The 72,089-nt window shown below is 44.1% G+C and overlaps 1 protein-coding gene across 1 annotated transcript; it reads right to left on the minus strand.

The window, feature by feature from the left end:
* Positions 1-25,575: 25,575 nt before the first annotated feature.
* On the minus strand, positions 25,576-27,611 carry LOC121166678 (methyl-CpG-binding domain protein 3-like 2B). Its single transcript, XM_040995924.1, has 2 exons — positions 27,561-27,611; positions 25,576-26,238 (listed from the first exon to the last, which is right to left on the minus strand). Exons 1-2 carry the CDS (start codon positions 27,609-27,611, stop codon positions 25,576-25,578), a joined length of 714 nt encoding a protein of 237 aa, XP_040851858.1.
* Positions 27,612-72,089: the final 44,478 nt, after the last annotated feature.

Consider the following 72,089-nt stretch of genomic DNA (forward strand, 5'->3'; position numbering starts at 1 on the left):
TTAATTCATCCTTCTGGGCAACTGTCTCATGTTGTAGTGCTCGGGCCCATATGATTTGATCATGTAAAATGACCACTACACCACATACCTGATCCTGTCAATGATGTAACTGCTTCCATCTGTAAACAGGATTTTATCCAGGTCAGGCCATGGAATGTCCATCAAGTTAGCCCCGGGTTTGTCAGAGAATTTAGGCTGTCTTGGCAATCATGTGTTGGCTCAGATGGCAGAGATTCTATGGGCACTCCAGCATCACAGGAAAAGGATGAACAATAGTTCCTTTTCCAAAATTCGTTATTCTGGTTTTAGTTTAAGGGTGGGTCTTTTGGGCTACCTCTATCAACTCAGAGAACAGCTTTTTCTTGAATTCTTTTAACTTTTGTAACTTATATTAAACATCAGGGTTCAACTGGAATACAAAGGCTACATTTATAGTGCAGCTGTTCTCAGGCACCTCAGGATCTATCAGGGTGTACAAGTGGTATGCCTCTAGGAGACACATAAGAAACACCACAGGGGTTTATTGGGACTCTGAGCATTTTTCTTACCTTAGAAAGTTTGGATGACTTTCTAGCTGCCATTTGGGCCTCTCTCAGAAGAATCTGGCAATACTTATTAAGAGCCCCATCACCCCAATTGATGTCCAAGTTCCAGTAGAATGGGTAATAGGAAGGGCAGCTTGGAGCCAGGCCAGTTCAGTAGTGGGCCCACCACTCTGCTGCAGGATTAACTTTGGAGTGTTTCTTTGAAAATAATTCTGCTCCTGGACCTGGTGGCATGGCTTAGTGGCTAAAGTCCTCGCCTTGAAGGTGCCGAGATCCCATATGGGTGCCGGTTCTAATTTCAGCAGCTCCACTTCCCATCCAGCTCCCTTCTTGTGGCCTGGGAAAGCAGTCGAGGACAGCCCAAAGCCTTGAGACACTGCATCCGCGTGGGAGACCTGGAAGAAGTTCCTGGATCTTGGCTTCGGCCATTGCGCTCTCTTTGGGAGTGAATCATCAGATGGAAGATCTTTCTCTCTCTCTCTCTCTCTGTTCCTCTCCGTATATCTGATTTTTCCAATTAAAAAAAAATTTAAAAATTCTGCTCCTCAGAAGTAAAATGGCTTGTTACAAAACATTTGTTCCTTTTCAGTAAGATAACAATTGTTACAACAGAACCATTGAAATTATTTTTAGTCTGAATGACATAGCATACTTTCACATCTTGGTAATACTTTGCATACAATCCAAACAGCCAATACCTTCATTAAAAAAAAAAAGTATTCTTGGCCCGGCGCAGTGGTGCAAGTGGTTAAGTCCTCGCCTTGCACACCTGGGATCCCATATGGGCGCCGGTTCTATCCCAGCAGCCCCACTTCCCTTCCAGCTCCCTGCCTGTGGCCCGGGAAAGCAGTCGAGGACAGCCCAAAGCTTTGGGACCCTGCACCCGCGTGGGAGACCCGGAAGAGGCTCCTGGCTTTGGATCGGCATAGCATCAGCGGTTGAGCTCACTTAGGGAGTGAATCATCGGATGGAAGATCTTCCTCTCTGTCTCTCCTCTCTGTATATCCGCCTTTCCAATAAACAAAATAATAAAAATAAATTTTAAAAAAGAGTATTCTGACTTTTTCTGTTTTACATTTTGAGATCTCCAGAGGCCCTTCTGGAAATACCAAAGTCAGAGAAAACAAACATAACAAATATGCAAAGGAGCACAAAATAACATTTACCCATTTAATCAGATTATAGATTACAGTTACAGTTTACAGATTACATATCAGATATTTATGCTTATAAAGTGATCCACTCAAATACCTCAAAGTAAATGTTTATATGCAGAGGCAACCTTTACTCCTTTAAAACTCAGGTTTTCCCAATTAGAATTTGATGGTTTTATTTTATTAATTTTAATAATACAATAAGTTTGGATTAACTAATTCAGATATTTTTATAATAATGACTCATTTCTTAAATCTAATTTTTTTTCATTTTTTTCATTCTAGGGCAATGCGGACATTTGCTTGCAAGAAGAAATATTTCACAGGAAATTTAACATTTTCTTTTTCTGGCCCTTTTCATTATTGAAGATACAACAATCATTTTTAAAAACAGATCATGTTAAATTTAACATCATATTTAGAACTGTATTCTTTTGCCTTTGCCCAATTTATACCTATTAACTATGCCTTAGATGACTTAGGAAATGTACATCAGTCAAGCACATTTACACTTTTAATGCTCACAGTTTTGAAATTTTTCTTTCCAACTTTAGTTGGAAGTTTTGGCATAAAACTAAGTTTCATTACCAGGCCATTTTCATTTAATCTCAAGAAATGCTGAAGCTAAGCTGTGTTATTGTAAGACAAGACCTTTTATTTTGCAAATTGCACATATACCTTAGGAGACTATTAGAACAGAGCTCTGATTAGAGTTGCTACTTTGGTACCAGAACTGTTGAACTGAATGTTTTGAACAAAAAGGCAGACATTGAGACACAGTCACCACCACAATCTCACAATTCAGAAAACTAATGAGAACTTAAAACCTGACAAGCCATACTTTCACACTGTTGTATGTTCAGATTTCAGGACAAAACAAAACTCAGAACAAAACATACTTACAACAAATTGGAAGTCAGTCACTCTCAGTCACAAAATTTCTGAAAGTCAAAAACATTAATAATAAAGTCAATTCCTGTGCCCTGCTTGACTTCACTGAAGTTCCTGAAAAAACAGCCAAGGGAAGGGTCAGCTGGAAGAGATGATACACTTTGTCCCAGTTGATGACAAAAGAGAAACAGGTGCCAAAGATAAAGGGAACACAGACTCTGATACACAGAAACAGCAAAATGTCTCTTAAATACCGATGACAGATAACCGGAAGTCTGAGGTGACATCTCACCCTGAGACTTCGTTGTGGAAGTTGCGTCCAGCTTTCTGACAACCCCAGATGGACTGACCCCAAACAGACTAAATCAGCAAGAGCCAATTTCCATTCACTGGTGAGGTTCCCAAATGACTGCAACTCAATAAGCAGGTTAGCCTAATCAAGCTGAATTGACGGCCACTCAATGGAACAGAAGTGATTTATTGGTCTTTAAAAACAGTCTCTGGATTCAGCTTACTTCTCTTTGAAGCCCTTAAAGTATTGTTTCACCAATTCCAGAGGGCTAGGGATAGATTTTGTTTGTCCCACGGAGCTAAACAAGAACAAAAACACACAGAAAAGACAGAAAATGGACATAACTCAAGTCAAGATCTCAAGGCTCTAATGACTTGGTGGCCACCTAAACTCAATACAATTTGTAGAAGCTTACCTGAAGCTTCCTGATCCAGACCAGAGGAGTCTACCGGTGTCCTGGCAGGAGTCCTGACTGGGGCTAATGCGCTGTGTCCAGCTTGGCTCTCTGAGTCCCAATGGTGCACCCAGACAGACAGATGACCAGCAGCTCCTCAAGGGATCTCGAGCTCATTTCCTGCAGTGACTCAATCTCCCATTCCACACTTCCAAGAGATAGGGTGGCTGGTGCAACAGAGGAAAAACCCCAGCCCATGCACCAAATGTTTCATCCAACCCAAGTCTCTCCCCAAGAAGTGCAGCACAGACAACTCTGCTAAGCAGCAAAATTTATTGAGGAGGCAGGTTAATTAACAAGCTGGGGTCAGCTATCCTTCCTTCAGAGAATGACCCTGATGTACGTGTTAAGTGATTTTTTTATAGAAAGAGTGAGTTATTCAGGCATAGGAACCAGGTGAGTTGCCATGGGGTCAATGGGTAGGCTATAGGAACCACAGGCGACCACCATGGTAACAATGGGTAGGTTCAGGAAGCCACAGGAGGCAGCCATATGAACAATGAGTGAGTCAATCATACAATATTGATTCCTCAAACTGAGCATCACAAACAGGGCATGATAGCCTACTGATGTGACTCAAAAAAGAAACTGGAAAAGCATTTTGTGAAAAAGCATAAAGAGCAGGTTAGCAAACTTATGTAGGCCTGAACCAAGGTGGCTACATTTGTTTCCAAGTGGCCACCTTGTCACCAGATCTTACACAGGAGGCTTGGCCAGAGTTCCTAGGCCTCTAGGCATTCTACTGCCATGCCAATTGCTCCAAGACCAGGAAGGCTCGCTAACAACATGGTGTATGCAGCAGGCTGCTCTCCTGCCTGCTGCTCCAGATCCAGGTTTGCTCACCATGTGACCAATGTGCATCTCTAATGCCCCTGCTGCTCACACTAAGGCCAAGTTGAGGGTTGTGTTCTTTTCTAGTCCCCATGTCCCAGGGTCAGGGGCTGGAACCTTCCAGGGGCACAGCTGCTTCCCTTCTTCCCTGTCCACTCATGTCCCACCCATCATTGCTATGATCTACTAGGTGGGTCTAGCTTGCCTGTGGGGAGTTTCTCCTGGTTTTGTTCTGTGGCTGCTGCCTTTGTTGCCTCTGTGCATGGGTGGATGTGGAGATTTGTCACCGCGCCGGGCCCCAGCCAGTGCATATTCTTACTGAAATGAAATATTGGATGATGGGTAAGGCATAAGCAGTTTGAGGGTCAGAAAATATTAACAGCATGGTGCCAGCTTTTCCAAAGGTTCTTTGGCTACTTCAATGCAATGAGAGCATAGTGGTAGTGTCTGTGTGTGTGTGAGAGAGAGAGAGAAATAAGAGAGAGAAGAGACATAGAGAGAAAGAGAGAGGAAGAGAGAGAGAGAGAGAGAACACTCAGGAATAACCAAATGATTATCAACAGTTTCAAAACCTTGGGGGTATACAGTAAAGTATTGAGGCCCTTAACATCATCAACAATGAGAAAGTGGTTGTGAAAATTCCTAATGCTGTTTAAAAACAAAAGATAAAATGAAAGTTAAGATTCTGGAGACTCGTCATGGTGGAATAAACATTAACTGATGGACACAGTAAAGAACCTGAGTCAAAGACACCAGCTTGGGCCCAGCACAATAGCCTAGAGGCTAAATGCTAGTCTGGTTTGTCTGGGATTCAATATGTATGCCAGCTAGTGTCCCAGCAGCCCCACTTCCATTCGTGCTTCATGTTTGTGGGCTGGGAAAACAATAGAGGAGAGGCCAAAGCCTTGAAACTCTGCCCCCTTGTGGGAGACCTGGGGAAGGTTACTGGCTCCTGGGTTCTGACTTCAGATCAGCTCAGGGTTGGGAGTTGCTGCCACTTGTGGAGTGAATCAGTGGATGGAAGATCTTTCTATCTATCTCTCTTTCTGTTTGTAGATTTGAATTTTCAATAAAAGCAAAATAAATAAAGAAAAAGCACCTGTAATGTCACTGGGATTCACCCATAATACACACACACACACAGACACATTTATGTATACACACACATTCTCCCTCTTTCTATATATAACCTATATATAAAATATATACAATAGTGTAGATTTTAATATAAACTTGAATACAGATTATGTGGATTATATAAAATATCTATTATGAGGAGTTCGGTCCTTGGGCTCAGGGACAACTGACGCTCCCTGCAGTGTGGCGACTGTGGGGGGTGCCCCTGCCGGGTCGGACTCAATGCGGGGGACTCACGCCAAAGACACTGCCACAAGGCAGTGAAAGAGTCCTCGGCAACCAATGCACCAAGTGGTGCCAGGATTTGTGTACTGGCTGGCCGGAAGGACGAACTCTGGGGTTTTCAAGATATGTAGTTGCTGCCTGGGGTCACTCATGACTAAGACTAGGTTGAGTTGGGACGGACGGGCTTGGTCGGGAGCAATCAGTCCGACGGGAACAGGACCCCGGGAACGGTGGGCAAGGATTTGGCGAGTGACAAACAGACACGACAACTCAAGGAAGTTGTATCTGAGTGCCTTTTGCAAAAGCAAGGCCTCAGCTTATATACAATAGATTATTGCAAAAGAACATTTTTCTTTGCTTATGCGTGTGGTTACATTTCTACAAGCAGTTATTCCAGGGAGGTAAACAGGTGTGTTGAGCAAAGATTGTTCTCTAACAGCCCGGTGACAGCCTGCAGTTGCTATTTCTTGTGGACGCAGTTTGGCACCAGTTGCAGTTTTAATCATTAAGTAGTTAGCCCTCATTGTGTTTTGTGCCTTACACTGGTTTTAATATTAACTTGCCTATATTTCTTGTTTTTCTTCCTGTATGGCTTCTTAAGCTATAGTTTTCTACTATAATCTTCTTTCTAGAAATTCTCAAAATTAATCCTAAATAGATTCACTAAAACTAACAACTTAATAGTTTTTATCTCAGACTGTTTGCTATTCTTATCCAATCTCCTGTCAGAAGGCTTCATAGATTTATAAAGAAACATCGAGCCTTTGCCGCACATAAATAGTATTATTCCAGTCATAAAGATAAGAGCAAAGAGAGTACAGCTAGGAACGCCAAGACCACTAGAGATGCAGCCGATTCCGGGAGGCATCCTTCCTTGAAGCTTACGCCTCGGTCCGGCGATTTCTCAAACCGGCTTCTACCGGAGGTGGCGTGACATTGAGTGTAGGTGCTAAGTGAATTTTCGGGTATTCTCAGTGACAGGGTCATGAAAGATTCAAGCAGGCAAGTGGACCAAGACCTAGTGGTTTGGGGGAAGTGTCCAAAAGATAATTTCAGTAAGACAGATGCAACAGCCTAATTATGCATACAGAGATGGGATATTAGTATAGAACATCACTGATCACCACATACTAGCCCACACCGAAGCTATGGATTGGGGCCTCTTTGGCAGTGTTGGGTACCATTGCCCGACTGAGTGTTGGAGTTGTGGAGTGGTCACATTTGGCAGGATCAAGACACTATCCAGCACACAAGAAAACTTGGGCTGGGGCTAGAATCTGTGGGGTTGTGTGGGTCCAACCATTTGGAATACAAGTCCCCCGGGTCTGCTCGCAAGCTGGGGTTGCAGTGGTCTAAGCTAGGTGTGACCACGCCATCTGCCATCACTCATGGGTAAAGGAATCCACAACAGTCAGGGTAGGTCAAGGCAGCAGCACCCAAATGTGCATCTTTAAACAGGATGTGGGGTGGGCCGGGCTGCCACTGGAAGGGGGCAGAATGGGCAGGGCTGAACAAACCTTAACTCACAAGTAACAACAGAAATCAGGTTGGAGCACAGCTCATGCCAGGTAGGTCCTTGCACATACTGATCTGTGTGAGGCAGAGGCACTAAGCCACAGCATCCAAGGGGCCAGGACAAGTGAGGGGCTCTGCCAAGCGGAGACAGAACAACCACCGGCCTACACCTGCTCTATGGCAGGGCAGAGGCCCGGTTGGGGAAATAACGGGACACCCTAGCTGGGTTGAGTTTCCCACCAAGGAGCGCATGGGCTGGAACTGAGGCTACATTCTGATCAGGATACGATCGTAATCTCACTTGGCACAATTGTGGACTGGGATGGGAAGCACCAAGCCAGGCCAAATTCCAACACCATCTGGTGCTCTGGAGGACCAGGGAGGGTTGTGTGACAGACTAGGTTAGGTCTCAGCCCTTACTGAACCATGTGTGAGCTGGGTAGGGGTATGGAAGAGCCGTGGCTGGGTTGAAATATCCAACAACAAGAACCAGCTTGGGTTGGAGGCCAGGCAGGAAAAGCCACTGTTCCTCCTAGGATAGCAGGCAAACTGAGTAGTGCTGGCTCATGGACCCACTGGTATGCATGAAAACTGGCATTGGGAGAGGTTCTGGTGGAGGAGCCTGGGCAACTTCTCTGGCAGGACACAGTCCCATGCAGGTAAGCGCAAGAAGCACAATAGGGAACAACCCAGAACAGGCAATGAAAATTATCCCACTGGCATACACATGGCATGGGTTGGGGGCAGACCAGCCTGAATCTGTTCACATCACCTTCTGGTGAATCCGAGCACCAGAACAGAGTGTGGGTTGAGCCAGGTTCAGTTGCAACACATACCAGTACACAACAAGTAATGCCAAGGTGAGATGAGCCGTACCAGATGTGGCTGCAGCACACAAACAGCACATGTGACAATCAGGGAGGAGGCAAAGCCAACAGGGGAACGTGGGCACCCCTGCTGGATAACTACTTCCATTGGAAAGTGTGAATACGGATGGGGGCAGTTCAGACTAGGCAGGGCTATAGCACCTGTGGGCCTCACAGTGAGCTGACTGTTCTGACTGGTGCAAGTTAAAATTAGAGTGGGTTGAGGGGTGTTTGGGCTTAGCCACAGCATTAGCTGGCAGAGGCTGGTACTAGGAGCTAATTCTGTCAAGTCAAATGCCAAAACCACCTGGAGACTGCATACTCTGGGAGTGGGTGTGGCCTAGTAGGGAAATAGTGGGCACCTCCCTCAGGGTTACCACCCTCACTGGACAGCACGAAACCCAGGCTAGGAGCAGGGGTGGCTTGACAGAAAGGCACCTGCCAGTGGGTGTATGGGCTAGATAATAGATTGGTTGGGTTGAACCAGGTTTCAATGTCCATTGACATGTGCAAGAGCTAACTGGGATGTGGGACAGACTGGACAAGCCTGCAGTGCATACTGGCATGCATGGGAACCAGGGTAGGGGGCAGAACTGGTAGGGGATTTGGGGAGTCGCCCCAACTAGGCTGCAGCTCCAACTGGTTTGCATGAAGACCGAGTATGAAGTGGGTAGAATCGAGCTGGACTACAACACCCATTGGTTCACAAGGAAGACAGGGCTGGAAGCCGAACGGACCCAGCAATCGCAACGACCAGCATATGCATAAGCTGATTGGTGTGACGAACAGTGTTGGAGTCTGTACTAGCAAACTCACTCAAGAATCAGATCTGGGATCAACTCAGATGAAGTTTCTTTGGATATTTCTCGAACTGAACTGCTGATCTTGGAACCCCAACCATCAAGAGACTGTCAGCCAGTGGACTCTGAATAGGTTTCATTGCGGTTGGGACGGAGAGATTGGCAGCAATCCAGAACTGATGAACTATCAAAACTGTATGAGCAGGACCCTTGGAGCACGCCTCATGTTGGGGATCGGGGATGGGTGGGAGGTAGGGTGGGGCTTTCCCCTTTGTTACTCCCCTAACCCTAGATACAGGGCAAAATGATTATATTAGTGTGGAAACAATGATATTACCCACTTTCACCCTGTAGCCCGTGACCCTTTGTACCCTAATAAACTAAGATTATTAAAAAAAATAAATTAAAATAAAATATCTATTAGATATTACTTAATATAGAAATATATTATTTTACATTATGTATATGTAATACCCAAATATATAAACATATATTTATTTATTTACTAGACTGACAGATAAGAAGGCACTTTGATCCAAAGGGCTTGTCTGGAATGGGAGAACAGTTACTTGTATCTCTTCCCTGCTGTAGATGTGCACATCACAAAGATCCAGACTGGACAGCACCAAGTGGCCCATCAGGCTCTGTGTTGGCCCTTCTCGCACTGACACAGCACTACCCACCATGACTGGAGACTTCAACACAAGTGCTAATACATCATCTTCTGTGCAATCGCTTCTGAGTCTTCACTAATCCTGCACCAGCCTCACCACCACAGCTGGTGTGCTCCTATAATTCCTTAAGGCTGACTGCAAAGCTGGAGTGCCATCTTGTGGCCATTGTAAGCCACAGCAAGGAGGAAGAGGAGAGGTTGTGTGGGAGAGAATCTCAGACTATGGCAAATCACTTAATCAGCAAAGTATCTGATGTTACAATACACTGTACTCTAGGCAGGCATCAGGCTCCACTCCCTCAGTGAAGAAAACTGTAATGAACTCAGCTGCACACTCTAAGGCCTGGACTTAACAAAAAAAGCAAACCTAACTCCTTAAACTGGTTGAGGAGGAGACAAGAGACAACTATTTAACAGGACCACTGCTGCTACAAAGTTCCTGTCAGAAGTCAGAGAGGACTTCGCATGTTTGCTTTCATAAACCCAATCTTTTCAAAACTTCTGCATGTGCAGAATAAGTGAGGCTTCACTTCCTCCTGCTCCAGAGAAAAACTAAACCAAGGGGAGGGACAAAGGTTTCAGTTAGGTACCCTGAGGTTCAAATTCCCAGCTCTAACAATGTACAAGCTAAATAAATTTTCTAGTTCATTAGGCAATTCTGTTTCTTTAATTATAAATTAGGGGTGCCATCAAATATTTCAGTGGGTATTGACAGAATTATCTAAATAACACTAATTGAGTATTTGGCTTGCTGCCTGATATGCAATAAGTCACTTTTCATAACTTATTATGTGTGCTTCCAGGGACAGGCACTGTGCACACCACATAGAGCTGCTGGCTGCTTGTGGCACCCACTTCCCATATGAGCACTGGTTCAAGTCTTGGATGGTCCACATCTGATGCAGCTCTCTGCTGATGTGCCTGAGAAAGCAGTGGAAAATATTCAAGAGCTTGGCCCCTGCACCCATGTGGAAGACCCAGAAGAAGCTCCTGTATCTTGATGCTGCCCCAGGCCTGCTTCAAACATTGCAGATATGTGGGGAGTGAATCAATATATGAAAGACACCTTTCTTTATCCTTCCCTCTATTTCTCAAGTACAAAATAAATTTGAAATTTTTAAAAATTCAAATCATGTAAGCTATATTTTGAACAAAGGCCTCTTAGAAAAATTGAAATTCATGTAGCATTTCATAATGCCCAATTCTCAAAAACTTTGGGGACTCCTCATATGTATGAATTTAAAGTGCACACTGACTTATAATTGTCAGTATCGTGTACTATAGCCACACTGAAGCCATTTTGAATATAGAACTATGAGCCAGTGGAAAATCCCTGGCTGGCTAGATGTTTGGGAAAGAACTTATGGAACTAATCACACGCTTAGCTTCAATTGTTTCTAGCAACTGTTTCAGAATGTGATTTATGCTGTACCTGCCGACATCTTGTTACTGATTACCTATGCTATTGTTGATATGCTGGTTACTATTGTGGATATGGTAGCTGCTCAAGAACAATCGGTCTGGAGACCATGGCTTGCATCCTAGTTTCTCCTTTTCTCCCTGAACCTTAGTTACAGAAGAATATAAAAACCCTCAATTAAAATCAATAAACTGACAGCTTGATCAGACATCCTGTCTTGCTGTCCATTCTTCGTGTCTCTTGTCCCTCATTCTCTCCTAGGTGGTTGCAAACCCCATTGACTGTCTTGCTGGACAGGACATATAATCACCTTCCAAACATTGTTGAAGTATCCACCTATATTACATTTGTTGAGCAGGAGCTAAGGAAAATTGACATATTCCAAGGTCCTAAGTCTTAGGGATCACTTCTACTATTAAGAACTCATATGTCTGGGCTCTAAGCATGTGGCCTGCTGCCTCTTAGGAAGAGAATAAATAGGATAAATGACTCTAGCAAAGAAATAATTCATTCATTCATTCCACTGCATGAACTGGCATCCCCTACACATGGCAGGTACTAAGTGTTACTAAATGCAAAAAATTTAAACCTCAGGCATAGCCAGCTTTTAGTCTAGACACCCTGTATCTGAACTTCAGAATGTTGGGCATACACTGGTATTTCACAAATGTGCAAGCGTTGGAAAACTAATTTAGTTAAATTCTCACTATCAAGAATTTACATCTGGGCCTGGCAGGATAGTGCAATGGTTAAGGTCTTCACCTTGAATATGCCGGCACCCCATATGGGCGATGGTTCTGATCCTGGCAGCCCCACTTCCCATCCAGCTCCCTGCTTGTGACCTGGGAAAGCATTCGAGGATGGCCCAAAACCTTGGGGCCCTGCACCCTCGTGGGAGGCCCGGAAAGAAATTCCTGGCTCCTGGCTTCAGATCAGTGCAACACCACCATAACAGGCACTTGTGGAGTGAATCTTCGGATGGAAGATCTTCCTCTCTGTCTCTCATCCTCTCTGTACATGTGCCTTCCCAATAAAATAAATAAATGTTTTTTAAAAATAATTTTCATCTTTTAAGAGAACTGTAAATCTTTGAACAAAAATATTTGAAATGAATTTGCACAAAGTCAAGAAACAAGAAATTTTATCATTTACCATCACGGTATGTGACCTAAAAGGTCAGTTGTTCTGTGTCTTAGTTTCTTCATTTGAACAGTAGACACACACACACACACACACACACACACACACACGAAGAAACACATACAAATAGCAGTCATACCCTATTTATCAGGTCTATTAACTTGCAGATTTAAGATCAAATTCATGAAATAATAATTCACTTAACAGTTAATTAAAGTCTAGTCTATGCAAGTTAAAGAAAAAAAATTTTAAAAAGATTCAGAAAGACATTATCCCTGACAATGTGAACTTGCATCTAATTTTTAAAGCTTTATTTATTTTTTTATTGCAAAGTCAGATATATAGAGAGGAAGATCTTCCCCATCTGATGATTCACTCCCCAAGTGACTGCAACGGCCGGCGCTGAGCTGCTCCGAAGTCAGGAGCCAGGAACCTCCTCCAGGTCTCCCATGTGGGTGCAGAGTTCCAAGGCTTTGGGACATCCTTGACTTCTTTCCCAGGCCACAAACAAGGAACTGGATGGCAAGAGGGGCTGCTGATATTAGGACCAGTGCCCATGTGAGATCCTGGGGTGTTCAAGGTGAAGACTTTAGCTGCTAGGTCAGCACACTGGGCCTGAAGCTTGCATCTTAGTGAAGAATCCAGACAGCAAACAATCCACCGTGTAAACAAGAAATATGTCAAATACTCCAGAAAGTAATGAGACAGCACTTCCGAGAGTAATTCGGAAAAATACAGGCAAGCTGAAGAAAACTGGACAAGACAGCATTTTCAAGTCCAGGTCTCCATCTATCTCCCCATCCCCCAAATTAACTTATTCTCTAAATGAACAAGGACACATGTACAACATGTTTAATGTCACAATGATCACCTTGGTCATAATCTTATATATTAGATATAGCAACTGTATTGTACCACATCAGGGCACAACACTCACATTACACTCAAGTCAGTTAAAATAAATGGAATGTGCCAGCTTTATTATGGGGAAATCTCAAAACTACAATTATTAGGAAGGCAAGGGCCTGGCACCATGGCCTAGCGGTTAAAGTCTTCACCTTGAATGCACCAGGATCCCATATGGACACTGGTTCTAATCCCAGTGACCCTGCTTCCCATCCAACTCCCTGCTTGTTGCCTGGAAAAGCAGTCAAGAATGTCCCAAAGCCTTGGGACCCTGCACGTGCATGGGAGACTTGGAAGAATCTCTTGGTCCTTGGCTTTGGATTGGTGCAGCAATGGCCATTGTGGTCACTTGGGGAGTGAATCATTGGAGGGAAGATATTTCTCTCTTTTTCTTCTCGTTCCCATATATATCTCAGTTTGCAATAAAAATAAGTAAATCTTAGAGAGAGAGAGAGAGAGAAGGTGGCAAAGCACCTGGCATGGTAGCCTAGTGGCTGGAGTCTTTACCTCAAATGCCTCGGGATCCCATATGGGTGCCTGTTTTAATTCTATCACTTCTGCTTTCTGTTGAGCCCCCTGCTTCTGGTCTGGGAAAGCAGTTGAGAATGGACCAAAGTTTTGGGACCCTGCACTCATGTCAGAGACCGGAAGAAGTTCTGGTCTCCCAGCTTCACGTTAGCTCAGCTCCAGTCTTTGCAGCTGCTTGGGGAATCAATGGATGGAAAATCTTCCTCTCTGTCTCTGTTCCTCTCCATACACACATAGACATACATATATATACACATATATATATGTATATATGCATACATATATACATATATATATACAATAAAAATAAATCTTTAAAAAAATGAAAATAGGGCCCGGCACGGTGGTGCAAGTGGTTAAAGGTCCTCACCCTGCATGCCCGGGATCCCATATGGGTGCCGGTTCTAATCCTGGCAGCCCCGCTTCCCTTCCAGCTCCCTGCCTGTGGCCTGGGAAAGCAGTCGAGGACGGCCCAAAGCTTTGGGAGCCTGCACCCGCGTGGGAGACCCGGAAGAGGCTCCTGGCTTCGGATCGGCATGGTATCGGCCGTTGCGCTCACTTGGGGAGTGAATCATCGGACGGAAGATCTTCCTCTCTGTCTCTCCTCTCTGTATATCTGCCTTTCCAATAAAAAAATAATAAAAATAAATCTTTAAAAAAATGAAAATATGGTCAGTTATACCACCATTTGTGATGTTGTTCTCCCAAACTAAGTCCTGGTTCAGGTAACAGCTGCCCCATTTTCTTTCTTTTTAAAAATTTTCTACTTCTTTTTATCACCAGTTTATGATACAGTTCCATAGGCCCTGGGATTTCCCTTATCCCTTCCCCTATGCCCTCCTCTTTCACTGATTTCTTCCATATAATTGCCACACTATAGTTCTTCCTACAGAGTCATATGTTCATCATTGTGGGCATGAACTATGGAAGAGAATTGAGCATCTTATTGTCAAGATATAGTAAACAGTTTCATTGGAGTCCATCTTTGTCTGAAAGTAGAGATGCAGACTTTATTATATCCTCACATCTGAATGTAATAATCTCCATTACACAGTTACTATACAGCCCCTTAAATGAAAAGTCACAAAGCAAAATGAACAACAGGCAGAAAAATACAAATTTACTACAATATCATGAAGTTAAATAACATGCTGCTAGATATGATTCTTTCCATTACACAGTTACTATACATCCCTTTAAATGAAAAATCACAATACAAAATCAAGCAGATGCAGAAAAAGAAATTAACAGCACAGTGAGGTTAAATAACATGCTACTGAAAGACTAATGTGTCACTGAAGAAGTGAAAATCAAGAACATTCTTGAAGTAAATGATGCTACTGAATGATCTATGAGTCATTGAAGAACTTAAACAGAAGAAAGTATTTTGAAGAGATGAAACTGACAAAAAAATTTCATGAGATATAGTTTCTTCTGATCCTTATTGGTGAAATCTGTTTCTTGTAGGCAACTAATAGATGGGTTTTGTTGTTTAATCCAGTCTACTAATCTGTGATATTTGATTGGTGAGTTTAAGCCATTTACATTCATGGTTAATATGAATGGGTGGTAATTTGGTCCTGTCATTTAGCAATGGGTTGTTCATTGACTTAGTCTTCTGTTGTTATTTTACTGGGATGTTCTTCACATTTGCCTTTGGTTTGGTGGATGCTATTCCTTTTCTCTGTCAAGAGAACATCTTTCAGTATCATTAGTAGGACAAGGTTTGGAAGAGGCATATTCTTTTAACTTCACTGTGGAAGAAATTTATTTCATTTTCAAAAACAAAAGGAAGTTTTTCCTGGATACATTTCCCTGGGCTGACAATTCTATGATTTAGAATCTGGAATATGTTGCTCCTTTCTCTTCTTACCTGTAGAGTGTCCTCGGAGTGTAACTGGCATTCCTTTGTCTCAATTGATTTTTTTCTCATGCATATTTAAGGATCTTTTCGTTATGTTTAATTGAAGAGAGCTTGATGACTATGTGTCTTGGTAAAGATTGTTTTTGTTCAACCCTGTTGGGAATTCTGTACCCCTCCAGGATCTTGTTTCCCAATTCTTTCTCTAGATTAGGGAAATTTTCCTTTATTTTTTCATTAAATACATTCTTAATCCCAGTTTCTCTTTCTGCACCTTCTGGGACTCCCATAACTTGTATATGTGGCCTTTTAATACTGTCTTTCAATCATTGAATACTTTTTCAGTCTGATCCAGCTCTGCTTCCAGCTTTTCCATTGTTTTCCTTTGGTGACAGGAAATATCTTCTAATTTTGAGATTCTTTTTTTTCTGATTCTCCTTCATTACATTTTGGAGTCTCTCCACTGTACTTATTATTATTATTATTATTATTATTATTGGAAATGTGGATATACAGAGAGGAAGGTCTTCCGTCTGATGATTCACTCCCTAAGTGAGCGCAACGGCCGATGCTATGCCGATCCGAAGCCAGGAGCCTCTTCCAGGTCTCCCGCGTGGCTGCAGGGTCCCAAAGCTTTGGGCAATCCTCGACTGCTTTCCCAGGCCACAGGCAGGGAGCTGGAAGGGAAGTGGGGCTGTTGGGATTAGAATCGGCGCCCATATGGGATCCCTGACATGCAAGGTGAGGACCTTAACCACTGCGCCACCGTGCCGTGCCCAGCCCACTCTACTTTTAATTCACTCCACTGTATTCTTCATTTCTGATTTGTTCTTTTGAAAATGTCAGACGACACTCTCTCCCTTCTCTTTCTTTCTTTTAATTACATTTAATTTTATAACAACATTTCATAGGCTCTGATGTTCCCCATCCCCTCCTCTTACCCTCCCCCCATGGTGGATTGCTCCACCTTATTGCAGTATTACAGATCAAATCTAGTCTTGTGTGAAATGTAGTATTACATTGTTAATTAACCCCATAATGTTGGAAATGGTTGTTGATGTTATGTTATGGCATTTAATTGGTCGGAACGATAATCTCTCTCCTCTTTCAAGAGGCACCCCACCTCCTGGCCTTCTCTCCGAAGGAACTCCTTCCCTCTCCCTTCCCTGCTCACCTGGTTCCTTCACATATAAACTTTTCTGTTCCTTTCCATTGCCCATTTTACAGGTGTAAATCCTGGATATTAGTCTCCTATCACTTGTGCAGTGTGCAGTAATTTTCTCCCATTCTGTTGATTGCTTCTTTGTTAATTGTTTTCTTTGCTTTACAAAAGCTTTTTAGATTGATGTAGTCCCATTTGTGCTTTTGATGTCTTTTCTAAGTAGTCTACCAATTCCAATTTGTTGGACAGTGCTTCTTTCCAAAGGTGACTCTCCTTCCCTCTCCCTTCCCTGCTCACCTGGTTCCTTTGCATATAACCGTTTCTGTTCCTTTCCATTGCCCATTTTACAGGTGTAAATCCTGGATATTAGTCTCCTATCACTTGTGCAGTGTGCAGTAATTTTCTCCCATTCTGTTGATTGCTTCTTTGTTAATTGTTTTCTTTGCTTTACAAAAGCTTTTTAGATTAAGGCAGTCTCATTTGTGCTTTTGATGTCTTTTCTAAGTAGTCTACCAATTCCAATTTGTTGGACAGTGCTTCTGATACTTTCCTTTAATAGGTTCATGGTTCCTGGTTGTAGAATTAGGTCTTTGAGAAGCCCACAGCCATGGCCTAGTGGTTAAAGTCCTCACCTTGAATGCGCCAGAATCCCATATGGGCACCGGTTCTAATCCTGGCAGCTTCACGTTCCATCCAGCTCTCTGCTTGTGGCTTGGGAAAGCAGTCGAGGACGGCCCAAAGCCTTTGGGACCCTGCACCCATGTGGGAGACCTGGAAGTGCTCTGGGCTTCTGGCTTCGGCCATTGGGCTCACTTGGGGAGTGAATCATTGGGAGAAAGATCTTCCTCTCTGTCTCTCCTCCTCTCAGTATATTTGACTTTGTAATGAAAATAAAGAAATAAATATTAAAAAAATAAGAATTAGGCCCTTGAATCACTTAGAGCTGATTTTTGTATACTGTGACAGGTGCAGGTCTTGCTTCTTAAGTCTGCAAGCTGCTATCCAGTAGTCCCAACAGCATTTGTTGAATAGACCAGGAGTTTTCCCTGGTGTGTTTTCAGTTTTTTGGTCAAAGATTAGTTGGTTATACATATGTGGGTTCCCTTCTGGTATTTCATACCAGAAGAGATTCATATGAAGAGATACAGCACATTTTGTACACCACCCAGAAGTGTTACTTTTATGTCCCAAAGAAATCTGATAGAAGTCCATTCAGAATGGTTTTATTCTGTGCCCCAGAGGTCTCATGAAAGCTTGTCACAACTTAAAGGCACTAAGAAGAAGAAAAAACATCCTCAGTTCTGGGACACAAAGACAGAAGACAGGACAATTTTCAGCAGAGATTGGGAGACTGTACCCTCAACTATTGCAATAGAAGCAAATAGAAAAGCTAGGAATCTCCAAATGGAAGAATCTGGCCAGCAAAGCACTAAGCAGAAAGCCCCCCATCCAGCCAAAAGTAAGAATGAACAGCCAAAAAAATGGTGATGGAAAACCAGCCTTCCCTCCAGATTTCCAATGGAACAGTTAATCCAGCTTTCTGCTGCCCTGGAAACTGTGGATGAATTAGAGACAACATCTACCAACCTGGTCAAAGGGAATGAGACGATCCTTCCTCCTCCTCCCTCTACATATGCTTGTTCATGGACTAACTCAGAAATTCCAGATATCCTCGCTTCTTTGGTGGCAATGTATTTCAGAGATTTAAAAACCAATCCAAAAAAAACAGAGACAATTTAAAAACACTTAAAAATTTATGTTTAATTTTTGTCAACATGAAAAAATATCATCTGAACTTTTAAATTAGTATCAATTAGTATCCATACAACAACACAAAGAAAAATAAACTAAGAAATCAAGAAAAGGATGACATGTGCTGTCACTCATATGACTTCCCTGCTGGGTACTTTCATGAATCAGTGAGGAAAAAACTTTTCCTGCATTTCTCTTTCATTGATGAACTAGGAATCACCGGTGATCAAAAGACATATCTGCCCTCTAAACAGTTATATATGTAAAGCATGACTGAAATGATTACAGAATAAGGTACTGCATAGCAAAGTGCTAAGGTGTGTTTCTCCAACAATTACAGGTAATGGTATGCATCAAACGTTGGTAATTTCACAGAACGAACACATATCACAAAACAGTACTGAATTGCACATATTGAAATTTGAATAAACATGTTTCTCAAAGTTCAACAAAGTGTGAAAGATTAAATACACTTTATCTTAGAGCAGATAAGCATACTTCTCTTGCCATTTATTCATGTACGTCCTGGAACGGGCCCAGTACCACACAGGTCATTGCTCACACAGCAGTGAGCACTGGAAGACTCTCTCTTCAGTCTGTGCAGAGGAACAGGTGTGACAGATCAAGTCAAGATGGCTGTGGTAGCTGAGAAAATAGTCAGTAAGCCTAGAATCTTAGGTCATGGTGGCACACATTGCAAGATGAGGCTAAGCAGAGTGAGGGTCAGGTAGCTGCAGCACAATAAAGGTCTAGCTCATAAGCCTGATGAGGACAATGTGGACCTAGAAAGAGTGGGCGGTTGTGTTAGAGCTTCATGACTACAGTGAAATGACAGAGGCAACTAACTTTCTAGAGAGGAAGGCTTGCATGGCTCACAGCTCTGGAGGTTTAAGTACAAGACTGGTAGTTCCCAGTGGCTTGGTGTGTGATAAGGAGTCTGCATGGAAGAAGGATCACATGACCAATCAGGAAGCAGAGATGGTGGTTGGAGCCAAACCGTGCTTCTGTAAGAACCCTCTTGCAAAAATGATCTTCTGAGACATATCCCCCAGGGACTGAAGTTGGGCCTACTTCCTAGACACCCCAATTGTATTAATTGATTAAATTTCCACTCTCTTAGCATCATCAACTTATAAATTTTGGATTGGATGTCTGCATGAGTTCAGGAATCAAATCATATTGAAACCACTGCAGATATCCATGTGATGAACTTTTCAGCAGAATAACATAATTCAATAAACTATCAAAATGCTAGATGGGGGCCCAGTGTGATAGCCTAGCAGCTAAAGTCCTCGCCTTGAACATGCAGGGATCCCATGTGGGTGCCCGTTCTAAACCCAACAGCCCTGCTTCCCATCCAGCTTCCTGCTTGCTGTCTGGGAAAGCAGTTGAGGATGGCCCAAAGCCTTGGGACCTTGCACCATCATGGGAGACCCAGAAGAAGTTCTGGGCTCCTGGCTTTGGATCAGCACAGTTCTGGCACCTGCAGCCCCTTGGGCAGTGAAGCATCGGACAGAAGATCTTCCTCTCTGTCTCTCCTCCATTCTGTATATCTGCCTTTCCAATAGTAGTAAAGGAGGACTATGTGATGCTTGTAACCTGAGAGGGCAGTAGAGGAAGGCCCAACACCTTGGGATCCTGCACCTGTGTGGGAGACCTGGAAGGAGCTCCTGGCTTCAGATTGGATTGGCTCCAGCTGTTGCAGCCACTAGGTGAGTGAATTGGATGATGGAAGATCTTTCTCTCTGTCTCTGCTTCTCTCTGTAAATCTAACTTTTCAGGAAAAGTAAATAAATAAAACAAAAAAATAAAGTTCAAGGGTCCGAGCTCTGGGATAGGGGGTTAAGCCACTGCTTGCCTGCCAGTCTCCCATACTTGAGTGCTAGTTCACATTCCATCTACTCTGCTTCTGATTCAGCTCCCTGCTGACACACCAGAAGTCCTGCACTCCTGCCACCTAGGGTGAGACCCTGGCAGAGTCTGGCTCTCTAATGCAGACTGACCCATGCCTGACTATTACAGATATTTGGGGAGTGAACTAGCAGAAAGAGCTCACTTTGGTTCTCTCTCCCTTTTTCTGTCTGTTCCTCTCTCTGTCACCCTACCTTTCAAAACAAAAACTATGATTCTTCAACCAAAAACAAGATATAGAGATGGCAAATAAGCACATGATGAACACACTGAGTTCCCTAGGTGTCACACACACATTCAGCATTATGTGGTGCCAGAGCAGTTGTTTCCAATGGTAGCAGAAAATCCCTTGAGCAATGAAGTTCCTCTGGATGTGGAGTTCTTAGTGCACTGAGTGAGAATCTACAACCTGTTTTGTCTGCAGTGCTCAGCATGCTTTATTTCAATACAGAGTGCTCAATGAGCATTACATGAAAAGTGACAAACCTGGGTTTCCGGGAGAGCTGCTTATAAGCCTGATGGAATGTGAAGTTAGTGAAACAAATGAATTAATTCTGCCACTGGCACAGCTGCGCTGCTCCTTCAGAACGATGTGCTTTGCCATGGCATGGAGTTCCCTAGATGTCACATGTCACATGTTACATGCACATCAGTACTATTTGGTGTCAGAGCTGCTGTTTTTATGAAAGCTAAATATCACTTGGGTGCAGAAGTTCTCTCTGGAGGTGAATTTCTAGTTCATTGAGTGAGAATCTACACCCTAGTTTGGTGTGGGGTGCTCAACATGATTCATTTCAATAAAGTACCCTTAACGAGCATAAGGGGAAAAGTGACAAGACTGGGTTTCTGGGAGAGCTGCTTGGAAGCCTGCTGATATGTGAGGTGACTGACGCAAATGGAGTAGTTCTGCCACAGGAGGACATGTGCTGCTTGTTCAGGATTATGCCATTAACCAACGCAGTGAGTTCCCTAGGCGTCACATAAGTATTCAGCAGTATGTGGAGCCAGAGCAGTTGTCTTCAATGGTAGATGAAAATCACTTGGGCAGTGAAGTTCTATCTATATGTGGAATGCTTAGTGCATTGGATCAGAAGCTACAACCCAAATTTGGTGTATGGTACTCAACCAGCCTCGTATCACTACAGTGCGCTCTTTGGGCATTAGACAAAAAGTGACAAAAGTGGGTTTCCGAGAGAGCTGTTGGTAAGCCTGATGGCAGGTGAAGTTTGTGACCCGATGGAGGCGTACTGCCACAGGAACACCTGTGCTGCTCCTTGGGGAATATGCCTTTCTCCAACACACTGAGTTCCTTAGGTGTTACATTCATATTCAGCAGTATGTGGTATCAGAGCATTTGTTTTCAATGGTAGCTGAAAATCGCTTGGTCGCTAAAGTTCTCTCTAGGTAAGGAGTTCTTAGCATGTTGAGCGAGAATCTAAAACTTGTTTTGTCCAGGGTGCTCAACATGTTTCATTTCAAAGGATTGCATCTATGGGCATAGAGGAAAAGTGACAAATCGGGTTTAAGGGAGAGCTGCTTGTAAGCCTGATGGCGTGTGCATGCACACCTGTACTGCTCCTTTGGGACTATACCATTCACCTACAACACTGAGTTCCCTAGGTGTTTCATGCACATTCAGTAGTCTGTGGTGCCAGAGCAGTTGTTTTCGAAGGTACCTGAAGATAGCTTGGGTGCTCAGGTTATCTCTGGGTGTGGAGATCTTGGCAAACTTATTGACGATATACAACCTAGTTTGGTGTTGGTGCTCAACATGATTCATTTCCATACTGTGCACTCTATGGACATTAGACAAAAAGTGAGAAAACTGGGTTTCTGGGAGAACTGCTTGTAGGCCTAATGGTAGGTGAAGATATGGAATTCTAGATATGGAATTCTTAGCATGTTGAATAAGAATATTACAATCAGGTTTGGGGTATGGTGCTCAGTGTGCTCTGTGGGCATTAGACGGGAAGTGACATAACTGCGTTTCTGGGAGAGCTGCTTGAAAGCCTGATGGTATGTGAAGTTAGTGACCCAGTGGTGTACTTTTGCCATGAAATATCTGTGCTTTTCTTCCGGACTATTCCCTTTTCCACTCAATAAGTTCCCTGGGTGTCACATGCACATCCAGCAGTCTGTGGTGCCAGAGCAATTGTTTTCAATGGTAGTTGAAAAACCTTGGGTGCTGAAGTTCTCTCTGCATGTGGAGTTCTTAGCATGTTCAGAAATAATCTACAACCTTATTTTGTGTGGGGTGCTCAGGTTGCTTCATTTCAATAAAGTACCCTTAGTGGGCATGAGAGGAAAAGTGACAAAACTGGGTTTCCAGGAGAGCTGCTTGTAAGCCTGATGGCATGTGAATGTAGTGACACAAGTGGAGTGTTTCTGCCACTGCAATGCTTGTGCTGCTACACCCGTTGTGTGGCTGGAGGGGAGAAGAGAAGAGAAGATAGTGAAGGAGATGATAGTGAACTCAGGGGAGGAGGAAGGGAGACCATGGTGCCAACTAAACTGTATCAAAAACAATCACAAAAAAGAGCAGTTGGAACTCATATGATAGTTTTGCAGGCTGGCAAGATACAAAATGAATGAACATAAATGGATGGCTCTTGTATATACAAATAACTCATGTCTGAGAAAGAGCTCTTAAGTCCAGTCACCTTTAAAATGGCAGAGAAGCATCTTTGGAAGAAACTTAACCAGAGGCTTCGAAGACCTCTATGATGAAAATGATAAACATTAAAAAAGAAGATGACATTTATAATGTAGGAAATTGTCATCTTCCTTGGTTGGTTGAATTAACATAATCAAAATAGCCATATTACTGAATGTAATATACAGATTCAATACAGTCCCAATCAAAATCTCAATATTCTTTTCAGAGATGGAAGCAATGATGCAAGAATTCATCTGGAAACAAAAGAGATTACAAATAGCTAATCCTATTTTTAAAATTTTAAAATATTTATGGGCCCAAGTATGGTGTCTCAGTGGCTAAATCTTCACCTTGCCAGTGCAGGATTTAGAAAATTATCTGGATAATTTGACCATTCTTGCATACACAATCAAATAGAACTCCACTTCCTTTGTTTTGTTAGCTCACACAACAAGCATCAAGAACACCCAGGCTTGACACAAGCAGACAAGGGAATCTGTGCCATGGATGGCTACGAGTGTCCAAGCAGTCCCAGGGTCTGCTAACCAGAAAGGAAGGTGGAAACATCCTCACAGATTGTGTTTGTCAGTGCATGACTCTGTGTGTGAGTTTAAGTGTGTATGTTGTGCCATCCTGAGTGATTATGCATGTATCTGTGTGTGTCTGAGTGTATGGTGAGTGTATTGGCTGTGTATTTTTTGTGCACCTTATTTTCACATATTACCCATGGCAGAGCTTATTGCTGTGCAGAGTCTACTTTTCATATAATATTTTAATATCTAAATCTACATTTGGTATGTAAGATCTTTCTCATTGCTCATAGTAGAACAGGAGTATTATGAGTGTATAGCTTAGACTGTAATTTGCCCCATTGGCATTATCCATCATTGAAACATTCAGACAAGATCATGATCATCTATGGAGTGATAATGAATATTATGGTACCTACAGAAATAGTATGCTGGAATCAGCATTACTTTATCAGTAGTTGTTATTTTAAAATGTCATACACTTTAATGATCTACAAAAAGAATAGGTCAACATGGGTATACGGCATAAACTGACACTGTACTCTGTGGCATCAACGATTGTGATGGGAAATGACAGCAAGATTGTTAGTGGGATGAGAAAGATTTCCTTGATGTACTGTAATGCCAGCAGTTGGATTTCTCTCTCAGAATTTCTCTGGATATTCTGTTTTCTGTGGCTTTATATGAGTTTTAGAATTTTTGCTAACTCTGTAAATGATATAATGAGGACTTATCTTTTTACTTCAACCCTTCTTCTCTCCTCACAGCCCTCCTTTATTTCGTGCCCTCTCTTATTTGTTTTTCTCTTTTATATTTTTTATGTGATTAGGAATTTGATAGATGTTCCTTGCCATCCAGCACTGATGGACTTGGTGCACAGAGCCAACACTCACATATGTGGACTACTGAATAATGGTCGATAACTAAATTTATTTCTAGCATCAGGCATTTATAGACTGAAGGTCATCTAGGATGAGGGTGGAAGGATTGAGGAATTTACATATCAACAACAGGGAGTTGACATGAGATTATGGCGGTTCCCATAAGCTTGTCCATAGATGCATTCAATTATTCCCACCCTAGGCTGGACTTAGCTCTCTTTGTTTTGTATAGTCAGTGAATTGTCCTCCTATAATAGGTTATTTCTTTCATTCTAGATAGCATGAGCATTTTAACAATTTTCTCTCAATCCATGGATAAGAAACATCTCCCCATCCTTAGTGATGCCTTTCATTGTTGCTGAGCAATTTTCATTCATTTGTTTGATTAAATTTATGCCTAATGATATTTGAAACTAATGGGAATGGCATTTTTCATTGATCTCGTCTAGAAAAGATAATAATTATTGGTGCAAAAAAGAAGCAATTTTTAAATGTTGGTTTTGTGTTCTGAAAATTTACAAAATAAATATATTCTTTTAAAAATATTTTGAAAAGATGTATTATTAATTTTAAACTTGGAGTTAACAGAGAGAGGGGGAGAAGACGAGATTATTTTCCAGGCATAAGATAACTACTGAGACGGCCACAATGACTGGAGCTGACTCAGGCTAAAGCCAGGAGCCAGGATCTTCTTCCATCCATTAGATAAATACTTCGACAAGTACAATGGCTGTGGTTGGACCAGGATAGAGCCAGGAGCTAGGAGATTCTTCTAGGTCTCACATGGATGACAGCAGCACAAACACATGTGCTTTCCACATTTGCTGTCCCAGTTTGCATTTTCAGGAAGCTTGCTGGAAATATCAAGGACACTAAACAGGATGTTTCATCACAGGCTGTCTTTACTTGCTGTGCCACAATACTCTCCACTGGTTTTTTAGTTCCAAAGGATTTCTAGTAGAGTATTTTGACTTTTTTATATGTCACCTTAAAAACATGGCTATTTTCACTTCTACCTTTATAAAGCTGGTGTTCTGTATTACTTCTCCTTCTCCAGTTGCTCTTGTTATAACTTCCAACACTGTATTACAGTGTTTAAAGTGGACATCCTTGTCTTCATCCAGAAAAGATTTTAGATTTTCCTCATTCAATATGATATGAGCAGTTGTTTTTTTATATAGATGTGATACTTCTGAGTTAAGTCCCTGTTTGTTATCTGACCATGATGGAAATGATGCACACATCCAATATTCATGGTCAATAACAAACATTTATTCATAGCATCAGGCTTTTATAGACTCGAGTCACATATGACAAGAGAGAAGGGTGGGAGGAATTTATATATCAACCGCAAGAGGGAGTAGACTTGAGATTATGGGAGTTCCCATAAGCCTGTCTATATTGCGTCCACAAAGGCAGAAGATGTTCCCAGACACCACAGGTAGTCATGCATGCAACATGGAAAGTTCCACACGACCAGGCTCCTCCTTCTCCTTCTCCTCCTTCTCCTCCTCCACTGGCTCTCCATGTGGTCTTCCTGCAGCACACTCTTCTTCTCTCATGATCTTGTCTGCCTGCAAGGCCTGGGCCAGCCTCCTCCTTGCCTTCTTCACCTTCCAGGCCTGCCGCTGGATGTCTCCAGCAGTCACCTGCCCGCTGGAGGGCTGCTGGGACAGACCCATATCCACCAGGGGAACAAACGTGGACCAATCTGTGGCTGGGCTAGAGGTGCACTTAGGCCTGCTCTTCTGATGCCCAGCCCCAGCGGACACTGCTGATGTGCCTGGGATTCTGCGTGTAGGCATTTGGATGGCATTGGCAAAGTCCAAGGGGCTCAGTAGTTGTCCCTCGCTGCTGCAGGCCTGGAGTCCCTGCAGCCTCTGGAGTGCACACCGCTGCTGTGGCTTCTGCAGGGTAGCCTCTTCCGGCGACCTTCGGACCTTGTTGCGTGGGTGGGCAGTGACACGGGTGACTGGCCTCTGGAATATGCAACTTGTGAGCCTTCTGGAGAGCACACAGTCAACAGCACGTTTCTGTGTGACCTTCACCGCACGCACCCGCGGCTTCCTCCGCAGCATGTCAGGGATCATACTTCTTCGCAGCCTCCCCTGAAAGAGCAAGAAGAAAGGGGCAATGGGAGCAGAGTGGCAGGCCAAGGCTGCTTGCCATAGGAAGGTGTGCAGTGACAGCTGGTCCCCTTGCACGAGTGGAGGGAACTTTGGGATGTTCCTCACTGTCACAATTAAGGTTTGGGCCTCAGGACGCTAGGATGTCAGGAAGTTTGTGGAGACTAGAATAGAAACATGCATGCAATTTTGAGGATAGGTACATGTTAATTTGAAATTCACATTGAGAAAGAAAAGGAAAGAGAGCGAGCGAGAGATGCTCAGTCTCACTCCCCATACACCTGTCACCGCTAGGCCTGGGTCAGGACAAACTCAGGAGCCACATAATCTGTCCTGGTCTCTTGGGAAGGTGGCACATAACCATACACTGGAGCCATGGTGCCTGCCACCTGTGTGCCTATGCAGGAGGATGCACTGGATGGGGTGGAGGTGATTCCTTCCCAGGCAATCCAACACTGACTAGCCGTCCCAAACCAGGAGTCATTCAGGACACCCGGAAAACCTCACTTTGAGACCAACTGATCTTCCTGCTCCCCAATGGAGAATTTGGGAGAGAGCAAGAAAATCAATGACAGGGAGAGAGAACTAGGACCCTAGTGAGGGTCTAGCATGCACATGAGAGCTATGAAGTCATCTGGATATAAAACAAACAAGCAAACATAACAACAACAACCACAAACCTAGGATATCTGCCAAGAAATTTATGAACAGAAGAGATTAACTGTTGCAGTGAAGAATCAAATAGCATTCAACTTCCTGTGTTATCAGCTCTAACAAAAATAATTAAAAAAAAAAACCTGTTGGGAAGGGCAGATGCCTGACTCAGGGTTCAATCAGTTAGTTGCTTGTGACAACTGAATCCCATAGGGGTTGTGGTCTGAGCCCTAGTTACTCATATTCAGATGCAGCGCACTTCCATGACACCTGGGTAACTAGCAAAGGATGGTTCAAGTGCTTGAATCCAGCAACCCCATGGAAAGCAGTACAAAATTCGAGGCTCCTCACCTCACCCTGGCCCAGCCCACAACATTTGTGCCATTTCGAGAGTGAAGCATCAGATGGAGGATGCTCTCTACCAGCATTCGACTCAACTCTACCTTTCAAATAAACAAATCAATGTGGAAGCAAGCTTGCCTCAGTCATCACACAAGTTCCACAGACAGAAGTGCAGATTGCACTGACCCTCACTCACCTAACACCAGGGAGGGAAACTCCACAAAGTACCACTGTCTCAGGAGCAACTTTGGCTCAGGGGAAAAGGACACGCTTGATGCTTTTGCTGTCCCTGTCGGCTCTCTACTTACCAGAGTAGGCTGAGTTGGAAAAGAGTCGGGCCTGCTTCCTTCCATGGTCATAGCGTTGGCTTTGTTCCCTCAGTGTGGACACGCTGACGGCTGGTGGCACCCTGGCAAGTGTGTGGATGTCTGCTCCTGGCTCCTCCTTTATAGAGGAAGACATGAAGTAATCCCATCCCAGGATATCTCCCCAGGTCACCACCCTCAGGGGACAATCTCATCAGTGAGCAATCAAAACATGCCGGGATTTTTTTTATTTTGACAATCTTTACATAGTTATTCAGGGTAAGAAGGTTCAAGGGCTACAGGAAAGTGGATAATACTAGTATGTTTTCCATATTGTTTCCTTCATGTTTAAAGGGGGGTATTAAGGGAGAAGGCAGACCCAATTTCCCACCCTCCCCAGGTCCCGGATGTAGGGCATGCTCTGAGGTTCTTGCTTAAGTGGTTTTGATATTGCAACAGTTATGAATCGCTGTCAATCTTGCCACTCCAAGCACTATGAGGTCTTTGAAAAATCCACTGATTGACATAGTCCATCATAGCTGAGATGGTTGGTTGACCCGTTCTGTCTTCTCTCTTTTCTTCGTTAGGGTTCTGAGTCCAGCATTTAGATTAGGAAGATCTCCAAAGAAACTTCTTGTATGTGCTAGCAAGTACAGGGCCTGGCACAGTCCATCGCCCCAATCAGCTGGTGGTTGTAATTGCTGGGTTGGTTCTGTTTTCACTCCCAACTTCCACTGGAACCAATGGGTGTTGCAGTCCAGCCTGGTTCTGCCCAGCACATACTTGGCCCTCACATAAACCAGTGGGAGCTGCAGCCTAGTTGGAGCGACCCACAATAACCCCCACAAGGCCTGCCCCTACCCTGGTTTTCCAGTATGTGTAGCAGTGATCCAGTCTGTCCCACACCCTATTCCACCCCAGCCGCTATCTTAGTTTTGTGTCCTCCCGTGGAAGTGGTAACCCAAGAGGGATGAGCCCAGTATTTCACTCCCAGACCTCTTCCACTCCCAGAATCCAGCTGATGCTGTGGCTAAGCCCAAACAACCCTCGCCCACTTTAATTTTGTTTGCACCAGTAGGAATAATTAGCCCAGCCCAGCTTTTCCCTGATCTAGTCCACATGAGGTGCACAGGTGTGGTAGCTCTGCCTAGTCTGGTCTGCCCCCATCCCAGCCCATGCTCTCCTGCGGAAGTAGCTGTCCAGCAAAGGAACCCTCCCTTATTCCCCTGCCGGCTCTGCCCCCTTCCTTTCTTGTTCCCAGGCTAGTTGGGCACCACGGTCCCTTCCGGTACAGGCAACCTCACCTTGGCATTCCATAATGTGCACTAGTCTTTGTTGTGACCGAACTTGGCTCGACCCACACTGGTGCTCGGATTTGCCAGTGGATGACGTGGACAGATTCAGCCTGGTCTTGCCCCAACGTCTGCCAATTGTATGCCAGCAGGTAGCTTTCCATGGCCTCTTCTGGGCTGTTTCCTAACATTTTTCTTGTGCTTACCTGCTGGGTCTGTGTCCTGCCAGAGGAGTTGCCCAGGCTCCTCCATCAGAACCTCTTCCAATGCCAGGTTTCACGCTTACCAGTGGGTCCATGTGTCAGCCCTACTCAGTCCACCTCCTGTCATAGCAGGAACTGTGGCTTTTCCTGACTGGCCTTCAACCCAATCTGGTTCTTGCTGTTGGATGTTCCAACTCAGCCATGGTTTGTCCATACCCACATATGGCTCACATATGGCTCAGTAGGGGTTTGAGACCTTGCCTAGTCCATCCCACATCTGCCCTGGTCCTCCAGGACACCAGGGGGTGTTGGGATCTGGCCCAGTTCGGTGCATCCAATCCCAGTCCACACTTGTGCCAAGGGAGACTACAACTGTTTCCAGATCAGAACGCAGCCCCCCTTCCAGGCCACGCGCCTCTTGGTGGGAACCTCAGCCCAGCTAGGGTTATCCCCTTAGCTGCACAACTGGGCCTGTTCCCAGCCATAGATCACTTGCCTGCCAGTGGATGCTCTGACTCAGCTTGGCACAGCCCCTCACCTGTCCCGAACTCTACCATAGACACTATGGCTTAGCGTCCCTGGCTCACACAGACCAGTAGGTACAAGAGCCTAGCTCAGCATGACCTCTGCTCCCTCCTGGTTTCTAGTTTTATTTGTGGGCTAAGGTTTGCTCAGTTGTGCCTGATCTACTCTGTTCCATTACCAGTTGACACATTAGCCAGCTGTTGGAGCTACTTTTGCAGGACAAGCCCCAAGCCATAGCTTCTGCATGGACTGGTATTTGGTGGTCAGCATTGTTAGTGATTACAAGTTTTACAAAGGAAGAGTTACTGCCTGTTTCAGGTCCAAGAAGCACAATGGGTTCAACCTGGAGCTAACTAAGTAGCGACTCAAAGAACCAAAACCCCAGAGCTCCCCGGCTGGGCAGCCAGCAGGCAGAGCCTGGCACCAAATGGCGCAATGGCCACCCGGGAACAGCTCACCACGTGCACATGGCGGCTGTGGTCTGGGATCCAGGCATGAGACGCCCCATCCTGAGACCCACCACATGACGGGATTTTTTAAAAAAGACTTATGCATTTCCATTGAAAAGGCTGAAGAGCAGGAGAGTCAGAGAGGTAAATCTCCCCTCTGCTGATTCACTCCCCATGTGGCTGCACCTGCTGGAATGTCGCTGTCCTGCAGTGATGCACTTGGTCCATGGAGCCTATAATAACACGCGTGGACAAATGTTATCCAATCAGTTGTACCGCTGTGCTCACTGACCTTCTAGGGTCACAATGTCCTTCTACACTGGAGCTTAGCCAATCAGAAACCAGGAGCCAGGAGGTTGTTCAGGGTCTCCCACATAGGAAGAGTCCCAAAGCTTTGGTCTTCCTAAACTGTTTTCCCAGGCCAAAGCATGGAGCTGGATGGGAAGTGGGTCCAGCGGGATACAAACCAGCACCATTTGGGATGTGGGTATATGCAAGATAAGGACTTTTTGCCACTAGGATACTGTGCTGGGCCCAAGGGGAAATATTTAAGAAAATAGATAAATAGATGATAGATAGATGGATACAAATATATATGTGTATGTATATGTGAATATATATGTGTGTACATATGTGTATATACATGTATATGTGTGTATATTTGCATATATATGTATAATATGTGGACTTATTTTTCACATGATGCTCTGCTTCCCCATACCCAGAGGGACACTGTGTTGGCCCTGGTCATTGCTCTGTCATCAGTTTGGGATGCAAGGCCTTCTGGGGTGGTTCTGTCCTTGGCCTTCCTGGGGTGACTGACCAACACAATACAGATGCCCACCCCTCAGTCCTGGAAAAGAAATCCAGAGAGAAGACTCCATGCTGTAGAGATGAGGGCCCCGCGGTCACTGGAAGGGAGGTTTTACCCCCCACAACACTGGGTGGGCCCACAAAATGAGAATGAAATAATGAAAATGGGAGAATCAAACAACTGATGTTGGTCCAGCTGGGTTGAGGTCTCAAACACCCATGAGCTTGGTAACTGTGACCATGATGTGGCTGGGTCCTGGTTGTTGACTGACAGCTATAAGGACTGCACATGTAACTGTTCTAGAATCCCCAGCATGGACTGAACTTGATGCTCAAAGGAAGAGAACTGCATCTTGTAGTTCCCAGAAAGAACCACAGGCACCAGACCCAAGTAGAAGGGCTCCAGGCTTTCACCAGCTGCTGGGTCCTGGAGGAGTAGGGACCACCAGTCACAGCCAGCCAGGAGGGCACCTTCTCAGCAGAGTGTAATTTGCTTTGCTTTGCTTTTATATTGTGAACTTTTTTGACACAGGGAGAGATCTCCCAATGGTTGGTTCACTTCCCCAATGCTCACAAAGACTGGGCTGGACCAGACTGAAGTCAACAGCTGCTAGGAACTCCTTTTGAGCTTTCCTGTGTGAGTGCTGGGGTCCCAGAGTACTCAAGAGTCTGCTGCCTCTCATGTGCACCACAAGAGGGAGATGGGGCCAGAAGTAGAGCTGGGCTTCAAACCCCATATCTTAGCTGCTGCCCCATTGGGTATGTGTGTGTTTTAACAGATTTATTTATTTTTATTGGAAAGGCAGATTTACAGAGAGGGAGAAAGAGAGACAGAGAGAAAGATCTTCCATTCTATGGTTCAATTCCCATCCAGGGAGCTGGATGGGAAGTGGAGAACCAGGTGCCCATATGCAATGCTGGTCCTACAAGGTGGAGGATTCACTAACTGAGGTATTGTGCTGACTCTGCAGTTTAGTTTAGTTCTTTAGTTTAGTTCAGTTTAATTTAGTTTAGTTTTGCTTATTTCAAAACAACTTTTGAGAGTTTCTGTCAGAGCAAAGGACATTTCTCTCCCATGAAGAGAAGCTTAGGAGTTCTAAAAGATAGAGATGGGATGTCCTGGCCCCAGGGTCTGGGACAGCTTGAGTCATTGTGCATCTGTGTGGCCCAAAGCAGTGCAGGTGCAGCAGAGAGATGGAGCCAGAGTACAGTAGAGTGTGCTAGGCCAGAGGCAGGGACCATTCCAGAGGACAAAGACACCTGTAGAGCTGGCCCACAAAGCCAGCCAGCAGGGGCTGCTCCATGCAGCCACGCCCAGAGTTTGGATGGGAGTGGGTGCCCCAGCAGTTGCAGGCTCCATGCAGCCATGCCCAGAGTTTGAATGGGAGAGGAGAGCCCCAGTGGGGGCTGTTCCATCCAGGCATGCCCAGAGTTGAATGGTAGAGAAGTTCCCAGGTTAGCGTTGGGGAGGGATGGGAACTATTTAAAAACACCCTCAGACTAGCTGAGGGGATAGTGCAATGGGTCAATTGGCTACGCCTCCCCTTACAAATGCCAGCATTCTCTATGGGCATTGTTCAAGTCTCAGCTGCTCCACGTCCCATCCAGCTCCCTGACTGTTGCTTGAGAAAGCAGTAGAGATGGCCAAACACCTTGCATAAGATATCTTGAAGAGGGCTCGGCCACGTAGCCTAGCAGCAGAAGTCCTCACTTTGAACGCACCGGGATCCCATATGGGCACCGGTTCTAATCCCGGCAGCTCCACTTCCCATCCAGCTCCCTGCTTGTGGCCTGGGAAAGCAGCCGAGGACAGCCCAAAGCATTAGGACCCTGCACCCACGTGGGAGATCCAGAGGAAGAGGTTCCTGGGTCCTGGCTTTGTATCTGCGCAGCACTGGCCATTGTGCTCATTTAGGGAGTGAATTATCGGACGGAGGATCTTCCTCTTTGTCTCTCCTCTTCTCTGTATATCTGACTTTGTAATAAAAATAAATAAATCTTTAAAAAAAAAAAAAGATATCTTGAAGAAGCTCCTGGCACCTGGCTTCAGATGGACTCAGAGCCAGGCATTGTGATCTTTTGGGAATTGAACCAGCAGAAGGAAGATCTTTGTCTCTGTGTTTCCTCTCTGTAAATCTACCTTCCCAGTAAAAAAAAAAAAAAAAAAGCAACAAAACAAACAAAAAAACACTAGCTGGGTCCCAGCGCAATAGGGTCGCAACTAAAGTCCTTGCCTTGAACGCGTGGGGGTCTCATATGGGCACTGGTTCTAATCCCGGCAGCCCCATTTCCCACCCAGCTCCCTGCTTGTGGCCTACAAGTATAGTCGAGGACAACTCGAAGCTTTGGGTCCTACACCTACATGGGAGACCCCGAGGAAGCTCCTGGTTCCTGGCTTCAGACTGGCTCATCTCCAACCATTGTGGCTGCTTGGGGAGTGAACCTTCGGATGGAAGATCTTCCTCTCTGTCTCTCCTCCTCTCTGTATATCAGCCTTTCCAATAAAATTGAATAAATCTTTTAAAAATTAAAAATTAAAACAAGCAAAAATAAAAAGACTAGCTGAGAGTTACCCCAAATTGGCTAAGATTTCACTCTGCCCACCTGTGGAATAAAAGGGTAAAGGCGTGAGTTCACAACCACTGGCCACCCCACGGAGAAGCTGCCTTCATGGGAGTGGTGTGTAGCCACTCCATGTGCTTGGGGAAGGCACCTGGCCAGATGCTGTGCACTTCATTAGAAGTCTCCACTATTCCCAAGGACCAGCAGGTCACCACTTCCAGCCACTGCTGTTCTTTTGAAGTTCAAAGGCTGGGCTCTGCCTGCTGGGTTAGCTCTGGCTCCTGTGGGAAAGAGGAATGAGCATCTTGATTGCTGCTTGCCTGCCAAGACTTCCAAGGAAGTGTATCTGACTGGTACTTGCCATCCTGGGCCCCCTGCGGGAAGGCACAGAGCCCAGCTGGGGGTGCGAGGGTGGTTCCAGCTGCAGGAAGGTCATGGTGTCACTGGGCACAGACATGGGATCTCCTTCATGCAGCCTTCCTCCAACCCCAGGCCAAGAGATCTCAAAGGGGCAGGAGAGGGGCAGGGGGAGAATGTGGTGGGAGGAAGACTAGGGGCAGGGTACAACATCAGAGAAGGTAATCCATGGAGGACCTGAGGATCTAAATAAAATAGGCTGAACCCATAAAGATTCCCTACCCCCCACCAATAGACAGGTATTAGAGCATGTGGTCATATCCAACCTGGCCCAGCACCCCTTGGCTTAGCCAGTGGGATGACCTAGCCAGTCCCTTTGGGAGGGGTGTGTATCCAGGTGAGAGCATGTCTGTTCTGTGTCCCAGCATCTCCTAACTAGAGTTTCAAGTACAGGTAGAGGAGGCAAATGGTGCTGGATAGGTTGGGAGGTGTCATGTTGAGTAGTTCCCCCAACTCTGCCACTGCCACCTCTTGTACTAGGTGGAGAGTTATGCAAGGGTTGACAAGGGAAGGGACCCAAGATCCAAAGGCATGCAACTGCTAAATGTTCATCAAGAGTGGCACACCCCCTCACACTTCAGGAATAAAAGCCCTAAACAGCCCCGGGGCCCTGGGACCATGCTTAGCAGCTAAAGTCCTCAACTTGCACACACCTTGATCCCATACTGGCGCCAGTTCCTGTGCTTGTAGCCCCGCTTCCCATCCAGCTCCCTGCTTGTGGCCTGGGAAAGTAGTCGAGGACAGCCCAAAGCATGAGATACCTGGAAGAGGCTCCGGGCTCCTGGATTCAGATCAGTTCAGCTCCCGCCATTGTGGTCACTTGGGGAGTGTATCATTGGATGGAAGATCTTCCTCTCTGCCTTTCCTCTTCTCTGTATAGCTAACTTTACAATAAAAAAATCAATAAAATACATCTTTAAAAAGTAAGAAATCAAGAAAGACAGCCCTGGGCCCTGCCCCTTTCCTCCCTTGGAGTATCCTTTCCTACGTTTCACTGTGCTAGACCTGTTTCCATCACTCCTACATATGCCACAGGAGAAGAATCCAGGCAAGCTAGCAGTCGCAGGTGATGCTAAGATTCCAGGCCCAGTGTGTCTTGGAGATGGGTGAAATGGCAAATGGTGGCCAGAGAACAGGCTGTGTCATTGCAAGGTGTCCCTCCAGCTGGCACAGGAAGTGGCAGCCAGTGGCCTTTCCCTCTGTCCTCCTGCTCCTGGGGCGGAGAGACTGTGATGCCACAAGGAAGCACCTTGATCACAAACCCACTGCCTGCTATTTCTCTGTTCAGTCATTTTCCTGGTAAGAAGCCACATTGTCTAGATGACCCTAAGGGAATATGCACCATCCAGAAACTCCAGGGGGAGACCAGATGGCAAGCAACCAAGGATGCCAGATCCAAGCCTGGAACCAGTAGATGAATCCTGCAGGAACAAAATGCTGCCCCTCAGGACAGAACAGGTCCAGCAGCATCAACCTGCCACCTGGCAGCTCACTCTACCCCAGGACCTCAGCCTGCTGGCCGGTGCCATCCCACTCAGGAACACAGGTCCTAATCCTAGGTGTTCTCTGCCATTTCGCCTTTTCCTACACTCTCCATCTCCAACCTGTGGGAGCATTCCTGCTTGCTTCTGCTTTCAACACAGACCCCAAATCTGACTGTGCCCAACATCCTGCACCTCCAGCCCTCTAATCCCAGCCACTGTCATCTGACCTCTGACCCTGAGCCCTGCAGTGGCCTCCCAGCTGCTCAGCCATTTCTCATGTTCACCAAGAGCCCAAGTGATTTTTTTTTCTTTACAAACTTGTGTAACTGTGATGGAACACGCATGAGGCAACTTTCTATCTCGACCTTCGTGTGGTCCCAGGAGTGTTGAGTGGCTTCATGTGGCTGCACAAGCCATCTTCGCAACTCTCTTCATCTCATAAAACTGAGACTGAATCCATGAAGTAACTGCTTGCTCCCCAGCCCCCTAATTTTTTTATTTCTTTTGTAATTTTTTTTATTTCTTCCTGTTGTTGATTTTGCTTTGTAGCTTCTCATTTAAGGGAGTGTATAGTAACTGTAATGGAGATGGTTATATTAGTAGCATGTTATTTAACTTCATGGCATTTCAATTTCTATTTTTTTCCTGGCATTGATTTTGTATTGTGGCTTTCATTTAATGGGATGTATAGTAACTGTGTAATGGAAGCTATTATATCCAGATGTGAGGATACAATGCAATATGCATCTCTACTTCCAGATCAAAGATAGACTTCCAATAAAACTGCTAACTGTGTATTGATAATAGGATGCTGAACTCTCTGCCATTGCCCATGCTTGCAATGATGGACATATGACTGTTCATGAAGAACCATAATATTGTAATAATATAGGGGAAATCAGGGCGTGTTGAGGGAGGGGAATCAAGGAAGGAGTGAGGGAAATCCCAGGGCCTATGGAACTGTAGCTTTAAATGGTAATAATAATAATAATAATAATAATGTTAAAGAGTTGAAGTGACTTTGCTGTTAGGCTAGAATGTAGATAGAATTAAGGAGAATCAGCCATCACCTCATAAATATGCCTGCTGTTTGGATAAGCAGACATGAATGTGTTGATATCAGAATAAAAAGCTCAACTGACACAGGGTGAAATATTATTGAGACCAGCCCTTTGCTCCACTTTGGATGACAGTCACTTCTCGGTTGCTGAAGATTCTGAGTAGGAACAGGTTGCTCTGTGTCTCTGCACATCCACCCAGTCTCCAAATGAAAAGCTGGTGAGAATTTTGAACTTGAACAAAAAGATAGTGTCTGCTGTGGAACCAGCCCCAAGGACAGCCTATGAACCCTGGAAAGGCACCAGTTGTTAAAGTGGTAGCCCCAGATCACACCCTAGGTCTGCCTTAACCTGGCTGTGTGATTTTGGGAAAGTGCTTAAACTTCTTTGAGAGTGTTTTTATACTTAGAAAACCAGAAAAGTATCAAAAGCTTTGCATTGTTGGGAAGATTGTGCAGTTGGGGTATTCAGGGTCTCCCTAGGGCTGGGACTGTGTTGGACCAGAGCAACTGGCCAGTGCTGTTATGGTGGGATCAAAGGGAAAAGCAGGTGCCACAGATAACATCAGGCTAGAAGGCAAAGGCAGGCCCACAACATCAAAGCCAACACATGCAACTGACTTTCTCAAATTTCTGCACTTTCTCTTTATTCTTCTCACTCTTTCTGTTTCTTTTGTTCTTACTGTATTTCTTATTTTATTTTTAAATATTTATGTGAAAGGCAGAGTTACAAAGAGAGATCTTGTATCCATTCGCTCACTGCCCAAACTCCACAACAGCCAGGGCTGGCCCAGGCCAAAAACAGGAGCCAAAGGCTTCATGCAGGTCCCTGTCATGGATGGCAGGGGCCCAAGCATTGGGCCATCTTCCACTGCTTTCTCAGGCACATCAATAGACAGAGTGAAGCACACAGGACACAAGCCTCATGCCCATATGGAACACCAATGTTGCAGGTGGCAGCTTAAATGCCCCTTTCCCTGCCCCCCTCCCCCCTGTATAATAACTCTTGGCTCATGCCTTCTTTTCAAATAGCTAATTTTTGTTTTATTTTAGTCTGAAGTATATGCTCATGGTGTAAGAACATTGAAAATCACTACAGAATAGTATGCCTGAGAGAGACAGAGAGAAAGAGAGAGAGAGAGAGAATGGGTGAATGAATCAGTGAGTGTTGGTGCTGTATCTTGCCTGTGTCTACAGAATTGAGTATTGGGGTATCACAGATCACCAAGCTGAAGCCTGATGCCCGCTTACAAATTGCTGTGAGGCAGCCTGGCATGATAGCCTAGCTGCTAAAGTCCTTGCCTTGAATGCACTGGGATCCCACATGGGTGCTGGTTCATTTCCTGACAGCCCTACTTCCCATCCAGTTCTCTGCTTGTGGCCTGGGAAAACAGCCAAGGACAGACCAAAGCTTTGGGACCCTGCACCTGTGTGGAAGACCCAGAAGAGACTCCTGGCTCCTGGCTTTGGATTGGCTCACCTCCAGCCATTGCAGCGCTTGGGGAATGAATCATCGGATGGAAGATCTTCTCTGTCTCTTCTCCTCCTCTGTATATCTGACTGTCCAATAAAAATAAATCTTGGGCCCGGCGTGGTGGCGCAGTGGTTAAGGTCCTCGCCTTGCATGCCCGGAATCCCATATGGGCGCCGGTTCTAATCCTGGAAGCCCCGCTTCCCATCCAGCTCCCTGCCTGTGGCCTGGGAAAGCAGTTGAGGATGGCCCAAAGCTTTGGGACCCTGCACCCGCGTGGGAGACCTGGAAGAGGCTCCTGGCTTCGGATTGGCATAGTATCGGCCGTTGTGCTCACTTGGGGAGTGAATCATCGGACGGAGGATCTTCCTCTCTGTCTCTCCTCCTCTCTGTATAACCTGCTTTCCAATAAAAATAAAAAATAAATCTTTAAAAAAATAAATAAATCTTAAAAAAAATTGCTGTGAGGACATTCACAGCCATTGGTGCTCCTGGCAGCAAGGGCCAAGAGCACTTGTGTCCTGGGCCATGTCTGGGCCTTGGGGAGCCCAGACTGTCTTTGGTTTTCCTCCTCTTTCTTGGCTATGAAGGTGAGGGACCCTTGGTGTCATCCAATTTTGCTGCTGCTGGGCCTGCACGCATTTCTGGCTCATCACTGAGCCTGCTTAGGAATCCTCACCAAACATGAAAAATTGTAAAACTGGTTTTCAAGATGATGTGACTACTCTGAAAATGGATCCTGTGATTGTGGACATTTAGATGCTTATGAAGCTTATTTTTGAAGTTTTAGGGTCATCTCTTGGGGGCCAATGAACTTTTCTTACCAGTGTCAGGAATATTTGCACTTTGAGAAATCCCATCATCCCCAGATCCTGAATTACAGTGACTAATAGACACAATGGCACTGCCTCGGCTGTAAATAAAGCATGGCATCTTCTTGTTTTAGTCTGTGTTCTGGGTATTTTAAAATGTTATTTCTCAAAGTTTCTTTTTCACTTTTGAGTGGCAGAGAGAGAGAGAGAGAGAGCTCTTGTGTTACTGCTCCCTCCCTGAGGTCTCACTCCCCACCAGGGCTGGGCTGGGCCAGGTCACTCTGGAGTCAGGAACAGAGTCACAAGAACTCAATCCCTGAGCTTTCCCTGCCTGTCTCCCAGGACACACATTGTCAGGAGCCTGAGATTGGCAGCAGAGCCTGCACTTGAACCCAGGTTCTCTGAGAGGGGGTGTGAGTGCCCCAAGTGTCCTTGCCACAGCTGAGCCAAACGCTCAACTATATCTTGTAATTTGATGTCTAATTTGAGGATTCTACAGGGCACAGTAGAGCTTCTTTAACTGTATTTAAATGTGTGCTAAGCTCCCCAGTGATTCTTGAAGCTTCAGAGAAAGCTCAACTCTGTAGTGTTATGTTCATTAATGAGATATTAACAACAACCCAATTTGCTGGAACAATAAACTGGAATGAAAATTCCAGGAATGTGGTTCATCCTTGTCTCTTGACATCCCTTACTGCTGTGTATTGTGTTCTAGTCTGCGGTTGACCACAGCCACTGAAGCCATAGATAGGAGGCAAGGGGGACTGCTTTGTCAGCACATGGTTCTGCGCTCAGCTGAGTCTAGTAAGACAAGGAGACACAATGGGATTGGGCTTGGGGAAGTGTGTGCTGTTTGCCATAAGCTGGTATGAGTCAGCCATGGGAAACACAGAGAGCGAATCTTAACAGGAGAGGGGAGGGGAAGAGAATGGAGTCTCTGATGATAAAGAAGATATGACATAAATGTACAAGATTCTTTATCTTGCAAAATTTCACGCATTGATGTTTTGTTCTTGACACAAAGCCAGGACCATTTTTATGTATTTTTATTAATTAACTTGCATTTTCATTTTAAAGATTTATTTATTTTTATCAGAAAGGCAGATTTACAGAGAGGAAAGGGACAGAGATCTTCTTATAGTTCACTCCCCAAGTAACTGCAATGGCCGGAGACGAGCTAATCCAAAGCCAGGAGGCACCAGCTTCCTCTGGGTCTCCCACATGGATGCAGGATCCCAATGCTTTGGTCATCCTCTGCTGCTTTCCCAGGCCAAAGCTGGGAGCTGGATGGGAAGTGGAGTAGCTGAGACACAAACTGGCACCCGTATGGGATCTCAGTGCTTGTAAGTGGAGGATTAGCTAATTGAGCCATCGTGCCAACTACTATTTTTAACTTTTTTTTTTTAAAAAAGATTTATTTATTTGAGAGTTAGAGTTAGGAAGAGTGGGTGGGAGAGACAGTGAGTATTTCCCATGTACTCATTCACTCCCCAAATGTCTACAACAATCAGAGCTGCACCAGTCCAAAGACAGAAGTTTGGCGCTCTTTCTCAATCCCCCATGTGGATACAGGCATCCACACACTTGTACCATCTTCTGCGGTTTTCCCAAACATATTAGCAGGTAGCTGTATTGGAGTGGAGCAGCTAGGATTCAAACTGATGCTCTTAAGGGAGACCAGCGCTGTGAGCAGCAGCTTCACCTGCTATATATCATAGCACTGATCATAATGTAAATGCTCTTTATTCATTTAGTTACTTGAAATCTAGAAAGAAAAATAAACAGACATAAAGAGATTTTCCATCCGCTGGTCACTCCCCGAATGGCTGCAACAGTCAGGGTTGGGCCAGGTTGAAGCCAAGAACCAAAACCTCCATCCAGGTGTCCCATGTGGGTGGCAAGGACGCAAGTTCTAGAACCATCAGCTGCTGCCTCCTAGGGTGCAGTGGCAGCAAGCTAGACTTGTAATCAAAGTAGAGACTCAAACTCAATCACTCCTGTGTGGGCTATGGGTTTCCCAAGCCATGGCTTAATTACTTGAGCCATTCCTGCTGCACTAAGACTCAACTACGACCCCTTAGGATCATTGGAAAGATTCTGACCTAGCAAGTGTGGGGTGTGCTGATTCTGACACGTCTTCATGAGACACTGATGCTGTCAGCTGTTGGATGGATAAGGGGCTGGGCGTTTCAGGTCCATGGAGCAGCATAAGCAATGGCCCAGAGACAAGAAAGCATAACTGGACCTGCAATGGGGCAAGGAAACAATATAATGAGATGTCCCAGAAGGGAAGCTATGGAGAGCAAGGCTACAATGGCCAGTGGGATTCAAATTAGGGGATGTCCTAAAAGATCAAATTTCAAAATGTGAGTTCAAAACCCCAAGCTGATCAGAATATGCACAGGCAAAATTAATGTGACCGTGGCATGTGGGAGTCAAGCAGAGCGCCTAGGAAGTTGCAGGTAGCAGTGTGCAGGAGAGCGCCCAGGAAGCTGCTGATAGTGGTGTACTGGAGAGGTGATGAGGGCTTAGCTTGGGACATGTCAGAAGAATCTGGAAAACATCATTTTATGTCACCAATGGATGCTCAAAAACTGTAAAGCAGACCAAAATAGAAATAAACCGGGAGATAAAGTCAGAAGCATTTTGGAGGAAGAACAAAAGAATAAACAGGAGATGGAGGCTGGCATTTGGCTACAGTTTTATTATTTCTTAGAGAATGAGAGAGTTTTCCATCTGCTGATTTGCTCTCAAAATGGCCACATCAACTCCTGCTGGGCCAGACCAAAGTTAGGAGCTGGGAATCCATCTAGGTCTCCCAATTGGATGCAGGGGCACAAGCACTTGGGCCATCCTCTGCTGCTTTCCCAGACACACTAACAGGGAGCTGGATTGAAAGTGGAGCAGCCAGGACCTGAACCAGTGCTCATATGAGCATGCTGGCATCACAGGTTATGGCTTAACACACTGCACTGTAACATTAGGCCCAGTTTCACTTTGAATATATGGGAGAATAATGATGTCTTCAACAGGAAACTGAGGAAAGGGCATTTTTCTTTGGTAAAATATGACTATAGTTGGCAATGCTCACTGAGTTTTTCCTGTAGGCCATTTACAGTTCTGGGTGCTCTCCACCCTGGTCTCGTTTAAGCTCTACTGCAACCCTGCGAGGTACTTCCCCTTGTATGTGCCACCTTGAGGATGAGAAAGCTGAGGCAGACAGCTTGTTTGTCACAGTGGTTAAGACATCACAGGTGCGATGATGCTTGAGACATCTGCCCTGCCTCCCATAGCAGGAACATCTGGCTCGGCTTCTGATCCAGCTCCCAGATAACTGAGACCTAAGGAAACAGCAGGTAGTGGCTTAGGTGCTTGGGTTCCTGCCATGTTCCCAGCTCCTGGCTTCAGCCTGCTCCAACCCCAGCCATTGTGAGCATCTATGGGCACGACCCAGCAGATGGAAGACCTTGCTTTCTTTCCCCCTCTATCTCTGTCTCTCTGCTCTTCAAATAAACAATTTCGAAGAAGTGATATGTGGCTGAAAAAGAGGGCCGTAGGGGTTAAGGTACTTGGTGACAGTAACACGCATCTTTCAACGGGGTGCTGACGTGGGATCCTGGGAGCTTCGGTCCAGAGGCCAACTCCTAGCTGCTGCCCCATGCTGCAGTGTACAGCAGCTATGTTTGGGCATGGCTTCTTCACCACTTGCCACTTTGGGAAATGTCCATTCAGCTGCCCCTCTCCTGTCTCAGCTGAGTGTCTGCGGGCAGGGAGGAGAAGGGACAAGAGGGGCAATCTTCTGGCCAGCCTGTCCTAAAGATCTGGTGATGTGGTTGCGGAAGTGGATTGTGTGAATCCACTTCCTGTCTGCAAATCTGGAATGGGGAAAGAGGCTGCTTTTGGAGGACAGAGGAAGTGAGGGGCCACCTTGTCCCGGCCCTGCCTGAGACTTTCCTGAGCACTTGTGACCTGTGAGCTTCCTTATCCTGAGATGGTTTGGCCTCTGCTCTTGGTGCCAAAATAGTTTAACTCTGAGTCAGATTTTATCCAGCGGCTGGTGCTGTGACATATCAGGCTAAGATTCCATTTGTGGTGCCAGCATCCCATAAGGGTGCCAGTTCAAATCCTGGTGGTTCCACTTCTGATCCAGCTTCCTGATAATGTACCTGGGAAAGCAGTAGAGGATGACCTGAGTCCTTGAGGCCCGTGCAACCACAAGGGAGATCCAGAAGACATTCCTCATTTCCGGTTTCGCACCTGCCCAGCTCCAGCTATTGTGGTCATTGTTGGGGAGTGAACTAGCACATGGAATCTCTCTCTCTGCAACTGTTTCAAATAAACAAATAAATAAATAATTAAACAAATAAATAAATATTTGTAAAAAAATTCATCCAGACTCACTGAAAAATAAACAAAATTCATTAGCTGGGACATCTATCTCTGTGTCTGTCTCTCTGTGCCTCTCAAAATAAAATTAATCTTTTTGAGTTTTTAAAAATCTACAGGATTTAATAAAAATCTACAGTTTTTAATAACTCCCACTAATTACACTCTTTTACTATCAGATGTTATGTTCAAGCCTTTAAGTTGGCCACCATCAAAAATGCTAATAAAACCAATCTATTACAAACAAACTATGGGTTCAATATGAAATTACCTCCAGGGAACAGTCATTTGTACAAGAGAGATGGCCCAAGTTCAGATTCAAGGAGATGTATGATGAATTCATCCAACAAAGGCCCTTTGGTTCCTAAAGTCATGTGGACGAGTAAGAGAAGGAAAGCTCCAAGATTCTGACACAGCAACAGGAGACACTCTGTTCCATCTTAGAGTGGTTTATGATCACCCCCTGCTTCGACCAGAGCTTGGAGCAGAGACAGAGATAGAAGTCGATAGTAGTTGGCAATGACTTCCACGGATGTGTCTCCTCAGAGTGGAAAGTCATTTGCCTCCATCTTGGGAAACTTACCAACAGGTGCAGGCTTCACTTGGCACTCTAGAACCAAGTACGGGAGGAAGAAAGAACAAGAACTCACTGGACCCCAAAGATGCTGTAAATATGTCTTTCCAATAAAAATAATTAGTGAATAAATAACTCTTACAAAAGTAAAATTTTCAGATTTTTGCAAAGACATCATTTCAATGCACTCTAAGTTCAATCCTAACCTGAATAATCAACAAATGAAAAAACAGAAAGAATACAGTGTCCCAAGAGGAAACAAGGGCTAAAATTGACAATCATATTACAAGATGTTTGCTTCATAGCTATCATATATTTTTTTGATATCTGCCACACATCTGAGGAAACATGATATTTGTCTTCGGCTGCCTTGGCTATTTCACTAAAGTGTAACAGTTGCATCTGGCTTGTGGCCAAAAACAGCATTTGGTTCTTTTTTATGGCCGAGTCATAGTCCATCATGTAAATGTATCCCATTTTCTTTACCCTGTCATCAGTTGATGGACATCTTGGTTGATTCCGTATGTTAGCTATTGTGCATTGGGCTGCTGTATGCTTGGGTAAGAGAATTCTCAAGTGTTGATATTGTGTTTGGGTAGACTACCAGAGCAGGAATGGTTGCACACCAGGATGTGATTCATTTATCCTCTTGTGTCTATTTTCACTGACTTTCTGGCTCCCCAGGGGGCTCTCCGTGAAGAAAGTCCTTGAATAACTGAGCTAGTGTAACCAACTGGAATGAAGGCATCTCCCCTCCCCTGGTTGTCTTTTGGCTGCTGCTGTTGCAAACTCCATGGGAGTAGAGACTAATGAAGTGTGCATTTGGGACTTCCAGGAGCCAAAGAGAGCATATGACTTGGAAAGGTGGCCCTTCCAAGACACAGACCCTGACCAGGAAGTCTCCCCTGGGCTCAGCAGCATACCAGCCTGAAAATCTGCTTACTGGTCAAACAAATGAACTCACTGCTTGCCAGCCTCCACCTCCTGCTCTCCCTGTCCCTTTGCTTTACAATCCACTTTTTGCTGGCTTGTCAGGAGGACAAAGCACATCTTAGATCCAGACATTGCTCCTTGCTCAAGACTACCAGCTTCTGGAAAGAAAGCCTTTCCTGTTACCCAGCTCTGTGTGCAGTGAGTCCAGGGGCAGACAGCAAGGGCCTGGTAAACGTTCACTTGAGGGTTTAGAATCTCTCTGCAGGACATCAATGTTCTAGACAGGTTCTAAAAAGAAACATTGTCTGTCCCTCATCTCTGCCATGGCATCTCCCTGCAGGAACCCATTTCCCACCATGATACAGGTTCTGTGGAGACTCCAGGGTGGATTATATGGGATATGCCCTCTTTCTTGGAGAGAGAAATGGACAGACAAGAGATGCTCTCCCCACATGCTAATAAAAAGCCTGGCGTTCGGAGCAGAGCCAGGTCTTGAACTCAGGCACTCTGATGTGGAAGGTGAGCATCCCAACTGGGGTCTTCAAGGTTTATTATTTTTTCATGGAAAATGCAGATTTACAAGAGAAGGAAAAACAGAGAGAAATATCTTCCATCTACTATTTCACTCTCCCAAAGTGCTGCAACAGCTAGAGCTGAGCCCATCTGAGGCCAGGAGCCAGGAGCTTCTACCAGCTCTCCCACACTGGTGCAGGGTCACAAAGCTTTGGTCTATCCTCCTCTGATTTCCAGGCCATAAGAAGGGAACAAGGATCCTTATGGAATCCTGGTTCTTGAAGGCAGGGGACTAGCCAATTGAACCACTTAGCACCCCACCCCCAGCTGGTAGTCTTAGATTCAGTGCCAAATATCTGCCCTTCTTGTTTTGTTTTAAAAACACCTTCTGGGCCTGGCAGCATGGCCTAGGGGCTAAAGTCCTCGCCTTGAACATGCTGGGATCCCATATGAGCTCAGGTTCTAATCCCGGCAGCTTCACTTGCTATCCAGCTCCCTGCTTGTGGCCTGGTGAAAGCAGTCAAGGATGGCCCAAACCTTTGGGACCGTGAACCGATGTGGGAGACCCGGAAGAGGTTCCTGGTTCCTGGTTTTGGATCGGTGCAGCACCAGCCGTTGCACTCACTTGGGGGATTGAATCATTGGACGGAAGATCTTCCTCTCTGTCTCTCCTCCTCTCTGTATATCTGACTTTGTAATAAAAAAAAAAAATCTTAAAAAAAAAAAAAACCTTCTGAGGGGGCTGATGTTGACACTGTAGCCCAATGGGTTGGGAGGCTGTCTGAAACACCTGAAGCCCAGATTAGAGAACATAATCAGTTCCCAGCTGCTCCACTTCCAACCCAGTTCCCTGCTAACCTGTCTGGGGAAGCAGCCTAAGGCAGCCTGAGTGGTTTGGCCCTGGCCACTCACGCAGGAGACTAGGATGGAATTCCTGGCTCCTGGCTTCATCCAGGCCCAGCTCTGGCTGTTGCAGGAATTTGGGGAGAGTGAATTAACAGAGGGAAGATCTCTCTCTCTTTCTCTCTGCCTTTCAAATAAATATGGCAATATATATTGTTAAATCCTTTCAGGTAGTAAATGTGTTGCTAACAGCAGGAAGAGATGCAGCCAAGTGAGGGATGTAAGAGCAGAGACATCTCTGCCACTTCCATCCTGTGTGACCTAGCACTGATCGCTTTAGCCCTTTATGCCTCGGTTTCTCTAAGATGCACTGTGATCAAATGCATCTGTGGTGAGATGAACTGAATTCATGCAAACAAAATGTTGAGAATAGTTCTTGGGCACAGAGTGTCATAGCTAACACCTGCTTACCAGGTTTATTGACAGCAGACAGCGCAGAAACAGAGGTCATTCCAGGCACTTCCTATCTCCTGTCACAGGATTCAAATTAACTGATTGTGGGAAACCCACTCTAGAGGTTCCGGCCTGCCCTGCCCCTCCTGTGCTCTGCACACCTGGCCTCTCCTGCCTCCTACTGTGCTACTTTAACCTAATTAACTACAGTGACACTCTGGGCTCCAGTAGCTCTCTTCCTGCCACTTAGTTAATTGAATGCTTGGAAACTTTGTACTGCCCACTTCAGTCTGGTTGGAGACTGAGAACTTAAAAACCCCTACTTTGTCCACCCTGCACAGTATCTCCTGGAGTGCAGCAGAAAGACTCCTTCCAACATCCTAGCATGTGTCCGATGACTTGCTCTTGTCCTCCCACAATCCTGGCTTCCTGCGTCCTGGGATTTGCACCACCCTTCTGGAGGAGTCATCTAGATGTAGGTGAGGTTACCCATAAGCGGGTTTTTTGTCATACGTTTCTGTTTTGAGTACTCTTCTGAAGGTTGGGCGCAGCCCAGGATCCTACCAGACATCTTTATGGCCCATCAGGTTTGGGTTCCCATCGGCTTTGGGTCCCTGTCAGATTTGGTCTGTCATCAGGGTTCTGGTTTGGAATGCAAAGTTTTCCTAAAGCAGCATGGTAGGAGGCAGGAGGGGCAGGGCACGCGGAATTGTTGTAGCCAATTGCACACTGTCCAGTAACTTGAACCGTGCAGGAGGTAAGAAGGGCAGCACGGGGAACCTCCGTTTCAGTGCTATCTGTGCCCCACCTATCACTGAGGCCTACTCTGGCATTTCTTCACTGGCATTTAAGCTCAGATTTTAACTACTGCAAGAAAATTTATGTTATCGACACATTCTTTTTTTTTTTTACAGATTAAAAAAAAATTTTTTTTCTATTGGAAAGGAAAATATACAGAGAGAAGAGACAGAGAGGAAGATCTTCCCTCTGATGATTCACTCCCCAAGTGAGCACTGCAGCTGGTACTGCACCAATCCAAAGCCAGGAACCAGGAACTTCTTCTAGGTCTTCCATGCGGGTGCAGGGTCCCAAGGCTTTGGGCCATCCTTGACTGCTTTCCCAGACCACAAGCAGGGAGCTGGATGGGAAGCGGGGCTGCTGGGATTAGAATCAGTGCCAATATGGGATCCTGGCACGTTCAAGCTGAGGACTTTAGCTGCTAGGTCACCGCGCCGGGCCCTATGGACACATTCTGAACACTCTTAGCAGACAGGTGAGAGTGTGGGATCCTTGCGGATGTCTCCCGAGACTAGTCAGACATTGTCTGTTATATTCCACAAACTGTACCAACTTACCCCTCAGACAGCAATGTACCTTTACCCCCCATTGAGTTTTATAATTAAACAAGCAAACATGTTGCCTGGGGTTGCGTTTTGGTACAGAGGGCTTAGGGGTCCCCCGTAATGCTGGTGTCTGATACTGAAGCGCCAGTTTTATTCCTTGATCCTGTCCTGATCCAGCTATCCGCTAAGGTGCCTGGGGAAGCCCTGGAGGATGGTCTACGCTGGACCCCTGGCATCTGTGCGTGAGACCCAGGTGGAGTTCCAGGTTCCTTGCTTTGGCCCTGGTCCAGTCCTGGACATTGAGGGCATCTGAGGAGTGAAATCTGTCTTTCTCCATTCTCTCCCTCTCTGGCATTCTGCTTTCCAATTAAAATCATGAACCTTTTTTTTTTTTCAGTGCCCTATAACAGGTGAATATAAATAATCATTTCTTTGAAAAATGAAAGACATAGGTAATCCCATCTACTGGTTCATCCCCTCCCCACCTCCACCCCACGTGCCTGAACACAGCCCCCAAGCTGGACCTGAAGCTAGGTTCTCCCTCCCTCCCTTCCTCAACTCGCCCCCCCTCTTCCCGGCGGGGAGGAGGCTTGTGGGAACAATCCCATCCTGGCTGCACTTCTAGGAGCTGCATTAGCAGGAAGCTGTGCTTAGGGTCACTGAACCCAGGTGGAAGGCAGGAACCTTCATAACTAGGCGAACAGCCGGTGGAACCCTACATTGCAGCATAGAGAGGAGTTCATCCAAACTGAACAGTGTAGGCAAGCGACGGGAAGAAGGCACAGGTCTCCCTTCCTGGAGCGTTGTCAGGAAAGTCGTCCTGAGAAACAGCTGCCTCCCCCAGCTGCCCCTTGCCAGGGTGGGCTTCCCCGAACCAGGCCATCAGGGGATGGGAGGTACCAGCTGGCTCAGAACCTCGCTGCCAGCTGCTTTTGCCTTCTCGCCTCCAGCGCACCATCGCCCTCTGCTGGTTTCTCCAAGGAACCACACGAAAAGGTACTGCAATCCGGCAGGGTGTTTTATTTTGTTTTGTTTTTCAATGTGGGTTCTTGTGCTGGTGGGAAGGGGCGGCATGTCACATATATGTCTCATAGTAACCTTATGTTATGCTTTACGATATTTAGTCCCAAATCACTTTCTCAGCTATTCCTTTCATCACACACAGAAACTCTGCACCTTACCTATTGTCGCTGTCCTGCAGCGATGGACTTGGTGCACGGAGCCGATAATAGCACGCATGGACTACTGACTGCTGATCAATAGCCAAAGTTTATTGGCGGCATCAGACTTTCTACACTGAGGGTCATATAGGATTAGGATGGAGGTATTTAGCTCATCAACAAACCCATCAACTTTTGGAGGACAGCCCAAAACCTTGGAACCCTGCACCCACACGGGAGATCTGGAGGAAGTTCCTGGCTCCTGGCTTCAGATTGGCTCAGCTCTGGTCATTGCACCCACTTGAAGAGTGAATCAGCAAACAGAAAGTCTCTTCCAGCTCTCCCACACGGGTGCAGGGTCCCAAGGGTTTGGGCTATCCTCCACTGCTTTCCCAGGCCACAAGCAGGGAGCTGGATGGGAAGTGGAGCAGCCAGGATTAGAACCGGCACCCATATGGGATCCCAACGCGTTTAAGGAGAGGACTTAAGCCACTAGGCCATGCCGTTGGGCCCGAAAAGCTATATTTCTACTTTTCCCATGTAAAATATTATAGCTAATGTTGCATTAAAATGTGCAACAATTTATCTTAATAACTATACTGATATTTGCAGAAAACCGAACTCTCTATGAAATAACAAGAACCCTCTATAAAATAACAAAAAGGAACACTTTATAAAATAATATTGCCTCAACTTCAGAATGAAATTCTATTGAATGTAGATTTTTTTATCAACCATAACACTATTTTCAAGATGAATATCATTCAGTGTACTTCAATTGAATTTAACTAATTCAACCAGAATCAAAAAAAGCATGTGGCACCACATCAAGATGACTTGGAACCATAAAGAAAAGCTATACAGTCAGGACCATGGTGATTTTCCATTGAATTGTCAGGAGCAATACCAAAATAACTTGGGTGTGTTTTGTATGGGTTGTTTTGGATACACTATGGTACCCCACCAGTGGTACAGGATCATGGGATCCAGGAATAGAGTAAAAAGACAGGATGCCACCACATATGGGTTTGGTCGACGTTAGCCAAAGGATCCCTTTAGGCAGCCAAAATCCCAAAGCCAACCAGAGGTTTAGGACTACACTTCCCAAATTTGGGGTGTACCTTATGTTATACAAAGTGTATATGCATTTCTCCTACTGGTTATTGTTATTGCATACCAATGCTGCATTATATGAGAGGATGGAAGTAGGTTCATTCTTTTACCTGCATTTTTCCCCTTAACCTATGAAATTTCTTTATGACAATTTACATGTTAAATACTAAAACATGCAAAAATATTTTATTGTAAAGGAGTCACTGAGGTGCATTGAAAGGCTTCCCTGCCTGATCCTTATCTACTATAACTCTGATTTAATTGATATGGCTAAACAAATGATCAGATTTGCTTTTGTAAATAACTCCATTGATTTTGGAGTATGTGCTGGTTTGATATTCTATTCCTTTTCAGTTTTAGTTAGTTTTCTTAAGATTTCTTTTTTTAATCTTCAAGTGAGGCTACTTGGTGAACTAAAAAATGACATGTTTTTTTGTCATTAGATGATATTCATGATCGTTCTCTAGATGCATTTCCTCAGTCTGTTACTGCAGAGTCATACTTGGGTTCTGTGGTTGAAGCCAGTGCAGATAATATTAGCAGAGGCATGTGAGAAATTTTCTCATGCTTTCACAGAGACAATGAAAACTTTCTAAATTTCTATGGGCTCAATTTCATGAAAGTAACATTGTCCAATAACCATAAAATGAGCAATTTACTAACACACAACTCAAAATTCTTTTTAAAAAATATTTATTTATTTTTATTGGAAAGGCAAATGTACAGAGAGAAGGAGAGTCAGGGCAAGATCTTCCATCCTCTGGATCACTCCCCAGGTGGCTATAATGGCTGGAGCTGAGCCAATCTTGAGCCAGGAGCCAGGAGCCACAAGCCAGGACCTGCTTCTGGGACTCCTAAGTGAGTGCAGAGGCCTAAGGCTTTAGGCCATCCTCCTCTGCTTTCCCAGGCTACATATGGGGAGCTGGATGAGAAGAGGAGTAACTGGGATACAAACCAGCACTCATATGGGATCTCAGTGCTTGAAAAATGATTATTCAAACAAGCTGTTGTGCCGGGCCCGCAACTCAACCTGAATTGGTAACATGTCTCAGTTGTGAAAAAGTTTCCTTGAACATTTAGCAGCATAGTAAAGCCTTCTGCATAAAACAAAACCAGCTGATTTTCTCTAAAGGTAGTAAGATTGAGATCATTATGCATTACGAGAGTTTTTAACCAAGGAGCAGACAGCTGAAGGCCAAACGCTATGCCCTATTTTTGGATAGAACATGGATGAGTTGAAATTTTATTTTATTGTTAACTGCTAAGAGTTAAAACAACATGACCAGAAATAATTAAGTACATTGTGTGTTTCTTTTTATGTCAAGAAAATAATGGTAGCAGGGAGCATGGATTATCATGTCTTGTCACCTTGGAATGCTGGCATTCCATGTAAGCATTGGTTCACATGCCAGATGCTTCAATTCCAATTCATTTCCCTGGTGTTGTGCCTGGGAAGGAAATGGAAAATAATTTCAACCACTTGGGTCCCCTGTTACCCACGTGGGAGGCCTGAGCACAATTCCAAGTCCGTGGCTTTGGTTTGCACCAAAGAATGGAAGATCTCTCCCTCACTCTCTTTCTCTCTCTGTAACTCCACCTTTCAAGTAAATAAATGAAGCTTAAAAAGAAAAACCTAGTAGACTCAAATTTAATCATTTCAGAGATTTCATTAAATGCAAATGATATAAGTGCCCTCAAATGAAAAGCCAGATGTGGTTATAATCCTTTCAAAAAGATGATCATAAACTGTTTGCAAAGAGTTCTTGAAAGATAAATAAAGTAATCAATTGAAAGACTAGGAAACATGTCACTACTGATAAAAAACTGTAGATTTCAGAATAGGCAATATTTTAAATGAAAAAATGACCAGTCAGGAGCATGCATTTTATAAAGTATATTATATATTATATTTATAAAGTATATTATAAATATAAATGCTTCAACCACTGGTATATTATTCTTAGGTGCACCAAGAAAATGCCACAAGGACAACATTCTGTGCTGTCTCAATAATCTTAAGAAATTTCAAAATATGCAAGGTAAGATTACCAAATCACACAAAAATTTAATTTCAGCTCAATGGGTAGAATGTAAAAATTTGTACACCCAACAGAAATCTAAGTAGCCAAAGATTCAAACAAAAATCGAAATAAAGTGCTGCAAACATTTTAGACCAAATGAAAATATACTATATCAGACCTTATGGAATCCCATCAAAAGTAAGCATGCAAGGGAGAAGTTACAGCATTTACAAATGGTAACAACAATATTGGAAAAGAGAGATATCAAATCTATGACCTCTAATACCACACTGAGAAACTAAAATAGGAATGGGCATTAACACAGCAGTTAAGATGCAGTGTAGGATGCCTACCTTCCATAGCTGAGTGCCTGGTTCAAGTCCTTGCGGCGATAATCCAGATGCAGCTTCATGCTAATGTAAATTATGGGAGAGCTTGGATTGGCCCAACCCTAGGGTTTCATGTGCATCTGGTGAGTAAACCAGCAGTCAGGATCTCTCTCTGTGTCTGCCTGACTACTGTAAAATGAAATGAAAGTGTAGGACAGGAGAGGAGTTAGTGGGAGGTTTCACTATGCTTCTCTAAGTTTATTGTGAAACATATGGATGTATTCACTTTATATAAATTAATTAAAAACTGATGTGAACTGTGAAACAACAATGCACAAACACTGCCTGCAGCATGAAACTAATTTTGCTTTTGCATAAAATAATTCTCCATGTTGTTTCACTTTAGAGGGTATTCTCGTACAGGAGGAATAGACGGAGGTTCTTTAGTCTTCCTCCAAAACACGGGCTCCCTGTTTTATTCAGATCAATATAATTATCTTTTTGGAATTATATTTATGATACAGAAAACAGATTCGCTGCATTTGACGTCGCGTCTGTGATGTCTGTGACGTCATCTCCGTCTGTGACGCCCCCGGAAGCGACCACCTGTGTGGGAGCGCTCCCCGAGGTCTTCCGGGACCTGGGCGCCCGTTTTCAGCAATAATGTGTTGGTAGAGGGCTGGCTAGCTGTATGCGGAGGGCAGGCGTCTGTTTTGAAGCCCAGCAGATGCAGGACTTCCAACATCAGGTAAGCAGGTTTTCACCTTCGACTCGAGCGCACCGAACAGTCCCCAGCTCCTGGCCACCTGGAGAGGGACACCCCGAGGTGTAGGGTGAGGCTTCCCCCTCGGATAGGGTGCTCACCCCCTCCCAGGAGTGACAGAATCCCTAGGGAAGGCTTGGGGTGAGGCTGAGACTCCCCACCAAGGAGGAGTCAGGCACTCCCTCAAGAAGGCTTGGTGTGAGATTCCCCCTCAGGAAGGCACAAGGCGGAGTGAGGCGTCCCCCTCAGGGCTCAGGGTGAGGCTTCCCCTTGGGGGAATCAGGGACTCCCTCAGGGCTCAGGGTGAGGCTTCCCCCTCTGGGACAGCTTGTCTCTGACCTGATGAGCCATCGCTTGCCTAGAGGGTTCCCCCTTGAGAGATGGCTCAGCTCCCACCTGGGGTATACTTTTCTCTCAGTGATGACTCTGCCGCCCCTGGTGGAAAATTTGGAGAGTGTTGTGGGCGTTTTCTGACTCATCCTGTGCTGTTTTGTGTCCCCACTGAAGGACTTGACTTGCTGTCAGGTTAAGGCGTGAAGGGTGGCAGTGGTGATGCACCTGGCTGGTGGATAGTGCTAGAGCCCAGCTCCTGGGGTGGCTAGGAGGGCAAGGGGGGCAATTACCTTGTCTTGTAGTCCTCTTAAACCTTTCTGTAACTCTCCGAAGAGGCTTATCCATTTATGTCAAAATCTGCAAGCCATGGATTTTGCTTTGTTGTTGGATCACCCCTGTTAATATGTGTATTTATTAGTTTTCTGTGTATTCTTTAAGGCCAAGGAGCTGAGAATATATGTTTTTCAGCAAATTTGGAAAAACTCATTATTTATTCGAATGCTTCACTGCTGTCCTTTGCTGGACACTCCAGATACACTTAGATTGCTTGATGTATAAACAAAACCTCCTATTCCGTTCATTGTTTTAGTGTCTTTCTGTGTTTCAGTTTGGACAGTACATTATCCTGTGCCCACGTGCAATTCATTCTGTACTGTTTGATTTGTTAACCTCATGTGATGATGTTTAATGTCAACTTTTATAATTACTTTATTTTTTATAATGGTTATATTGTTGATATGATTTAGAAGGATTCAGGTTTAGGGAAAATTGAGTGAACTCATTGTTTCCAAGTTTGCTGTTTCTTCTTTAGGGGAAGGGGAGAGAGAGAGGAAAGCCACATGCAACTTTCCAAATGGCCCAGTACCCAGGGATGAGGAACTGCCACCTTGTATCAACTCAGGGTCCAGATGTGTGCATGTTGAGAGGGTTCTGCCCAAGTGGTTTGGATAGTTCTGAAATGCTGTTGATTTCACCAGTCCAAGGATGCTGCCACCCTGCCAATATTCATTGCTGACATGGTCAGCCTCGAGTCTCCGTTCACTGCTGTCATTGTTTGGGGTTCAAAGTTCTTCTGCATTGGCACCAAATGAGCTGCCAATTCTCCTTTTACATCAGGAGAGTCTGTGTCCACTGCTCCACCTTTTTCACTAAGTTCTTGCAGGTGGGCCCAAGGACCCAAGCCCTGCTGGATCCCCCAACCCTGGGGCTCACGAACCCCAAATCCACCTAGTAGGTAGACCCCAGGACCCAAGCCATGTGTAGATTTTGTAATTTATACATCTGGGTCTACATTTGTGTTCCTTTTAATGGTTTTCACAATCTTTAGTCCTGTATAACTTGAGTGTGGCCTGCACATGAGGTTGCCTTGGATGTACCCTGTCGTGTTCCAAGACCCGGCCATTTTTCCATAGGAATCGTGGTGTAAAGGGCATGTACTTTTGGGATTATGTGGAAAAGATGAGGATGAAGGGTTGGCATTGTGGCTTGCAGGTAAAGCTGTTACCTATGTCACCTTATTCTATATGGGTGCCCAGGTGAGTCCTGGTTGTTCCATTTCCAGTCCAGCTCTCTATGAATATTCCCCGAGAAAGCAGCAGAAGACAGTCTAAGTGGCTGGTCACCCGTGTGGGAGACCGAGCTGAAGTGCCTGGCTTTAACCTCACCCAGCCTTACTCAGTATAACCATTTGCAGTGTGAACAAGCAGATAGACCATTCATTCTCTCTCTCTCCCTCCCTGTCCCCTTTCTCCTCCCTCAACTGTGCCTTTCAAATAAGCAGAATTTTAATCAGAATTAAAAGTACACTCTTGCACTGTTGACACTGCCTTTTCCCCAATTGCCCCATACACATTTCATTTTTGCTGAGGGTTTTCTCAACACAAAATTTGTGACTTGTTAGGAATGTTTGCCTTCTCCATTTTGTAACTTCTACAGAGTTGACATTGTTAATTAGTCATCTTTCCATCAATTAAGAAAAGTTTTGTTTTGTTTGTTTTTTAGTCTACCTGAAAGGCTGGAGAGGAATCTAAAAACCACTGATTCACTCTGCAGGCTCCTGCAGTAGCCAGGGCTGAGCCAGGCGGAAACTAGAATGCCGGCTCTCCATCTGGATCTCCCACGTCAGCACTAGGGGCACAGTCACCTGAGCCATCATTACCTGCTTCTCAAGATGCATTTGCAGGAAGTTCAGTCAGAAGCAGAGGTGCTGGTGCTGCTGAGATAAGAGCAGTGTGTGTCCCTTATATTAACTTGACCTGCTGCATCACAGTGCCCCACCCTTCTATCATTTTAAATCAGACATCTTCATCTGTTTCCTCATTCACGTAATGAAATGCCATACATGCTTTAGCTTTAAAAAAAAATCATTTTTTTTCCATATGGAGAGCAAATGACATAGAAAAGAAGCAGGAATTGTAGCCAGATTCAACTGGCTCAAATGTAGCCTGTTTTAGAACTACGAATTCAGAATTTAGTAGATTTGTAATAGTCAGCTTGTCATTCTGATTTCACTTTACACACATATTTGATGGTGATAATTATGTGCATTATCATCTTAAAAACAATAGCATTTTATTTTTTGCTATTTGGAATTAAGTGACTTTTTGATGTAAATTGAATACTTTGTTAACTATATTCTTTATTTTACCTAAGGATTTTACCTCTGATGTACCAAAATTATAATTGTGGATTCCAGAGGTTGGTGGATGTACTCTGTGCAAGCTGCTCAGAACGCTGCCTCAGAAAAATAAAAGCAAGTGTAGTGCATGAATTTGATTAAAATATCTTTATTAGTCAAATTTTGTTTTTTCTCTTATGTTTTATTTGCAGGGAGGACTTCGATTTTTCATGTGCAACTTGGAAGCTAAGTCCACAGGGAAATGAAGCCGTCCAAGCACATAATGTCCGCAAGTTCTACCTGGGCAAATGTTCCGCAACTGATGTATCAAAAAGGGCTGCTTAAGTCACCCTTGTCACATAGACTGAAAGAGCGACGTAATAGAAAACTAGCGTGTGACAAAGCTGAACCCATGGTCTTAAGATCTCCACCAGCAGGAGAATCCCTTTTACGATACGCTTTGCCTATTCCCTCGAGTAAGACACAAGAACTACTGGGGAAGGACGAAAAGATTAAGATGATCACCAAACGTCTGGGCATGGTGAGACAATTACTGATCCCTGTGTTGGGTATCAGCGTATACTAAATACCCGTGTTTGAGATTTGTAACTGATGGCACGTGGAGGGAAATCTGGAGGAAGGCAATTCCAGGCTTGCCAGTCTTCTCCCTTCGGAGTGATGAATGTTTAACTTCTCTAGAAATGAATTATGTTAACACAAGGGGAATGTCTACTAAAGAAAATCGTTAGGAACTCATGCCCAGGATTTTGGTAGAGATGGGTCATGGTATACTCTGTCTTGCTTGACCAAAGTTCCAGAACTCCAACAGGACAGCAAGTATTGAGCACAAACTACATAGTACAGGCAGTCAGGGATGGTAAGCTACTCCTGTCAGTGGATGAGTAGAACCCTTCAGCAATTCAGCTTCTCAGATGCCACACGAAGGGCAGCCTTGCAAGCAGAGCTTTCAAAGGTAAACCTTTCAGGGCCTGGCACGGTGGCCTAGTGGATAAAGTACTTGCCTTGCAAGCACCCGGATCGCATACAGGTACTGGTTTGTGTTCTGGATGCTCCACTTCCACTCAAGCTCCCTGATTGTGGCTTGGGGAGGCAGTCAAGGATGGCCCAAAGCCTTGGGACCCTGCACCTACATGGGAGACCTGGAGGAGGCTCCTGGCTCCTGGCTTCAGATTGGCTCAGCTCTGGCCATTGTGGCCACTTGAGGAGTGATCCAGTGGATAAAAAATCTTTTCTCTCTCTGTCTCCTCTCTGTAAATCTGACTTTCTAAAAACAAAAACAAAAGCCGCTTTTCCATTTCATACAACTTCAGCTTGCAGTGAGAAAAACAAATGCTCTTTCTTTGTGTTTTACTTATACAGTCACCTAAAATTGAACTGCAAATACATCAGTTATCACACAAGAGCAATGAAAAGCATGAATGTGAAATGTAACATCAAACATCCAAACCACAAGTTTGTTCACATTTCTTGGGTTATGCTAAAAAAACATTCCTTTAAAATACATTACTTTTAGGGCCTAACACAATGGATCAGTGGCTGAATCTTGCTTTGCACATGCTTGGATCCCATATGGGCGCTGGTTCTTGTGCTGCCTGCTGCATTTCCCTATTCATTTCCTGCTTGTATCCTGGGAGGGCAGTGCAGGATGGCCTAAGGGATTGAGAACCTGCACCCATGTCAGAGGCCCAGAGGAGGTTTCTGGCTTTGGATCAAATGAGTTCAGCTCTGGCTGTTATGGCCTCTTGGGAGTGAACTAGTGGAATGAGGATCTTTCCCTGCCTTTCCAATAAACAACAAAACTTCACGTAAAAAAATGTATTACTTTTGGTGTTCATACTTCTATTTTTATGACTCCATTTAGAGGAGGAAAACAAAAAATTGAGGAATACCTACCTAATCCATGAACCATTCTTGGGCAGAATCTTGCCTTCTTAGGTAGGTATCTACACAGAAATGGTAGACTCATGAAGAGGATTTTTTTCTGGGGAGCAGGGTCCAGGAATGTCTTAGTTGCCCTATGATGATGTAAGATGAGATATAAGATGAAAAATATGAAGTTTTTTCCTATGTCAAGTCTAAATAGTGTCTTAATACATGCAAGTCTAATATGAACAAAGTCCTGGAACAATAGAATCAATTTTAAATTATGAAAAGTGTTTAATTTGTTTTGATTTTTTTGCAGTTTGTTTCTAGTTTGGAAGAAACATTTGGGTTAAACACTCAAGAAGGAGAAGAAGAAACAGCTATAGAACCTCAGCAGGAAGAGGTAACTGTACCTGTGAGAACACGTAACTGAAACAGAGATATTCATGCTGAAAAGAGCTAGATTTTCTTTCAGACTTCATAAATGTTCTGAGAATAAATTCCCCATCCATCAAAACAATTGTCTTATGGGACTTGAAAATGGTATGCTTGTATTTTTTCATTTTAAAACTACTTCAAATTTATTAATGAATATTTGTATCTTTTGCCTACTTGGAATAAAAATATCAAGTGTAGGCATGGGCCAGGCTGTTGCCCCAGTATGTGTGTCCTGTGGCATTTTAAACATGTTGTCTTGTATTTCTACCTTGATAGATAAAATAAAAGGAACAAATATAATCAGAGTTTAACATATTTTTATTGTGTACATTAAAGTAATGCAATAGTTAAGACAACTATATGGTTTGTGTCTTTCAACCTATTTATGGATTTTGTATATTTCTCAATATCCAGTTGCAGTATACATACTTGGCAAGACATTTCACAGTCATCTGGCTTTTCTTAGGGAGTTTTATGTCTTTGTTTATTGTAAGTTTTGATTGCAGGTTGATCAGTGCCTTGCTATGTATATTCAAATCCTAGACTAAGGCCAACCTTACCATCAAAACTTAAAGATAAACCTTTCTTGATTTCATGCTTGTTAGTTAACTCTTCTCTGTGCTTAAAAATAACTTTAGCCCTGAGTGTTGGGGGCGGTGGAAATACCCTTTCTTTGTGTTTCTTTTTGCACAGTGACCCAAGGAAATCATGTTACGCCCTGAGTATTTTGGCTATAGGAGGGAGCATTAGGCGAACGGGACTAGTCCATCATTAACGTACCAGCAATGCAACAGCAGTTATTTTGTCTTTGAGACAATTCTTAGAGTGTACTTGATCTGGGTGGAAAGTTTCTGGGTTTCCTCGTTGTAATATTAATATATTTCAAAGTATTCGTAACCATATATTTACTGTGTATGTCCTTGAATAGCATATAGTTTCATCTAGCTTGCTTACTAGCCTGGCAATCTGTCTTTTAATTGGTGTTTAGTTTACTTATTTAATTAAACTCCATGTCATTTAGTTCAAATAGAATGCTAACTAACTAGTATGTTAGTTAATTTATCATCTTCCTGGTTGCTTTATTTTATACATATATATTCTTTGCCCCTTTGTTCCTTTTCTCTTGTTTGGTTACTCTTTATGCACATTTTAGTGTTTTGGTTTATTTACTCTTTGTTTAAATAAAACTTTTTATGTCTGCTCAGGAAACTTAATGTATATCTTAAACATCACGGTTTATCTTGAAATACCACTTGATTTGTAATGTGTGGAACTTAGAGCAGTATAGTCGCATTGGCCCCTGCTGCTTTGTGTGTGTTATCTTATCTCTCCCCTGCCTTGCCTTGTCTGACTGTTTTTAAGATTTTAGTCATTGGTGTTGAGTGACGTGATGATAGATGTCTAGGAGAAATTTTCTGTTCATGTATTCTGCTTTGAGTCCAGCGATTGAGTCTGTCAAATTTTTTCACTGATTTTTCTCAACTTATGATTTCTTCAAATATTTTACTACTGTTCCTTCCTCTTCTCATGTGAGTCCAACTACTCATGTCGAAGACTTCTTGGTTAGTAAGAAGTACCTCATACTATGTTTCTTTATTTCAATGTTTTCTTGTTTCTCTGCTTTACTTTGGATGGTATAAGCCTAACTTCAAGTTCACTTATCCATTTTTTTTTTAGTTTCTATTATGCTATAAAGTTCCACCTGATAAATATTTGATACAGTTTTCACAGCCTGGGACTGTACCTTTTGGTTGATGTTTTGAAGTTGAAGTTTTTATGTGTCTTCTACTGTCATCCTTCTCTTCACTTTTTCTGTTTTCCTAAAATTTCTTCAATGTTATCAATAATAGGTTAAGAGGTTTTTTGTGCTAATTCTATTATCTGTGTGACCAGCATGTTTCTTTGCATGGTTATGTCATTTTTGAAATTATTTTTTGACAGTATACTACAACCTGTAATTTAAAAAAAAATGTATGTTTTTGAAAGGCAGAGAGAGCAAGAGCGAGAGATCTTGCACCCACTGTTTCTCCCCCTCAGAGTTCCTCCTGCAGCCAAGACAGGGTCAGGCAGAGTCAGGAAGCCAGGAACTTAGTGCAGCTCTCCCAGGTAAGTGGCAGGTACACAAGTTCTTACCACATTGCCTGTTTTTCGCTAAGTGCTTATTAGTAGGACTTTGACAATGAAAGCAATGCAAGAATTGAATTCAGCAATCTGATATGGGATGTGACCATCAGAGCTAACACCTAAACTGCTGTACTGAATACCTGCTTCTACCCTTTTGTCTTTTGAGTGGGTTTCATAGATTTTCATATATTTTGTAAATTTAAAAAAATTATTTCCTTTTTTTGCTGTGTTTAGGACATGTGTGTATGTGTCTGTGTGTATGTCTGTGTGTGTGTAAGCAGAGAGGAGTGAGAGAGAGAGAGAGAGAGAGATCTTCTATTATTTACTGCCTTAGTTCTTGGAATGCTCAGAGCTGCTCCAGGAGTCTTAGAACCCAAGCAGGTCTACCACATGGTTGTCAGGCTCCCAAGTATTGAACCATTGCTTGCTCTCTCTAAGGGTATATAGTTACTACATTGCAAATGTTGTATATGAAGCTATTATGGTGTTGTACTGTTTCATTTTCAAAAAAAAAAATAGTAATAAGCCTGTTCTTTATCTGGTGAATGTCTCATCTCTTAGAATTGAATGGGCCTGGGCATGTTTAACATTAACCTTTCAGTAAGTTGACTTCTTGTCTGATTTTTGAGATCTAGTATTAAAAAGAAAATTTGAGAATCAGATAGAGACTGGATCTGTGATCTTGCATTGCTTGAAAAAATAGTAGGAGGAAGCAAGAGAGAGCAAGCACTCCCATCTACGGATTCACACCCCAAGTGCCCAAAATATCTGGGTCTGGGCCATGCCAAACCTGGAAACTGGGAACTCAATCCAGGTCCCCCATGTGTGTGGGAGAGATTTGATTATATGAGTTATTGTTTACTTCCTCTCAGGGTGTCATCAATGGGAAGCTGATGTCAGGGGCCAAAGAAGAGTGTCAGACCTAGACATTCCTACTGGGATCCAGAATTCTAACCACTTCCTTAAGCACTAGATTATATGCCTTTAATCTTCCTGATGCAATTATTTATTTTTAAATCATTTTGACATTTTGATTCAGTTCACCATACAAACAACAGGATAACGTGACTCAGCTTTCTAGAAGTATATACAAGTCTATGTGAGGACATATTTATTTATTCATCTTGGGTAATAGAGCAGAAGTGGTGGCTTACATTGTAAATATGTTTTATTTAACAAACAACGGCCAGACTATTTCACAACATAGCCATACAGTTTTATATTCCCACAAACTGTGAATGAGAATTCCAGTGGCTTTTCGTTATTATCAGAGATTGCTGCTTGACAGTCTTTTAAATTTGTGTCAATCTAGTGAATACACCTATTTTTATACCACATTCTTGGCAACATTCAGGTGGGAAAGGGTGCGGTTGGAGAAAAAAAAATGGTTGGATGGAGTTAGGACTTTTGCTTTGGAAACCATTCCCATCCCAGTGTGTCTGCCAGGCTAACTGGCTGTTAGAGGCTCACTCGGTTTGCTTCATGATTTTATGCCAGCAGAAGGCCTCCCTCCTTCCAGCATTCAACTTTTAGGTGTGCAAATGGCTCTGTGGGTTCATCTGTTAAGTGCTTGCTCTGTGGAGTTCAATCTACATGTCTTTTTTGTGTTCTTTTCAGTATCCCAAGGAAATGCATAAACATTCTTGAGTGTTATTCTTGCCAATTGGCTCTATCTACAACCTCCACAACTCATGAATAGCAGTGATGTGAAAGTAGGCATCCTTGGTTGGTTCCAGATCTTATTGGATTTGCTACCAGCATCTTTCCATTCAGTATGGTTGTGGCTTTGGATTTTTCTATTTTGTCTTGTGTGGAGAAGTGTTCTTCTCATACCTAGTTTACATGAAGTTATAATAATGAAAGGATGTTGTATTTTGTAATATGCTTTGTCTGCATCGGATGAGATAATCACATGCTGTTTATTCTTCCATTTGTCAATACTATGTATCACATTGATTAATTTGCTATGTTGAACCATCCCTTGGTCCAGATGAATGACCTTTCTGATTTGATGTTGGATTTTATTTATTATTTATTTTTAAAGGTTTATTTCATTTTTATTGGAAATTCAGATATATAAAGAGGAGGAGAGACAGAGAGAAAGATCTTCTGTCTATTGATTAACTCCCCATGCAGCCCCAATGGCTGGAGCTGAGCCGATCCAAAGCCAGGAGCCCGGAGCCTATTCCAAGTCCCCCATGTGGGTGCAGGGTCTCAAGCATTTGGACCATCTTCCACTGGTTTCCCAGGCAACAATCAGGGAGCTGGATGGGAAGTGGGTCTGCAGGATTAGAACCAGCGCCCATATGGGATCCTGATGTGTGCAAGAGGAGGAGTTTATCCTCTAGGCTACTGTGTAGGCCTGTGATGTTATTAGCTATTTGATTAGCTATTTTGTTGAGGATCTTTGTCCTTTGTATCTGTGTTCAGAAGACATACTGGTGTGTAGTTCCTTTTCTCCCTCTTTCTATCTGTCTTTTTTGGTTTGGTTTTGGATGCTGACCTAGGAGGATATCCTCCCTTTAACTTTTAGTAGAACTCTTTATTTATTTATTTAATAATACAGTTCCATAAGCTCTGGGATTTCCTTTCCCCTTTCATCAAATCCCTTCCCCTCACTGATTTTCCCTATATTGGTTTAGTGTAGTTGTTCAAAAAGTCATAAGTCCAACATTCTCCTATTTAAGTTTATTCTAACATTGTAGTAATGGATAATGTCAGATAGTCCAACATCCTCTTGTCAGCATACATTTTTTTAAAGATTTTTTTTGCTAAAATTTTATTTTGAAATTTTACAGTACAATTTCATAGAGACTGGAATCTGCCCCTCAATATCTCACTTCCCGACTGATTTTCCTCATGTTACTACAATAGTATAGTCCTTCACAGAGTCTTGATTGCATCAGTCTCTTATTTAAGTGTTCCCTGACATTGCTGGTACAGACAATGTCAGACAGTCCAGCATCCCATTGTCTACACATTTCCAACAGTTTCATTGGGAGTCCATCTTTGATTTGGAAGCAGGGATGCATATTGCATTATATCCCCACATCTGGATACGGTAGTCTCTATTACTCTATCACTCTACATTCCCTTAAATAAGAAACCATGAAATAAGATCAACAACTGATATGAATTAGAACAACAACAAAATTACAGCACTGTGGAGTGGAAAAAAAAATGTGCCACTGAATAACCAATGCATGGGTGACAAAAGGAAAATAGAAAAGTCTCTTCACTAAAATGATGCCACTCCCCATACTGATCTCCACAGCAGCTGTACTAGCCTACACTCTCACCAGTAGTGAAGGAGAGTACCTTTTTCCCCACATCCACACCAGCAGGTGTTAGTTGAGTTCTGAATGTAGGCCTGTCTCACTGGAGCTAGGTGGCACCTCAACATGGCTTTAATTTGTTATCTCACTCATGGTTAGGGAGCCTGAGCATCTCTTCCTATGTCTGTTAGCCATTTGAATCTATTGTTTTGAAAAATGTCTGTTCATTTCCTTTGTCCATTTTTTTAAAAAAGACTTATTTATTTTTACTGGAAAGGTGGTATACAGAGGAGGAGAGACAGAGAGGAAAATCTTCCATCCAATGATTCATTCTCCACGTGGCCACAATGTTTGGAGGTGAACCAATCTGAAGCCAGGAGCCAGGAACTCTTCCCGGTGTCCCACGTGGGTGCAGGGTCCCAAGGATTTGGGCTGTCCCCCACTGCTTTCCCAGGCAACAAGCAGGGAGCTGGATGGGATGCAGGGCTGCCGGGATTAGAACCCGTGTCCATATGGGATCCTGGCACATGCGAGGCCAGGACTTTAACTAGTATGCTATCGTGCTGGGCCCATTCTTTGTCCATTTTTAACAGGTTTTTTGTTTAGAAGCTCTTTGTAAAACCTGGATATTAGTCCCCTATCAATTGTGTAGTGTGCAAAAATTTTCTCCCATTTTGTTAGTTGCTGCTTCACTTTTTTGTTTCCTTTGGTGTACAGAAGCTTTTTAGTTTGACAGAGTATGATCTGTTCATTTTGGCTTTGACTCCCTGTGCTTTTGGCATCTTTTCTATATATAAAAAAAAGTATGTATTTTATTGTAAAGTCAGATATACAGAGAGTAGAAGAGACAGAGAAAAAGATCTTCCATCCATTGGTTCACTCCTCAAGCGGCCACAATGTTTGGAGGTGAACCAATCTGAAGCCAGGAGCAAGGAGCCTCTTCTGGGACTTCCACGCGGGTAGGATCTCAAGGCTTTGGGCTGTCCTCCACTGTGTTCCCAGGCACAAGCAGGGAGCTGGATGGGAAGCAGGACTGTTGGAATTGGAACCAGCGCCAATATGGTGCATGCAACACAAGGACTTCAGCCTCTAGGTGCCATGCCAGATCTTTGGTGTCCTTTCTAAGAATTCTTTCCATTTTCTTGTTTCTCGGAAAGTGCTTCCCATATTTTCCTTAAATCGCTTGATGGTTTCTGAGTGCAGATTTCTGTCCTTGATCCATTTAGAGCTGATTTTTGTACAGTGTGACAGTGTGGGTCTTGCTTCTTTATTCTGCAAGCTGCCTCCAGTTGTCCCAACAGCATTTGTTGAAGAGACTGGGCTTTTCCCCAGGATTCTTTTCAGTTTTTTTTTTTTTTTAATTATAATCATGCATTTCATCAGCCTCTAAATATTCGTATTCTAATATTGGCATGTTTCTTTTAAGGAGTTATGTTGTCTTTTTCTTTCTTGTATTTCTACATTTGTTTTTAGGCATTTCTTGAAAGAGTTGCTTTTCTCGTTTTGTGGTTTTTAAAAATTATTTCATTGATATAAACAGAACAAGTGCTGCAGATTTCACAGCACAGAAGTGTCAGGATACTTTCTCCATGACCTCCCTCCCTGTGTTCTCCATCCTCCCTGTGTTCTCCATCCTCCCTGTACTCTCCATCCTCCCTGTGCTCTCCATCCTCCCTGTGTTCTCCATCCTCCCTGTGTTCTCCATCCTCCCTGTGTTCTCCATCCTCCCTGTGTTCTCCATCCTCCCTGTGTTCTCCATCCTCCCTCCCTGTGTTCTCCGTCCTCCCTCCTTGTGTTCTCTGTTCTCCCTCGCTGTGTTCTTCATCCTTGCTCTGTCTTATTGCTTTCCTATATTTTTATAATGGTATACTTTGAGTTCACTTCTCAGAGGTTTAATACTCTCAACAACTTGAAAACAGAAAACAAAACCAAGACAAAAACTTAATGTTCTTAAGGTGTATAGATAAAGGCTGTAAGCAGGAATTTCTGATGTCCATCTTACTTCTCCATTTTGAAAAAGATTTATTTGCTTTTGTTGGGCAAAGTAGATTTACAGAGAGAGAGGGAGAGACAGAGAGATCTTCCATCTGCTGTAGTCTCTATCAGTGGTTGAAGCTGAGCCATTCTGAAGCCAGGATCCAGGAAATTCCTCTGGCTCTCCCATAAGGGTGCAGGGTCCTAAGGCCTTGGGCCATCTTCCACTGTCTTCCTGGGTCACAAACAGGGAGCTGGATGGGAAATGGAGCAGCGTGGACACAAACCAACAACTTATATGGGATCCTGCTGCTTGCAAGGCAGATTCTTAACCAATTTAGTCACTGTGCTGGGCCCCTCACTTTTATATTTTTGTACTTTTTATTAGTTACCACTTATTATAGAGAATTTGTCTTTTTCGAACTGGCTTATTTCACTAAGCATAGTGGTTCCCAATTGCATCATTTTGTTTCGAAAGACAGGAGTTCATTCTTTTAGCTGAGCAAAATTCAATCATGTAAATACACCACATTCTTTTAATGTGGTCTTCCATTGATGGACATCTGAATTAATTCTGTCTTTTAACTGTGGTCAGTTGAGCTTTGTGAACATGAACGTATGAAAAACTGTTGTATGCTGATTGCATTTCATTTGAGTAAATTCTGAAGGTGGGACGACTGTGTTACTTGCAAATCTGATGATTATAACCTTTAAACCATGCTTCTATGCCTCAGTGGGGTGTCAGCTGCTCCCTTGGTTATCGTGAAGCTGGGATCTCTTCCAGCTTGGCTTCAGGAGCTGTGTACCCACTTGTTGCTGTGTGGTTGCACTTTCCATGCTGCTTGGCATGCCCTCTCTTTCTTCTGGCAGATTTCCCCCTGCAAACGTCTCTTTCACTGTCCCTGGTTATTTACTTCCTTTGCCTTCTGTCATCTGCCCCTGCTCTGAATCAGCAGATATTTCCCCTATTCATCCTTCTTCAACATCAGGGGTTTGTGTATAAGTCACTGTTCTAGTAGAAGAAAATCATGAAACTTAATCTGTTCCCACAGCATTTTATATTTCCTGTTAGACAAGCTTAAATAACTATATCTAGCTCTTGGCAAGTATGCTTAGAATCAAAGTTCACAGAGTCTAGTAGAGATATTTTGAATGCAATGCACTGCGTGACACTCAGGGATTGCAGGCTTTTAGGGTTGTAATGCTTGATCAGCTCCAGTTGTGTAAGAGAGTGGGCAAGCAGAACTATTACTGGGTATATGCAGTTGGTAGGCCACGCTCCAGAATATACTGTCTTCCTCCTGTTTTCCTTGGGAGAATTTCCTGCTATAGAAATTGAACCACAAGTCTTATGCTCCTGGCTCCTGGTTTCAGATTGGCTTAGCTCCAACCATTGTGGCCACTTGGGGAATGAACCATTGGACATTTACCTGCAAGTACAGTTGTTTTGTCAGTAGAAGTCCCTCAGAATTCATTCCTCACCTGCAACATACTCCTTCAGTGGTCCTGCCTCCCACACATCCCCTTACCCTCTTCCCCAAGCAATCCACAGTCCCTACACTTGGGAGTGCATGGTTTCCACAGCCTAGTCTTCTGAAGCCCAGTCTAGCAGTGGGGTGGTGTGCTGGCCTGGAGCACTGCCCACCCAGTAGTGTCCCAAGCTCCTGGAATGTCGGCTGGCCTGAGACCTTGTCTCACCACCAAGATCCAGCCCCACTCATAGTTCTTCAAACCCAGTCCACCAGCAGACCATGCCAGCAAGCTAAGCTAGGGCTCTCTCCTCCCCTCCTCCACAGCTCCTGGGACCAAACACATGAGAAAATCCCCAGGATTGTTTTGCCTGCATGGGCATGATCCCCTAGGGCCTTGAATACCCCCACCTTTGCCATCCCCTGTCACTCTGCAAGCCTGCTCGGCCAAACCCACACAAACCCACTGCCTTAGTGTCAGTTCAAAGGTGGAGGATGCCAGGCACCAATCTTATGGTTTAATGATCAAAGATTTAAGAGCAAGATGATAATAGTCTCGGCTTCTTCTGAGGTGTCTCTCCCTGACCAACTCACAGCCTCCATCTTTCTATACCCTCACATTGTGTTGTCTTGGTTCCTGTGCATTCTTTTCTAAAGGAAACCAAGTCAGTTTGCAACAGGATTTCACAGACGTGCTGCTAATTGACTTCTTTTTTTTTTTCTTTTTTTTTTTTTAATAGGCAAGACAGATTTCCAGAGAGAAGAGCAGAGTGAAAGATGTTTTAGCGGCTGGGTCACACCCCCAAGAGGTTGCAGCGGCCAAACGTGAACCAATCCAAAGGCAGGAGCTCAGAGCTTCTTCCAGGTCTCCCTTGCAGGTGCAGGGTCCCAAAGCACAGGGCCATCCTCTACTGCTTTCCCAGGCCACAAGCTGGGAGCTGAAATGGAAGTGGAAAAACCATGACAATATCTGGCACTCACATGGGGTCACAGCCCATGCAAGGCAAAGACTTTAGCGACTAGGATACCAGGCAGACCCAGCTAATTAGCTTCTCAAAAGTGCTGTCTTACAATAGAGTCACATTTGTGGTCTACCCTTCATGATACAAAATATTGGGAGACACATTTCTGTCCTTAGCAGTTGGAAGGACACAGTGATCTGCCCCAAAGGCAACAACCACATCTGAGGAGCATATGGTTTTAAATTAGTGTTATGATTGCCCTTAATTTCATTTAATTTATTTCTGTACATTTGTTGGTTTTTGTTCATAAGATTTATTTATTTTTACTGTAAAGGCAGACTTAGAGAAGGAGAGACAAAGAGAAACATCTTTCATCTGCTGGTTCACTCCCAAGTGGCAAAAATGGCTGGAGATGAGCTAATCCAAGGCCAGGAGCCAGGAGTCAGGAAATTCTTCCAGGCCTTCCATGTGGGTGCAGGGTCCCAAGGCTTTGAGCCGTCCTCAACTGGTTTCCCTGGTCATAAGCAGAATCCTGGAAGGGAGGTGGAGCAGTGAGGACATGAACCAGTGCCCATTGGGATCCTAGCACATGCAAGATGGGGAATCTAACCACTAGGCTTTGACCTACATATCACAGTCTCAAGACACTGTTAAAAAAAAAAAGAAGAAGAAGCTATTATTTTAGAACTTCCCGTAAAACCTCCAGTAGTGGTGGGTAGTGCTGTGCCAGTGCAAGATGGGCCAACACAGAGCCTGATGGGCCACTTGGTGCTGTCCAGTCTGGATTTTTGTGATGTGCACATCTGCAGGAGGGAAGAAATACAAGTAACTGTTCTCCCACACCATTCAAGCACTTTGGATCATTGTGCTTTCTTTCAGTCAAACTTTCTACTAAATGTGTGTATAGATAGATAGATAGATAGAGAGATAGATAGAGAGATAGATAGATAGATAGATAGATAGATAGATATAGATATAGAGCAGAGAGAATAATGGAGTGTGTGTGTGTGTTAGAGGAGAGTCCCAGTGACATCACAGGTGGTTGTTATTTTGAAGATTTGTTTGTGTTGTAAAGTCAGAATTACAGAGAGAAGGAGAGATGGAAAGAAAAATCTTTTCATCCCCTGGCTCTCTCCCCAGCAACAGCAACAGCAGAGCTGAGCTGATCCAAGGCCAGGAGCCAGGAGCACCTCCAGGGTCTGCCCCCCAAAAGTTGTTCTCTTACTACCAAATGCAGTGTGAACTTCACCTGTTGTTTGAACTTTTGGTCTTTGCTGTCTGGATGTTGCTTCAGAACAGCTGAGTGTGTGTGTGTGTGTGTGTGTGTGTGTGTGTGTGTGTGCTGGGGGTGCCTTTTTGCTTGATGTGACTGTTTTCATGCCTTTAGTGATTAGAAAGTAGTGTAAAGATGGGATCAAAATGAAATTTTAATAGTGGAATTTCATCTCACATTGCCACTTATTATACATCTTGGGTGGTGAAAAAAGGGTGAGGAATACAGACATACAGAGGCCATGCTCAAGGACTACCTGTTTTTGGATTTTTTCCATGGGAAGCCAGAAAGCAAGCAGGTACTAGGGAGGCCCAGAGTTGGAGTGCAAGAGTGAGGGAAGCACAGGACCAAAAGATTGAGCCCCTCCATATCATGGTCCTTTATGGGGGATTGTGAGGGGAGAGATTATACAACTATGCAATTCTGCCCCCTCTCAGGTTCCAGGTGATGATAAATGAGCATCACAGGAGGGCTCTGTTATAGCAAGATACTGAACAAGCTTGGCAAGTAATTGTTTGGATTGGTTTGGTTTCTAAGTAGATGTTACTTAGCTTGTCCTGTACTGCATTCCTCTGGATTAGGGGTAGTGGTGGGTGAAGTATACAAAAGAGAAAAGAAAATGCTTAAACTTTGGAAAAACTGCAGTTTCAAGCAGAGGAAGAGGGAGGAGGAGGGAGAGAAGGGGTTGTGGTCGCTCAGATTCTCAGTGAGGAAAGCTAGCAAGGAACTTCAGACAGAGGAGGGTGAAGGAAGGAGTGAGATGTGAGAAGTAGGTGGAGCACAGTGTGATTTAGACAGGTAAGATGATGGAGGGAAACATTGATTATTGATCAGATTGCATAATATTGCTTTACAGGCAGCTGGCTTATGCTGTAGGCACAAGGAATATCCAAGTGGCTGCAATGGCCAGAGCTGAGCTGATCCTAACCTAGGGGTCAGGAATTTCTTCCAGGTTTCCAGTGCTGGTAAGATTCCCAAGGCTTTGTACCATCTTCCACAGATTTCCCAGGCCACAAACAGGGAGCTGTGTGGGAAATGGGGCCACCAGGACAAGAAAAATTGCTCAAATGTGATCCTTGCTAGTGTCAGGCCTCTAGGCTACTGTACCAAGCATAAATGTTAGATTTCTATAATGACAAAATACAAGGATGAACACAGGTTGCACTCATGTGAGGTGTTGAAAAGCAGATAACCTATAGCCCCTGAAACAAGATCAGAGATATACAAATCCAGGCCTAGCTACAGGCATACAGGGCTCAAGACATGAGGAGGCAGACAAGGCTTGTATAAGTTTCTAAAACACAGGAAGAAATACAGAACATGTCACATAAACCAGCACAGTAGGTGGGGATCCATTTATAGTCTCAAGTTTGCGTTTCCTTGCATATACTGAAAACCAGCCATTGTGGCAATGCATTAACAAAATTATCAAAAAATACGGGTCTTGAACGATGGCTCAGTGGCTAAATCCTTTACTTGCATATGCTGGGATCCTATATGTGCACCAGTTCATGTCCCATCTGCTCCAATTCCCATCTAGCTCCCTGCTGTGGCCTGGGAAGGCAGTAGATGATGGCCCAAAGCCTTGGGAGCCTGCACACACATGGAATACCTGGATGAGGCTCCTGGCTTCAGATCAACTCGTTTCTGGCTATTGTGTCCACTTGTGAAGGGAACGAGCAGATTCAAGCCTTTTCTCTCTGTCTCTGCATTTCTATGTAAATCTGTCTTTCCAATAAATAAGTCCCAAATTAAAGTCGTGAAAGTCATTAAGAAAGAAATGCCATATAAATAATCAATTTCAGGAATATTAACACAATTCTTCATAAAACTTGTAATCTTCCACGAGATCATGAGAGGATTTTCTGAAATACTTAGGAATAAGATGTTTTAAAACAGGGCCCAGGGTAGTAGCCTAGTGGCCCTAGGTCCTTGCCTTGTACACACTGGGATTCCATATGAGCACCAATTCTCATCCCAGCAACCCTGCTTCTCATCCATCACTCTGCTTGTGGTTGTGTAGCTGTTGAGGATGGCCCAAAGCCTTGAGACCCAATATCCATTTGGAGATGGGAAAGGCTCTGGGCTCCTGGCTTCAGACTGGCACAGCTCCAGCCATTGTGGCCACTTGGAGAGTGAATCATCGGACAGAAGATCTTCTCTCTGTCTCTCCTCCTCTCTGTATATCTGACTTTATAAAAAAAAAAAAACAAAACAAATAAATCTTAAAAAAAAAAGAGATGAAACACTATGAAAAAAAATACAGAGCAGGAAATGAACATAACTAGGAGAAATGAGATTGAAGATATTATAGTTTCTAATATTCTTCAGTTCTGCATTTTTAAAAAGATTTATTCATTTTTATTGGAAAGGTGGATATACAAAGAGGAAAGACAGAGTGGAAGATCTTATGTCCAATGATTCACTCCACAAATGGCTGCAACAACTGGAGCTGAGCCAATCCGAAGCCAGGAGCCTCTTCCGGGTCTCCTACGCAGGTGCAGGTTCCCAAGGCTTTGGGCCGCCCTTGACTGCTTTCCCAGGCAACAGGCAGGGAGAAGAGTGGGAAGCAGGGCCAGCGGTGCTAGAACCATAACCTATATGTGAACCTCATGCATGCAAGGCACGGACCTTAACCACTACACAGTACCGCCAGACCCTCAGTTA

This window comes from Ochotona curzoniae, unplaced genomic scaffold, assembly GCF_017591425.1.
Source record: "Ochotona curzoniae isolate NIBS_2020 unplaced genomic scaffold, NIBS_Ocur_1.0 patch200, whole genome shotgun sequence".
NCBI lineage: Eukaryota > Metazoa > Chordata > Mammalia > Lagomorpha > Ochotonidae > Ochotona > Ochotona curzoniae.

Bases quoted from the DNA above. Each gene is read 5' to 3' on its own strand.
- LOC121166678 (XM_040995924.1), bottom strand. From the start codon at position 27,611: ATGACCATGGAAGGAAGCAGGCCCGACTCTTTTCCAACTCAGCCTACT. The intron at 26,239-27,560 runs GTAAGTAGAGAG...TTGCTCTTTCAG, and splicing joins TTCCAACTCAGCCTACTCTG to GGGAGGCTGCGAAGAAGTAT.